The 71031-nt window shown below is 53.3% G+C and overlaps 1 non-coding gene across 1 annotated transcript; it reads left to right on the top strand.

Annotated features, from left to right (window-relative positions):
* Nucleotides 1–43545: 43545 nt before the first annotated feature.
* TRNAA-UGC (transfer RNA alanine (anticodon UGC)) lies at nucleotides 43546–43617 on the top strand. Its single transcript has one exon. It is a non-coding gene; the product is annotated as a tRNA-Ala (tRNA).
* The last annotated feature ends 27414 nt before the right edge of the window (nucleotides 43618–71031 follow it).

The following is a 71031-nucleotide window of genomic DNA, read 5'->3' as shown; positions in this document are numbered from 1 at the left end:
GCAGAGTCACTGTCCTGGACACACGGCACCCTGGGGCGCAGGGAGACTGCTCTGAATCACTGCCCTGGGCAGATCTGTGTGCACACCCCAGCTTCACACCCCTGCAGCATCCCTGGGAGAAGGCAGCAGGATGCCCTGTCCCTCTGACAGTGTGGCAGGGAATCCCTGCTCTGAAGCATCTCCTCTTCCACACTGGAGAAGCTGGGAGAGTGAGCCTGAAAAACCCTATCAGTCATGGGACGGAATGTGTTTAGAAGACCCCTCCAGGAACCTCAGTAGCATTGCCCTGCAGCCAGAGACTTACCGTGTTAAAGGCTATGAAGATTTCTCCCACAAGGAGCTTTCCTCTGTCCTCCCACTCCAGGCTGCCTTTCACTTCTCTTGGTCTTCTCTCATCTTGTGTCAGCAAGAGCAGGCAGTTCCCAGAGCCCTGCCGCTCTTTGCAGAGGAGCTGCTCCTGGACACAGCTGTCTCTCAGCAGTGCTGCCAGGTTGCCATGAGCTCCCTGCATCCCAGGAGCCTGGCCCCACTCAGGAGCAGAGGCCCAGCTGAAGGCGTGACTTTCTCTGCCCTCGGGCTCTCTCGAGATTTTCCTGGGGCTCCAAGGCTGACAGCTCCTGAAGGGCAGCAGGGTCCCTTCTGCAAAATGCTCCTTGAAGTGTACTAATGACCTACAGTCCCTCCCTAAATGTGGAGAGAGACTGATTTCAGCAGGTGGAGAGAGGCGGAAATGTTCCCCTCTGTCAACCCCTATTCCTGTCCCACTGCTGGGCAGGGGACTTAGACAGTGACAGAGGGGGCTTCATTTCCCCTGTGTAGGGCAGTGAGTCAGAGAAGGAAATGCAGGCATTTAATCTCAGCTTAGAAGACCCTGGGCAGGAGGGGGATTCAGCTCCCTCCCATGCATGACTCAAACCCATAGGAGGTGGGATTCCTCTTGCCTCAATTCAGGTGTGCACAAAATAGGTGCCTGCATGCAAGCCCCTTGTCTGAGCTCCCGCAAAAAGCAATAGGGATAGAGGGGGGAGTCAGCTGCGCACACCCAAACACCTGGTGACGGCTGAGGTTCCAGGCTTGGTCCAAGTCACGTGTGCGTGTGTCTGCAAGCTCTGATGGAGCAGTTCTGAGAGACCCACATCCTGCCTGAGCATCAGCTGTGAGCCAGAGGGGTGCTGGTGCGGGTTCCCTTGGCCGCCTGAAACTACACCAAATTTTTTTGGCGTCTGAACTTTCCTTAGCCATGTATTTCCATGGAGCCCACAGAGCTGCTCAGCTGACCAAAAGGAGGAGTTCACCTTAAGGAGAGCCAGGTTGCTCTCTAGGCTCTGTCAGCTGTATATACTACAGTTCAAGTCACTACAAAGCTAAGACACGTGTACATCCTGGCATTAGAGACACATTCAGGGATCTCATTTTCAGAGAATAAAAAAAGCCCCTAGTGCCGTGCCAGGTGCCTGGCATGCCCAGCACAACCGCATGTGGCTGGCACATACCACACAGAACCTCTAGGAAAGCCATGTGCTGGTAGAGTGGATATGGGGCAGACACCACAGGGTTTCTCAAAGGATTTGGGGGCCTGTGTGCCAGCAGCTGAACACCAACACCACCGCATGGAGGGAAGGTTCATCCCAGCTGCATCCAGGGGTGCTGCAGGATTGGGAGGCACGTCAGACCAGAGTCTCCACTCCCGTGTCTGTGCTCTCAACCCTGACGGTTCTCCTCTTCCTGAATCTTCTCATCCAATGATATGAACAGCGAACATGCTAATGATGTCCACAGCATGGGTAGATCAAAGGCTGTTCTACCCCAGGGACCTTTTCAGAGGTGGAAGCATCCCCCTCTGGAAGCCCCAATTCCCATCTCTTAATTAGGCAGGACACCTCGTCAGGGACAAGAAGGGAGTTCATTTTCCCATGCTTCTGGTATTGATTCAGATGAGTCAATCTGGGCATCTTATGCCAGGTTAGAACCCCCTGGGATGCAGTGGGATTCAGCTCCCTCCCGTGAACTTCACAAATGCACAGGAGGTGGGATTCCCTTTGCCAAAGCCAAAGTGTGCACAACAGAGATACCAGCATGTGAGATCCTTATTTAAGCTGCCATTATAATCACCAGAGATGGAGGGTGGGAGACAGTTGCCCACACACAAACACCTGGCGACATTTGAAGAGACAGAGGGGGTCCAAGGCATGTGCCAGTGTCTGCTTGCTCTGATGCAGCAAGTGTGAGACCTACTTCCTTCTAGAGCATCAGGTGGGGGGCAGGTGGGGAATTTTCTTGGCCGTCTGAAATGACAGTGGATGCCTACTAAGACTAGAGCCCCACTCACTATGAAGCTGAGACACAATCAGACCCCTACAGTGCAAACAGCTAATGAAATTCAGTGCAGACCCTTGATTTAATGACACAAAAATAGGTTGGCAGGGCCATGTCAGATGCCTGGGGTTTCTTGCACAACCCCACGTTTCTAGCAGGTACAGCATGGGACCTAGAGGAAAAACCATGCCCTTTTGGAGTGGTTGGTGGGCAAGTGCCCCAGGGCATCTTGGATTTCCTACCTGTGCCCAAACAAATGAGTCCTACCTCTGCCTTTAGGCACAGTCCATACCATCTACATGCAAGCATGCTTCATAAATGGGAGGCACATCAGGCCAAGGTCTCCACTCATGTCCCTGGACTCTTAAAACCTTCTAGTTCTCCTCTCCCTGACCCTCTTTTCACCCCCCACAGGATATGAACAGGGACTGCGATAATGATGCCCACAGGGTGGTTGGATCACAGGCTGTCCATGCTCAGGGACTTTCTCCATGGCACTTTGTCCTTCCTGGAGATTGGTTCACCTCTGTCACAGGCCCCAAGGTGTTGCGGAGCCAACTCGGGCAGCAAACCCCTCTCCTGCCATTCCTGTACAGCCCAGTTCTATTTCTCCCTGGCCTTGGGTACTGCAGGGTTTTCCCTGTTAGTGGGAACCTTGTTCCACCATTACATTGCCACCTGCTCTGTATGCCAGCCTGTCTCTGCTCTCAAGTGGGATCATTGTACACACGATGTCCTTGGCCCTTGGTAACAGGTTTCATCATGACCAGTCTGACTGAAACATTGTTAGAATAACTGAGATGTGGTGGGGTCACTTGCATGACTGGTGGGCCCCCATGGTAGGGTACAAGCTCTTCGGGAGAGACCAGCCCATTCACAAAGAGAGACCAGCCTTCTTATGGCAGGGCCTTTAATCTCCGTGACATTCACTGGAAGGGTAAACAGGAGGGTGCAAGCAGTCCAGGAGGTTTCTGGAGGGCGTCAAGGACAACTTCTTCATGCAGGTGCACACTGGGCCAATAATCGTGATGCTTTCTGTATCTGGAAATGTCAAACGGAGGAACTGACAAGGGATGGGATAGTCAGTGTCATACTTCCCTACATTGACCACAAAAAAGTGGAGTTCTAGATCCTGAAGGGGGTGAGGGAGCATAGTAGCGGAGCACAGACCCTGGACTTCAGAGGAACAGGCTTTGGCCTGTTCAGCGGATTGATGGGGGATTCCATGGGAGGCAGTTCTGAAGGGCCCAGGAGCTCAGGAAAGCCACCAGGTCCTTAAGGACAGCACCTGCCAAGCACAAAAATGGTCCATCACAATACTCCGTAAAACTAACAGACATCTCGGGAGATCGACTTGGCTGTGCTGGGAACTCACAGCTGAGCTTCAGGGCATTAAGGCAGCATACAGGAAGCAGAAGGAGGGAGACGCTGCAAAGGAGGAATTTAGAAACAGTGTCCAGTGAAGCAGGGATGGTGTTAGGGAAGCCAAAGCTCCTCGATGGTAGACACCTGCAGGGGACATCAAGCACATGAAGAAGAGCTGCTACTGCTTCAGTACAGTAAAAGAATAAAAAGGAAAATGTTGGCTCACTGCAGAATGGGGCAGGAAATCTAGTAACCGCAGATGCAGGCAGGTCTGAGGAGCTCAGTACCTTCTTGGCTTCAAGCTTCACCAACAAGGTCTCCTGGGCTGTTGTGCCTAGAGTCAGGACTCCGGAGGAGAAAAACTGCAAGCAGTGGATGAAATTTGAGTGAGGGATGACTTGCAAGAACTCAGCCCATACAAGTCTATGGGATGGGCGGCATCTGAGGACACTGGCAGATCTGGCTGCTATCACAGCAAGGTCACTCTCTATCATCTTTGAAAGGTTGTGGAGATCAAGGGAGGTCCCAATGAGCAGAAGAAGGAATATGTTATGCCTATCTCCAAAAAAGACTACAAGGACAAGCTGGGGAGCTGCAGGCTGTTCGGCCTCACTTTGGTGAGGAGCGAGTCCTCTTGCATCACATTTCTGGGCACGTGAGAGAGAAGAGGTGCCTGGGAGCAGTCAGCATGGATTTACTGAAGGTAAATCATTCCTCAGCAGCCTGATTGAATTCTGTGATAAAAGACCTGTACTTGCGGAGGAGCAGAGAGTAGTGGATGTCATTTGCTGTGATTTTAGCAAGGTGTTTGACACTGTCTCACACTATATTCTTGTATACAAGGTAGGCAAAAAGCTGGTTGGATGATCGAGCTCAGAGCATTTTTGTGAATGGGTTGCGCTTTACCTGGAAGCTAGTGGCAAGTGGAGGATGCAAGGGTCTACACTACATATGAAATTCAGCAATGAAACAAATGCCACGTCCTGCACCTGGAAGAGACCAACACCCTGCAGTAATACAGGTTGGGGAGTGCCTGGCTGGCCAGCAGCTCTGTGGAAAAGGACCTGGGAAAGTTTGTGGGCAGCGAGGTGAATGTGAGCCAGCCGTGTGCCCTGGCAGCAATGGAGGCCACAGCATCCTGGGCTGCCTGAACAGGAGCAAAGCCAGGAGATTGAACGAAGGGATTATTCCCCCTCTACTTAGGCTCGTTGGGGCACATCTAGATACTGCAACCAGTTTGGGGCCTCTGGTAGAAGAATACTGTTGATCACTGGGAGTGAATTCAGTGGCAGGACCCAAGGTTGTTGGGTGCTGCAGCACTTGCCCTGTGAGGAGAGGCTGAGGGAACAGGCCTTGTTCAGCATGGAGAAGGCAAGACTTTGGGGGACTCATAGCAGCTTCTCAGCTTAAGGTTACCACCAATAAAGAACCAGACTCTTCATAGAGATTCACGGCAGGAGAATTAGAAGCAATGGCTAAAAGATGAAAGAAGTGCAACTAAAATTGGATATAAGGGAGAAAAATCACTGAGGATAATGAAGCATTTGAGGAAGGGTCCAGAGAGGTTATGGACTCTCTGTTCGCGAAGGCTTTCAGGATGCTATTGGACAAAGCCCTGAGGAACTTGGTTTGAATTTAGTGTTGATCGTGATGTGAGCAGGAGGTTGGACTAGAGACTCCCATGTTCCCTTCCAACCGGAATGGTTTGGTGAGTCTGTCACCTCTGGCAATAGCTACTGTGATTCTTGCAGTCATGAATGCCTTTTCTGCACAAGGGTTAGCACAAGACATGGCATCCCCAGAGCCAGCTCCTCCTAGCGGTGTGAGGGTGCCTCTTGGGCCTGAAAGGTTTTCAGTTCAAAGTTTAATTACGAATGACTGCTTGTCCAGAACGGGCCCTCCTCACAGCCTACGACACCTGTGCGTTACGAGATGATGCTCTTCACTGTTGTGAATGATGGGAGGCTGAGGGCCAACGAGCATTAGTTGAAGCAAAAGAGGTTCAGGTTGGGTATTAGGAAAAACCTTGGCTGGCAGTTCCACTAAACTAGCGCTTCCTTCTTTTATCTGTAGTGTCCTGCAGTTCCTCATGCTGTTACACTGTCAGAGGCACCGCAAGACAGGATGCGCCATTTGCACACACATTTATAGCTGACACAAAGGAGCTTCAGTGCAGAGGGACCTTGAGAAACTTGTGGATTTGGCCAACAGAAACCTCATGCAATTGTACAAGGAGAAGTGGCAAGTCCAGCGCTGGGGGCAGCAAAACCTGTGAATCAGGACAGGCTGGGATTTGACCGGCAGAGGAGTGACCCTGAGGAGAAGGGCCAGGATCTTACAAGGGATGCCATATGAGCCAGTGGTGCGTGCTCACCACAAATCAGGCCAGCTGCATATGGGGCTGCCTTAGGAAGAGCCTGGCCACCCAGGCCAGGGCAGTTATTATCCCCCTTGACTCAGCACTGGTGCTCACATCTGGAATGGTGTGTCCCAGTGTGGACTGTCCAGTGCTGGAGGAATGGGGAGGACTTGGAGAGGGTCCAGAGGAGTCTGCCAAGATGGGGTTAAGGGCCTGAAGCATATGGCCTGTATGCAGAGGCTGAGGAATGTGGGCTGCTTTAGCCTGGTGAAGTGGAGGCTACGGGCAGTAGAGAAGTAGCCTGTGACTGCTTGAAGGGTGGTTTCAGAGATGATGGAGATATTCTTGGTAGTCGTAAATAGCATGAGAAGGGGAAACAGCCAAAAAAACTGCATCTTGAGAAGTTCAGACTGACCCTTTTAAAAAAGAAATATCACTTGTGCTGTGGTGCAACTTGACACCCAGAGGGACTCCGTGATCAGCCCCTGGCTTTGTGTTTCAAGGAATAGCCAGTGAGGGCAGAGAGACATCAGCAGAGGTGGGGAGATCCCAGGGTGAGAGCAAGGTGGGGAAGCAGGTTGGATGTCTACAGGCTGCAGGGAAACAGGCACAGGTTTGGGACAGCATGGGACAGTCTGGGGTGGAGACAACAACAAAGGGCACTGCCGAGGCTGAAAGCCTGTGACGGAACTGAGGTCTTTGTCCTCTTGGCTATGGCTGGTGTATCTGCCACTGAGGCCTATGAGAAGACACTGTTTCCCTATGGCACTGTGGCCTCGCTGCCTTCTTGTCCTTGGAGAGGCCAGGAGGTGCCATACCGTTGTGCTGCACTCGGCGTTGCACACCCCCACCCTCACACTGCCTCCAGGAAGAGCCCTGAGCAAAGTGCGAGGGAAAGGATCACCCTACTCAGGGCCTGGGTGTGGGGCTTGACCATTCTGCTTGATAAAACACATCAAGATTTACTTGGCATCAGAGCCACCTGCACCTTGCTTTTGCCTATCTGCAATCAGTGCTTCCAACTTTCAGCTCTAATCAGCCCCTGGGGAGGCTCTGTGAGTGATGGCCCTCACTGGGACCCATTAATGCTTCAAGAAACTCAGGTTTGCTTTAACTTTTTCAGAGATTTGTTCAGTCTCCTCTCAGTGTCTGAGATTAATGGACTCAGCACCAAATACATCAGAGGAGTCGTTAAATGCAAAAAGCCTTAGCAACTCATGGCACTCCCCATAATTTTCTTCAGCTCTTCAATTCTTGTATGGCTAATTGGAGAGGTTTCTGGAGAGCACTTAAAAGAAGATTTCAATGAGCACTTAAAAAAAAAAAAAGTATTTCTGCTTTTAAAGCTTGCTTTCTTTTTCAGCTTATAGAATACATGATAGCCACATTCTCCAACTGCTATTGATACAGAGTGTGTCCTAATGAACCTTTCTGTGTAAAAAAGCAGTATTTTTGACAGGACACCTGTATGGACAATCTACCCCCTCACCTCCCCAAGCCTGCCATTTCTCCCATCAGCCACTGGGGACTTGCATCATTTTGTGAAAAAAATCTAACCTTTCTCCACTAGACTCTGTAGCCGAACGTTACAGCTCCTGTGCACCAATTCCCACCCGCTTTCCTTAGAAAACTAGCTGCAAATAGATACAGAAGGATTTTTCTTAATTGTGATCAGACAAAAATAAACCATGCTACAGTTTAACAAAACCCACACTCCTCAACTTTATTTCAAGTGCAAGGTGCCGCCAGTGAGGTCCACTTTCCACAAGGGACAGCCTTACTAGAAGTGTTCTAGACAGATAGATAGGAAAGGATAGAAATACAATTACGGAGTTGGCTAAAGAGGCAATAGGACTCCTGAAAGATGAGGCAAGCTTTAGACTCCCTGAAGCTCAGAGCAGCAACTAGAGAGGTGAGAGGTATCTGAAGGGATAAAGAGCAAGGGGAGGAGGAAAACTGGAAACAAGTGGAAGTGCACATGCCCAGACAGTCTGATGCAAAGATGCCTTCAGAAATGATCAGTTGAATCAGGACATCTGAAAATATTGGAAAGATTACTGAGATTATATACACAGAATAATAGAGCAGCGGTAATGCAAGTTCAGGGGCAGATCAATATTTCTTCTGCTGAGAGTCACGCCCTTCCTGAAGATTTCCATTATTTCATCATGGGAAAACATGGACGTTTTTATTAAAATTATTCAACCATTTCAGCTGAGGAAAAGGTTCTCATGTTTATTTAAATGTTGAAAACAGTACTTCACCTCTTCAGGCAGAGCTCAGTCATTTAACCACAAGCATCCAGTGGCACTTGGAGAGGCCCCAGGGTCTCCGAGGTACCTGCCTGGGCCTGGCAGCTCTCAAGGGGACCTGCGGGAGTCCGGAGCCCCTCGGAGCCGCAGATGGAGGCTGGGCAGAGGGGATCAGGGCACCTGCAATGGCATCAGATGTCCGTGACCCTGTGATGGCATCCCACCCCAGTTCTGAAAATCACTTTCCTTAAAAAAAGACCACACACAAACCTCCAGGAGACCAGTACATTAAAAAAGAAACAAAATCAAGGAGGACAGAGTGTTAAAAGCCAAAAAGTTTATTTAAACATTTCTTCTCTTTAGATCTTATTTAATTATTATTATTTCTTTCTCATTTTTTTATTGACTTTTTTAAACATTTCTTTTCTAATAGGACCTACGCTACTAACAAAGCTATTTCTACATCCCACACAGAGCCCAGGGGCCCAAGACCACTCCCTGCCCAGGGCTGTCCATGCCACTCCTTACTCTTTGGACAGAGCTAATAGCATGCTGCTTCATGAAACGCTGCATTTTTGGGTGGCCCAATCTGCACCTCTCTCAACATACCTGTGTTACAGTGACATCTTAAAGGAGTCTCTAAACATCCAGCCACACTCCCTTTTCATTCCCTGCAATGCATCAATGATACGCAGCTCCATTTTAGGTGACAACAGGGATGACACTGATCTCACCCAATGCCAGGTCCCTTCACTGCAGATGTCTCCGTCTAACCCAGGAGTCTGGAGCTCCCTTTCTAATCAAGGGAGAGAGAGAAGATGTCTCACTGAGGGGTCTTGAGATGCTTCTCCTGGTGATCACCTAATGCTCCAGAAAGATTCTCATAGGTTCTGGGTCACATTTCGCAGCACCACATGGCAACACAGTTCCCCAATACATTTCCATGCAGTGATTCCCTCCCTGCAGCCGGTACAGCCCTGCTGATGCCCTGTAACCCGTGAGCCCAGGAGATGGGACTCAGATCTGTTCTGGCTCTAAAGATGCAGGCACCATGGCAGGTCATTCAGAGAGGGTGAGGAGGCCACAGAGGGCCAACCAAGTGCATGACCAGGTGCCCCAGATACCCCACAGTGATGTGGGCTGAGGAAGACGATGGCCCCCCCAGCCACCCCATGCTCTGAGCAAGGGGTTGGACTAGATGATCTCCAGAGGCGCCCTCTAACCTCATCGCTTCTGTGACTCTGTGAAATTGATTTTACCACACAACTGTTTGCTTTGGATCTGCCTGCTACAGGTGCAAAGAAGAAGAAAGAATGCTTCCAACTGTAGACATTTAATAGAAAACATCCTGATGTTTTTAGCTGGGAAAGACTTTCATGTGCATAGCCTGTCATTGCTCTCCAGGCATTTCTAGTTTTTTCACACCAAGTTCGCTTTGCATTTCCAGCACCAATGCCAAAACATTCCCCAAAGCTGCCCCAAAACTCCCACCAGCCCCCAAACACTCTGAAACACTGCAAAGTGCCCCCAGACATACCGAAACCTGCCACAGAGGCTCCAGTCACCCTCAGATGCTGCTTCAGGGCACCCAAATCTGACCAATACCTCACAGCATTGCCTAAACAACCCCCCCAAAAAGAGCCAAACCAATTTTAACATCTCGCACATGCTTCTGCTATTTGAGTGATACTTACTTGCATAATACACTTTTTCTTTTCATAAATCCATATGCTGCATTTCACATTTGCTAATACAGAGAAGACAGCAGGACAGAAGAGGACAGCTCTACAAAACAAAGCATTGAGAACATTAGCTTTTGACAGATTAGGTATCTCTGTTATGCCAGAGAGTAAGGCTTGCCACCAGCTCATAATGTTGCAGGAAGGTGAATCTCTCCCTAGAGCATACGACCACACTGTTACACAAAGCTGCACTTCTTGTTGTGCAGAAGTGCCTATTTCCAACTCCTGTCCTGGATAAATGCTTTCTGCTGTAATACAAAAACGGAAAGAACTGCAGAAAGGGAGCCTCCTTCCTCAGGACTAGAAACTGCAAAGAATTCCCAAAATGGATCATTTATCAAGGCTGAGAACACAAAAGCAGAAAACAGTCATTCTACAAGAGCAAGACATTGACAGGAATGAGTCACTAATTGACATTGACAGGAAGAAGGTACTCAGGTTGTCTGAAAAGGGATAGAAACATCTGAAAACCTTTGAAATGAAATTGTTAATTGTAAATTTGTTACACAGTCCACTCAAAGATAGCACATACAGGGTAACCACTGGAATTCAACTGCTACTACAGGGAAGGAGATTACTACTGAAATACGTCAGTTTACATCATCAAGAAAAATACTGTCGACAGCTAATAGAGTGGAAAGATCTAAATAATCTCTTTTCAAATTCTTGTGTCAGAATACAAGGCAGAGAATTCCAGACCTATGGAGAATGCCTATGAACAAGAAAAAAAACCCCAAAAAACAGCATTCTGTAAAATCCTATGAAATTCAGAATTAGATACCAAGTTCTGAGGTGGCTTTCCACAGTTCCTCCTTGCTTCAGCTTACCATTACATGCAGGATATGTCTTTTAACTTCTGGCCGCATGAACATTTCTGCGTGCAACTTCACAGTTAGGGAGGCTGACCAGACCCAGTGTAGCCAGCGCTAGGAATAAAATTCTAATGGGACTTGATGACTGCACTTCTTACCAAAGAGTTCCAATATTCAAACAGAATGAAAAAAATGACTCTCTTAGAAACAAATGGATTTTCCCAGCTTTGGATGGTTTCTGTGGATGAGTTACATATAAAGGAAGCTCTGTCTCATTGTATTCCTAAATTAAGTCAAAATGTAACTTATGTTCTAAGGCATGCAACATATAAAAACAGGAATCTAGTATGAAGAGGTAATCGGGAGTAACCTTACTTGATACATTTATAGCAATTTTCACCACCCAGCTGTTTAGGCTTCACAAATTCTTCTAGAGCTCCAGAGACACATGAGGCTGCCAGGATGAGTAAGAAAGTAGAGCACTAAGTTCCTGCAAACTCAAAATCCCAAACACTTATCAGGAGTTTACAACAGGACCTTGCTAGTTCACACTTCAGAGACCTACTGGGAACCAGCAAACGCAGCGAAGAAGGAGGCAGAAACAGAGTAAGATGAACATTTACCTCATTTTAAAATGATTTTACTTTGACAGATGTAGCTTCCTGGCTGTGGTACCATACAGGTAAGTTCTCTGTGGTATGCGATGTCGTAAATAACAAAAACAATAAAAGCCATCAGTATAACAATCAGATGTGTATCGAGGTAGTACAAAACATGGAAGTACGATAGTATCATCATGTGTGTAGATATGATAATTATTATTTGTCCAGCTTAAATCCAGCACACACAGGGCTGCCACAGAAGGGCAAAGTCCAATCCACTTCCCATCCACCAACAAGCTCTTTTGTGCTAACGGTAAACATTTTTAAATAAACAGAGTTTCTTTTGGAAAGCTGCAGGTGCCTTTAAATATCTTGAACCATAGCTACAATCTTACCTTTAGATCCAAAGGAACACCAAGGAATGCCTTGCAGGTAGCCAAAACTGCTTTGCAGCTCAAGCAGGTTACTGGAATCCAAAGGTAAATGCTTAACTATATGTGAAGGAGCCTAACTGTGCTGATTTAAAGTATTAATACATTCTACTTAGTCACTCTATAAGCTGTTTTCTACAAAAAGAAGAAAAGGCACAGATCAATTCTAAGGAGAGTAATAGTTTAAAAAAGTAGTTCCGGATCTTAGAAATGATCCAAATATCTGATGAATGATTCTGGTAGCTTCAGAAGACATGTCCAAGTTGGAAATAAATTGTGAGCAGAGCTCAGAAGGTGTAAAGCAGACAGTTAATTCTTGACAACGAGTGAAGTCCCACTTAGGCATCCAACCTGTGTGTCCGGCCCATGCGTCCAGCAGCCTCCCATCAGCGACCCCTCTGCGCGGTTCCCAGGGCTCCCCGTGCAGTCCGCAGTGTAAGTTCTTTATTAAATCTATCCTGTTTAACCCCTTCTGAATCTTGAGTGTCTCTCTGCACCAGTATCCAACCCTCCCTTTCCTGCCTTGCACTCACATATGTATAAGTATTTCTACCCGCCTTTTTTCAAATGGATGATTAACTGAAATAATTGTTATATGCAATATGCAAATAGAGTCAAATTGCGAGGAATATGTACTAAGGTGCCAGACCAAAAAGCATGTAGGTGCCTTTGTCAAAATAAACACATAAAGATATGACAAGGAGCTTCTAGGCTTAAATAAATTCAAGACCAAGAATAAAATTCAAAGAACACAAACTCAAGTGTTTGAAAAATAAGGATTGTTTTTACCCAAATTAAAACTCTAGATTTTAATACATATAATTTCCCACAGAAATTTCTATCTGAGTTCACATGAGGCTCGCTCACGTGGCTTTTTATTGTTTCGTTTTCCTTTTGCCCCAGTGGCTCAACAGTGACCATATCCTTTATCACAGTACTAGAGCATGATGGAAACTAGGCTGTCAAGGACAATGAGAATCTATGATGCCCACATCCTAAATTTTATCATCTTTCTACTGACAGGAAAACCAAATGCCAACTATTCCTTAAATGCATTACTTTCCAATGCATGTGATTATTTACATGAAGCAAGAAATGATCTTTCTTTGAAGTTTTAGCATGGTGCATTAAACGAAAGAACGCACTCCATAAGCTATTCTGAGCCCACTCTTAATGCAATATTCAAAGGCAGCTTCTGCAGGTAAAATAGGAAAATTAAGAGTTTTCTTCACAGAATCACCGTCACTCTTTTGCCTTCCGACCTGTCCAACAGACTGAAAAGAACATGTTCAAAAGGACTCACTCGAGTGTGGGTGTGTTCAAGAGAAAGCAGGTAACTGATGAGAGAGGGTGCCCAAGCCATATGCTGCAGAACAGAATTGAGGAAACCTGTACTGCTCAGGCTGTAGAGGCCAGCTCCAACACTTGGTGTTTGTTGCCAATCCATGGAAATCTTCCCAGGTGGAAGAAGAATCCTTTGTGGCAGAGCAATTCTATCGTTAATGACTGCAAGAAAATTAGAATGTAAAAGAAATTGTAACAGTTTGTTTTAAGAAAGGATATTTAAAAAGTACTGTTCTGTATATGAGCACCCTGAAGAACCAGCTATAATTTAAAACAAAAAAAACATACTATAGACAGTTTTAATACTGCCACTGAAATTTGCTGGTCAGCACACCATTTAGGAAAAAAATTATTGACCTGTTTTATTACTTCTAATAATCAAGAAGCTACTACTCTGATTTCAGGACCTCTTGCCAAGTTCCTTTCCCTCTAGAGTCTTTAACCTGACTATAAATTCAATTTTTTCTTTTCTCCTGATTGCAACTTAAACCACAAATGTCTACTTGTAATTCCATGGTAATAAATGTAAGGACAAAGACATAAAAATAAGCAAGTAACTAGCACAGCAGCTAGCCCTGTTAACATGAGAACTTCTTTCAAGCTGTCTTATCTTTCAAAGAGGTGTCAATAATGGAAGACCTGAATAGCAATGATGAAACATGTTTTTCTCAAGTCTGTGTATTAGACGCAAACTCCCCACAATTCACTGTAGGCTGTAAACTTATCCAAATTAAATGATGCAACACTAGCCACTTCAGCTGTCCTAGGGGATTCACAAAAATCAAGGCTACTGGTGAAGTCTTTACTCACAGGAGTGTTACATGTTCTGCTCATTGTCCCCATCCGTAACAGAGAAGAAAGCTCTGGCTGATATAGGAATGTCAAGAAGCATTCTGAAAAGAAGAGGACAGTAGAAACCCTGTCGCTGAATCTCAAAGAAATAATTCAAAGAACTAAATAGCTCAAATGAATCATTAAAGAAAACTCCAAACCGAAACACACAGACTTGAATTTTCCATTAAAGCTGTATCAGTGTTACTTCTAACTTCTGCAGAGCTGGAGACTAATGGCATTTCTTTCCCTTTCACAGGATTTTAATCCATACCAATTATCAAGTCCTTTTTTTAAAAGACAAATGTTTAGACGCCACTCTCTGAAGAGCACACAGTGTTTATCTGTTGCTATTGTCAATAACAGAACATTCTGCCTTTAAAGCCCACACTTCCCTGTTGTGTAGACACAGGTCACCAGCATTCAGCTGCTCCTTGAATCCTTTTCGTTCCGGTGCTCCTTTTCTCTCTCTCCTGCATCAGTCAGAATGGGTTTCTTCCCATTCTAGAATGAGCCTATGGCACGAGAGCACTCTTTACTCAACAACATACAAGGACGAGTGCAACATTTATGGCTGAAAATACTCAGTCAGCTTTCCCTAAAAAAGAATGAATAAACAACACAGGTTACCTCTGCACTGGCTTGCTTCACTGGCTTGCCCTCGTCATGGACATTTTCTGCTGGTCTGTAATGCCGGAGAGAAACAGAGAAAGACACAAACGAGCTGTTTCAGTGTCATCACAGTCAGTTCTGAAGAACCCACTTCCTGCTTAAGAAAGGCTTTTGGCAGAGCTGAATCTGGCTACAACCTCCGTTGCACACATGAACAAGAGCAAATATCACATCAGCTTCCAGCACTATTGTTTTGCAGCAACAGGAGTGGCAGAGAAGGGAGAGCTGGGGTCCCTTGCCTCTTTCTTCCCTCAACACAGGGCAAGAGCCCTTTTCTTTCTCTGCTTCAGTTTCACTAGCTGGAAAATGGGGAAGCCACCAGCACCTCCTCTGTAAAGTGCTTGGTGATCTACTGGGGAGGAAGACTGCAAGCTAGGTATTATCCTGCAAGGGAAAACAGGAACATTTGACGCCATATTTGCATCCAAGCACAGTTAGCTCCCTCAAACCAAAGACCAGCGCGCTGACTTACAAATGGACGTCGTGAAAAGGTTCGCTTGTATTTTAGAGGCTACTCAGAAGGGTGACTAACCCCGTTTGGAAAGGAGCACAATTAAAACCACGCAGACTCTGAAGACCAAGCAAACACACAGACAAGGAAGCTTCCTTATATACAGCCCTTTTCCTCCAAAAAACAGGATTTTCATTGACAAAGATCCCCCTTTGCAGCCGGGAGACCTACAACTGACCCTCATGGTATCCCACGCTCACTGTGCTTTAAAGGCATTCAGTCCAGGGTGGTAACAGAGACCCTGTACCCAATCTGATCATTCCTCTGAGACCACTCTGGGCCCCCAAGTATCACCACCCTTGACACCTGCACTGAAAGATGGGAAAGTGTTGAGAGGAAAACCACAAGTCAGCTTTCAAGGACAATTACACGTAGGGAGCTCTCAGTTTAGGGGTGATAAGCAGACAACTTCCTAATACTGACAGGCTGAGGAGGAAGCCTGAACTCTGACAAACAGGCCTTTCGAATACCATGGGAACATTCAGGAGAACTGAAGCAGGCCACCTGCTAGGGGCTTGATTCCGAGGCTCCACACTAGACCTTGTCATTTTGCACCACAAAACAAGCTTTTCACAAATAAATATAATATAAACAGTGCAACTGGGCTCCTCTAAAACACGAACAATTTGCTTACTTGGTTTGAAAGCTCTGCCATCACTAAACAAAAAACAAAAAAAAAGGAATTATTTAAGAGGCTTGTCTAAACTCAACATTAAGTTAAGTAAAGGGTTCCTAAGGTTGCAAAAGGAATTTATTATCTGACATTACTGCAAACAGCCAGACACCACAAAGGTCACCCCCATGAGAACAGAGCTCAGTCGACACCTAAGAAAACCACTGGCACACTAAAGGTTCTCTCGTACTCTTTTAACACACATTTTCCCTTTCACATAAACCTTACAAAGCCACTTCAGCCAACCACTAGCAATGAGGTGTTTTCTTTCCTGCTTTTTTTCCCCTCCTTTCTTTCCAGAGAGAGCTTGTTTCATTCTATAGCTTCCAACAGAAGCTGTATTAGCATAAATGCTCTGGCTGCTTTGGACTTCCTCGACCAAAAGATCTTAGACTTTCAGCTGAAATGCTCTCGCTGCTGCCCACGGGGAGAGGCACGCAACCAGAAAACACTGCCTGGAGTCCAGGGCACTCTGCTGATGTGGGATCCCTCCTGCTGGCGCTAGACATGGTGTATCCTCCCCTATTCACTCAGCACAGATAATATCACACCTAGGGCTAGCCCCCACGACACCTCCTTGGGCCCCTGGCCACACGGACACTCACAAAGACAAAAGAATGGATGAAAAGCCACACAACTTCAGTAACAATGATTCAGGAGAAGAACCATACTTTTCCACGGTACGTGACACCTAAGAACAATCAGACATATTAGTTATTTGAATAATGCGTAACTCCTGATTTTCTCTTCCTTGCTCGAGTCTGGCCAGGGTCTTCCACATGTAACTCAAAGCTGAGGAAAGAACAGGCACAACAGGGCTGTGCAGCTACAGAGAAGTCTCTCACAGACTGCTTGCCCTGCACAGGGCCCTGACTCCCAACATCACATTTCAGCTCCCAAAGTTCTCCCCTCCAAGCACATCCCGGATTATCTCCCACAGAAACACGGGAAGGTCTCTCCAGCAGCAGCTACTGCCACCACTGCAGCATCTCAGCAACCCCACACAGCTCGCCCAGGCAACAGACCGCTCACACACGGCTACTTCACCCACCGCAGCGTCTCTGGCCACTTTCTCAGATGCCTTCCACTAACACCCCCTTCCAGCACCCAACGTTTCTGGGTGTACTAGCAACAACATACCACCCTGGCCTAGACATAAAGCTTGCCTCCTTCCTCAAGGAAAGCAACACACTAAAGAGTACTAAGCCATCTACGGGCAGAAGCAAACATGTAAATGACGACCTCCTGTAAGCTCCAGAAAAAGAAAAGTCTATGTAGGACAGGAGATAAAAGACAGAAAAGCAGCTCACAACCACTTAAACAACATCCTGCTAAAGCAGGGCTCAGGAACTACGTCTTTCAACAAGTCTCAGCTGCACACTTCCTCACCAGGCAGAAGGTAACAGTCAGTTGAAAGATTTTGTCAGCTGATACAAAGATGGAGTCTTGCAAAGAGTTCTACTTCAGCAACAGAGACTGAAAGTGGTTTCTAAGTTTTCTTCTAGTTGCTTTCAAGAAGACTAGGAAACTCTGTAAGGCTTCCTCAGACTGTCTTCTACAAAATCCCTCCTTCTCAACTGTTTTGCTCCCAAACACAACTGGTACCATCTCTACTGGATGATCTCCCTTCTGCGGCACGTGCAGAAAAACTTCCTACAACAGGACTGATATCTTTAACCACACGCTTCCTAGAACACATGCAATACTTGCTGTCAATATACTACTAAAGTCAAGCAGAAAATATTGGGGGGTTGATGGAAAAAGCAAATGTATTCCTATAAAATACATTCTCATTCGGCGCGGTCTGGTATTTTTGGAAGGTAAAACTCAAGAAGGCAAACTATTTCTGTGTCCTCCCGTTCAAGATGTAGCACAACACAAGTTTCAGTCAGGCTGTCTGCAGTCACAGCTTGCCAGCATCAGCCTCCCAGCAGAGAGAAAGTACAATTCAACCCTCCCAATGTGACATTCAGGGATACCTACAGTTGAAATACCTGGCTCCAGTAACAATACCTGCTCTTGAACAAAAGCACATCCTTCGCCAGGTTTAGAAGAGCACTCACCACCCGCGACACTCTTGTTCTGTCCTTCTTTATCAGACACTTGGGGGGTTAGAAGCAGTTTGATCACACTGGAAGATCCATTTTCTCTTCACAGTTCAGAAATGAATGGGGAAATCCTGGATTTGCTAAAGCAGTGACAGCCAGGGAAAATAGATGGACACAACACAGAAGCAAGGAAAAATGAATCTACGCTTAGCTACCTCCTTCTCCAACAGCAAAGCACACCTCCATGAGAGGGTTACACTCTGACTTCACAATTTAGGTATAACTAAGGGTCTGGGAGAAAGGAATAAGGACCCTGGTGTTGATGAATGTTGGGAACAAACCGAAAAAATGAGCCCAAACCTGTAAACCTTTTGAAAATGCTCTGTGCAAGGGTGTGCTCACGTCCTTCTCCTTCATCTAGCGAGGACACTGCCCATTTGGGGGCATCCTTTTACTTTCCTCCTTAGCAACTTGAAGGAAAAAAGGAAGCTATCAAAAAAGCACCCGAACTCTACACATAATGATGTAAGCTCAGGCCCTGCTCTTTTCACAGCCCTCTTTTCTCACCATTCCTGGACATGATGGATTGCCAGGGATCAGCATTTTAAGCTGAAAAAACAAAAGTCACATTCCCACAGGTTACTCAAAACCACTGAATGTTGTACTTCCCCGGCACACTGCAACGGCAGCTCAGGCCTATCTACTTCCCCACCACTTTCCCCACCCGCACCCAGAGCCCTTCAGCTTTCCACCGCGGGAGGACATCGAGGGGCAGCAGGAGCACAGAAAGCGGCTTCTCTGCTCCTCTCCCTCCTCACCTGCTGCCTTGGTTTCCCTGGCGACGGCAGCTCTCACAGCTCAGGGCTTCTCTGCAGCTGCCAGGCCGCAGCGCGGGCTGAAAACACCCCTCTGGGTCCCGGGGGGCTCACAAACAGCCCCTGCCCCCACCCGCCCCCCGTGCAGAGCTTTCTCGCCCCTCCCGGCCCCTCCCGGCCCGGCCGCCCCTCGCGCAGACTCGCCCGCGCCCCGGGGCACAGCGGGGCCCTGGGGCAGCAGCGCCCCGGCAGCACCGTTTCCCCGCCGACGCTCCCCTGCAGCGCAACTCCCGCAGCCCAGGGCCAGCCCGGCGCCGCTCCCCCTCGCTCACCGCCCTCCGCCCCAGCCCCGGCCCGGCCGGCAGCAGCCGCCGCACGCTCCGCGCACACGAGCACACGCCGGGCCGCAGCGTCGCTCCGGGCTCCCTGCGCAGCAGCCGCCAACACCCGCCGCTGCCGCAGCTGCTTCTCCGCGGCCTCGACAGCGGCGCCGCGGCGGGGCCCGGCGGGGGCGGGGCCAGCGAGCAACGGGGCCGGAAGCCCTGGACACACAGGCCCCGCCCCCTCACAGGGCCGGAAGTGCCGCCTCCCGCGGTGCATGCGCGCTGGCGCGGAGGAGGGCGGCTGAGGGGCAGGGTGGGGCGAGGCAGGGGCGGGGCCGGGGCTGCCAGGACCCTGCAGGGAGGGAGGGAGGGGCCGGGAGGCGGCTGGTGCTGCGCGGGGCAGCGTCTCCCGGTGCGGGGCCGCCCGGAGCCTCGAGCCGCAGCGCCGGGAGCTGCCGCACCGGGGCCGAGGGCCGCGGGCCGGGTAGAGCGAGCAGCTGTGCACGCGGGGGCAGCCGGAGCCGCCGCGGCCCGGCTGTGTGCGAGCAGCTGCTGGGGAAGGCGCGGCGCGGCCTGGGCCTGGGCCTGGGCCTGGGCCTGGGCCTGGGCCGCCTGCGGCCCCGCGGTAGCCGGCGGCTCTTGCAGCCCTTGTGCTGGCGGCCCCTGGGCTCGGTGGCGGCTGCGGCAGCTGTTTGTGAGCGCCGTCGCCGCTGCGAGGGGACCCTCAGCGTCAGTGCCAGTGCAGGAGCTTGACCGCCGCGCTCCTGCCCCTGTTACCGGGGGTCTCAGACAAGAATGCACCCAAGCACAGTTCTTGCAGCTGTGACTGGTACATCCTGAAGGAGTACAGATAAACCAGCAGAAACCAGTTGAAACCAAGATAAGGAACCAGACAGCTTTTGCAAACAAAGCGATGAGCCAAGCCGAGACCATATATGGAAAAGGAGCTCAGAGTTCGTGGAAAGACACTAAGAGGCACCTCTTAAGCAACCACTAGGGACCACCAGAGACCCCCATAGAAGCCCCTCGGGGACGCAGACTGCATGCATAATGACTATGCAAATATGATAATTAGTTCCAGGAAATAGAATGAATATGTATAATCATTCTGGGAAATTTAATGCATATGTATGTAACGGCAATATAAACTTTGGTTGATGCAACATACGGCGTGCACGTTGGGCGGAGCGATCCCCCGTGCATCTGGCACTGTAATAAAGAGAATGTCTGCTTCTTAATGCTACGCTGGTGTTAAGGAGTTTTTTTACTCCCGATTTCGGTGACACCCCCCGCAGCGTGCTGCCCAGGGAGCCGCGGAGCAGCCGCGGAGCAGCACAGGCAGGGCCGAAAGGAGGGGAAACGCTGTGCTGCTGGTGCTGGGGGAAGCCCGGGGGGCAGAGAGAGCCCGGCCCTGAGGACAGCCTTGCCCTGCCGCAGCAGTGCTGCCAGCTGCGCGAGGAGGCGTCGCAGGGCCGTGGCTCTCAGCCCCTGTGTGGGCAGCGGGACACGGGCGCGCGGCAGGAACGAGGCCCCTGTCCTGTGCCGGAGGTGTGGCGGCAGCGGAGGTGGCTCGTGGCCTGGCCCCCGCAGCGTCCAGGGCGGAGGCGGTGCGGGGTGGGGAGGGTGCGCGGGGGCTTGCTCGGAGGGCAACGTCTGCAGTGGAGGGGATAGGAGGGGGGTTTCCAAACTCCCGCTGCCACAGCATTTCTGCTTTCGTTTCCTCTCCTTCTCTGGCCGTGTCTGCAGTGCCTGGAGCTTTTGCTGCTGGCAGCTGTTTGTGTGTGCTGCGTGTTTTCCCTGTCCGGGCGCCCAGCCGCCGTGGCAGCCCCTGTGCACTCAGCTCTGCCCCACAGACAGGCAGCTGGCGGCAGCGGGGCGGTGTGCAGGGGCATCTGCGTGTTTGCAGGTGCTCGGGAGCAGCTGGGACAGAGGCTGCTGGGGCCAGCCAAGGTGCTGCTGGTGCTGTCCGTGGGCAGGGAGTGGGCGAAGGCACTTTCTGAGCTTCCTCGCAGACCTGCTGATCTCTGTGTGGGCTTTGGAGTCTGGGGCTCTTGTCCAGGCTTGGCAGCTCCTTTTCCCTTCCCACCACGCCAGCAGCAGGGACCTGAAAGCGGAGACTCAGGGCAGCTCCTTGCCTTTGGTGTCGTCCCTGCCTTGCGCTCCCTCCTGAGAAGCCCCTGGGGAAGTGTTGTGGGGGCGAGCGGGAGCTGTGAGCAGCCCTGCCCCACGCTGCCCCCTCTGCATGGGGGAATGACCCTGCGCTTCCAGGGCCGCTCCTTCCCCCGGAGCTTCCCCAACCCATGTTCACCCTGTTTGTAGTTATCCCTGGAGAAGGCTGGGTTGTGCTTTGTGTCTGCCGGGAGAGCGATGCTGGCGAGTTGTGACTGAAGGAGCAGCATGAAATGTGTCTGTGACTAAAAGCTGAACTGGAGGACACAGGCATTATTTGCTGCCTTGGTTTTTACCTTCTGAAATACCAGCATGTGCTGACGGAGAATGTATTTTTAGAGGAATGGATTTGCATTTAACATCAGCCCCTCCAATTCTTTCTGTTCGACTTTAGTAGCCGATGTTCTCTGTATGACAGGAAGGGTGCAGTTAAGGATATCAGCTTTGTTCTGGGGACATTCTGGGACGCAACGCTGCCGCTTCACCGTGGAGCGCGAGAGAGTCAGTGCAAGAGGGACTGGTGGCTTCAGCCAGTGCCCGTGGGGTGGCCTTGGCCCTGGCCCAGTGATGCACGGAACATGCTTCCAGCGGCAGCAGCCGTGCAGATCTGAGCATGCACTGATGCAAGAAGAAGAAATATGTCCTGAGCATTCATGTTTTAATTCTGCATTTCAGATACCACAATTGATATTGCCTTCATGTACCTTGATACCAGTTTATTAATGACTGCCCCTTCCCACATGTGTGCTGATCTGGAAGTGCACAAGTGATGATTTGTGCTTTCCTCTCCCTGTAGTTCCCATGCTGTAAAGCTTGATCAGAAACATGTTTATGAAAAGTGAGGGCTGGCTAAGACGAGAAGGGGAGCACCCTCAAGATATCTCCCCTGCTCTGTCCTGGTCCTGGAAGTGGTCTGCTCCAGGCTAGGCTGCCTCTTGGAAGGCTTTGTCATCTCAGGAGTGATTATTACAGCCATGTGTCCCTGGCAACATGGATAACCATAGGTACCAAATTCCACAGGGGTTCAGAACTGGTTCCCTTTTTAGGAGCTTCTTCTGTGTGTCTGACAGGGCTTGCAAGCATTGTCATACACAATGTTCTTTTGTCTTCCCTCCGCTGTTCATTCTTGAATCTCCTTTTTTTTCCCTCCCCACTTCTGCTTTCTCAATCTTAGCATGCTGCAGAAGCAAAGGAAGGGCACTAGTGTGTATGTGTGTGCGCGTGCGTGTGTGGGAGGTGGGGGAGAGAGGGGGTGCTTAAAAGGTGCAGAAGGGAGGTATTGAAAACTAGGGAAGCCTGTTAAAAGATACAGATTTTCTGCTTTCTTGTTATGGGAAAAATCAGGAAATTGAGAGGAAGAACAGAAAAGAACCTTTTTTTCTTCAATAAAAGTCAGTAGGTTGCATATCAAGTGCAGTTAATTAATGGTATTGGCTCCATTCCCCTGCTGTTCCAACTCAAGGGCTTCCTTTCATTCTGACTGTGTCAGGGGCACGATGGGAAAGGGCAGAGTCAAGGGGCTACGGCGCAGCTCTTCAGGGCAGCCACAGGGCAGGGGGCTTGTGGGTGGTAAATGAGTGTGGGGAGAAACAAGCCCGTCTCATGAACCTCAGCACTAGAGTTCAGCTTTTTTTTCCCTTTTCATGGTGCAGGTTAGGGTCTGGTGACACATGGAGCTGAGGGTGGTGTAAAACCAAGCTGTAGCAGTGCACGGCCCATAGGCTCCAGTCCTGCTCTTAGCCTGTGACAGTCCTTGCCATTTTGTGATGAGAGGGATTTGTGGCAGAAAATGAGCCCTATGAGTAGGAAGAGGTTCACAGGAGCAGGGAGCTCCTGCTTCCGCGGCTGGCCTGGGGTTAGAGCAGCTGGAGGAGGTCCTGAAGCTGAGCCCACAGAGAGGGAGTGAGGCTGTGGGTTGTGACGCTTCCTTTGGACGGAGACTGTTCCCGTCTGCTGACCTGATGGTCAACCATCTGGGCAAGGTGGTGAGGAGAGCCTTAAAGTAGGAATGACTCAGGGGAGAAGATGTCTCAAAAAAGAGTGAGGAAGTGATGGCGTGGGATGGGAAGGAAAAGGTGCAGGGTGATGCGGAGAAAAGCAACCCCAGAGGAGCTGACCACAGAGTATGCAGGCAAATAAGGAAGAGGTTGCAGGGCAACTGTATGGCGAAAAGTCTCACCCCTTTTCTGGGAAATCAGCACAAGGAGGCAGCTCTCTGAAGTGCCTGTAGAGAAATGCACGCAGCGTGGGGGACAAACTGGAGGACAAACAGGCAAACGCCTGCTCCCAGCCCACAGACAGGCTGCCAGGCAGGCAGGAGTGCAGGAGCGAGGTGAGTGATGGGGCTGGAGGGAGAGGCAGGCAGCAGGGATGGGACGTGCCCGGAGAGCACAAGGATGGTTCGGAAGGGGAGCTGGGAGAAGACAGCCAGGCATGAGCTCCTCTGGGAAGGGGGCATTTATTCCTGGCCCTGGAGATTTTCTCTCGCACAAAGCACAGTGACCTGGATACTCCAAGGCCCCCACGGAGCCCATGAGCTCTGCACTGAGGGTCAGAGAGGAGCTGTGGGCCAAGCTCAGCCAGGCTGTGTGCAGCCATGAGCTTCCCTTGGACACGGGGCTGGGGTTTCCTGTGCTTCAGGAGCCGCTCGTACCAACACAACCGCCTCCAGCATGTGCATCCTTCTCCCCACAGGTGGGCCAGCAGGAGCTGTCCGCAGCAATGCAGCACAGCCGGGCCCTGACTTCATCCCAGCAATGGGACAGGCTGCCTTCGCTCCCCGGCCCACAGAGCTCATGAACCTCTGAACACGGCATTGCAAAGGTACAGAGCTGAGCAGTGCTGGTGGCAAAGCCTCTGCCTGACTGCCCGTAGCTGCCGAGAAGTAGGCGGGAAGTGCTGGGAGAGACCAGGAGGTCTCTGCCCCCCGGCAGGCTGACCGCCTGCTCTGCACAGACGTCTGCAAGGACATGCGTCGGGGTGTCCGAGGGAGCTGCCTTTGCCCGTCTCTTGCCCCATGGTGACAAACCCTCTCCCCACCCAGCCTTTGGGAGCAGGGTGGTAGCCGCCTGCATGGGAGAGTGCTGCTGTGGTTGAGGGTGTTGGGGCCACAGGAAGTTTCCATGTGGGAAGGATGGAGGGTGGGGGGAAAGGACGGCAGTAACTTGGCCTTTCTCGTGGACTTCAATTGCAGATGGTGGAGGAGACTGCCAGGGATGTGCCTGTCAGGGTGCAAGCTCTGCATGCCTCCACGGGCCTTCTAAAGAGGGCTCCTTTGGGGCCCAGGGAGACACTGCCCGGCAGGACTTGTGCAAGAGCAGAGACAGCACATCTGCCCGGCTTACCACCTCTGCCAAGCAAGGCAGCCAGGCAGGCACATGGAGGCCTGGAGGCCTCCGCAGGTAAAAGAGCAGGATCTACAAGTGAAACCAAGCTGCCTGCTCTGGAAACATCCTGCAGATCTTCTCCGAGAGGCAGGGCCAATGCCATGGATATGGAAGGTGTGGCCAGGAGAATGGTGGTGAGAGTGACGGGGGGGTTAGAGAGGCTGGCTATGAATTCCAGTGAAGCTGCTTCCAGGGAACCTTTCCTGCCTGTTAGTGGTGCTGGGATGTCTCTGGAGTCAGGGAAGAGCGTGGAAGAGGAGGAACTAAAGGCATCCCATCTTTCCTTGCCTCCCCTTCAAAAATCCAAGCGGGAAGCTCGTGCTCTCCCCTGGGCAATTCAAGAGCATCTTCATTCCTTTCCTGAGCCGAGGCTTGGGTCTTCTGGAGCAGCACTGGGAAAAGGCAGGATGTTGCAGGCTGATGGTACCAGGACAGCTCTTGCCCTGAAAAGCCGACAGCCCTCAGGAAACTCCTGCTTTGCCCCAGGAGCACAGACCATTGCTGAAAGGGAGCTGCGAGGCACAGCAGCATACAAGGAGCAGGACGAGGCCTGGCCGAGCTACCTGACAGTGCCAAGGCTGCCAGAGTCCCCATCAGGAGAGAGTTTTGCCAGGACTGGCCAAGAAATGTGCCAGGAGCTACTGAGCAAGCTGCCCGCAGCTGCCAGAGATGCCTGTGCCCAGGAGGTCAAGGCACAACGCTTGGACGCAATGCTGCCGAGCCAGGACTTGGTGCTAAGCAAGTCCTCCGGGTCCCAAGGTGGAGACCTGCAGCCTCCCCAACTGCAAGTGCCCCCGGCCGAGATGCTCCAGGAAGAAACAGCTTCTTCTGCCCCGGATGGTCCCCTGCAGTGTGCAAGGACAGCCAAAGGTGTTTCAGAGGAGGCTGGACTCAGCAGCCCGCCCTTGGCAGAGGTACCACGCAGCTCTGCAAAAGACATCGCTGCCAGGTTGCACAGTGAAATGGCTGCACCTGAGTCACCCTCGCCTTCGCTGCTTGAGCCTTCGGGCCTTGTTCAGAGCATCATTGGAGAAGTTGGCATGGAACTGAGGGCTGAGAGCCAGCGGCCTGCCCCACATGGCCCCGCACCACCTGCCGTGGCTCTGGAGGACGCAGGCCTGGGGCTCGAGGCACGCACCACCGATGCAGCACCACTGGCCTTGCCAGCCCAGGAGCAGACCACAGAGCGTGGCAAAAGCACAGCCATCGCAGCTCAGCAAAGGCCTGATCCCCACGCTCGTGGGGGCAAAAGGGAGGTGAGCGGGGCTGGTGCACCAGCTTCCCCGGGCAAGGGCGGTGGGCCAGGGACACAAGGACGAGCACGGGCAGGGCAGGGCCCAAAACAGCAGCCTTTGGGCATCATCTGCCACATTGGAGGAGAGCCGCTGCGCGTTCACCCGGACAACACCTCGCAGTATCTGTCAGTGCTCACGATCAAAATGCAGCCGCTGGAGGAGCTCGAGAGGAGCTGCCTGGCACGCACCGGGCAGAGCTTGGCGCAGCTCCGAGAAGCCTGTTTCCAGAGGAAGAAGCAGAGCCTGAAGGAGAGCGAGGGCGAGGAAGAGGAGGGCGAGGGGAAACGTTTCTCCCTGACGGCGTCAGGATCACTGAACGTCAAACCCAAGGAGGTGAGTGCAAGGGATGGGTCGGGGCAGGTGGTACCTCTCCCTGCGGTGGGGCCAGCTGCTGCGTGGCACTGTGACAGCCTGATTGTGGCATTGCTGGCGGGACCGCAGGAGGCCTTTGCTGGTGGGAAAAGCTGCTGCCTTCACAAATTGCCCTCTCTTCTTTTAGCTCCTTGCCAGAAACTCCTTCTGTAACTTGTGGAAACCTGAGATCACTCGAGTGGAGCTCCTCAAGGACGCGAGGTCCAAGTGGGAGGTGCTGGAGCGTCTGTATGCCCATGCCCCGAAGAGGGAGCGGGAGGTGAGAAGAGGGAAGCGAGTCCTGGGAGCGCTGCAGGATGAGCAAGCAGACTGGACTGACGAGGAAGAGGACAGTGATGAAGAGCCTTTGCAATTGGAGGAGCTGGAGGAAAACACCTCCTTGTGCGTGACCTGGGTCAGACCTAGCCTCCGGAGCCTGTTGACGGATATGGAGACGTGCCCCCAGAAGGTGCCCTGCTCGCCCGATGTCAAGGCCGGAGACGCTACCAGGGAGGCAACCAGTGACGTGGAGAGCACGGCTCTTGACCCAGCATCGCCCTGAGGAGCTGAGCCAGTGGCATCTGCTTTGGCCGATGGCTTTCAAGACGCAGGGGACAGCGTGTCTCTCACCCCATCAGCGAGCACAGGAACAAAGCTGGAGGCCTCCCCTGCAGCCAGCAGCCCTCAGGATGCAGGGGAAACTGTGCCTCCCTCTCCATCAGTTCCTGCAGAAGCTGCAGCAGAGGCGTCTCCCTTGGCTGGAGGCACTTGGGAGGAGAGCAGCAGCCCACCTCTCGAAGCACTGTGGCCTGAGGAAATAAAGCCAGCAGCTTCTCCCTTGGCTGGAGGCCCTCCTCCGCAGGTGAGCAAGGAGCACATCATGGGCACTCACCATCAAAGGGAGCTGCTGTGCATGTTGTGTGTGGGGTGTGCAGGGTGGGTGCAGAGAGGTGCCCCATCGCATGGGACCCCCCTGGCCCTGGTGCCAAGCGGTCACCCCCAGCCATTTGCCCTCTGCAATATCTCGCATGGGGGAGATGCCTGGTCATCTCCATTTCAAAGTGCCAAAGGCACGTGGGTGACGAGCGAGGAGGGAAGGGGCGGCCCCAGCAGCAGCCCCCTCCCACACCCAGCGAGCAAGCCCCCTTCTGCCACGCACCCAGCTGCCTCCATTTCCCCCTGCCCATCATGGCCCCCAGCCCAGCCCTGCTGCTGCAACTCCTTGACAAGCCTTGTCCCATTGCTGTGCCAGCCGCAGGTGCCTTCCCTTGGGACTCGCAGCTGTTGGCAGCATCCCCCCACCGCAAACCCTTTCCCCCCGTACATCCCGGGGCACCAGTATCCTGAGCATTGCCAGCTGATGGCACTTGGGTGAGTGTTCTTGCTCTCCCCATGCAGGTTGCGTCTGAGCCCAAAGATGAGGAGAAGTCATCCTCTTCCTTCAGGCACACACCAGAGGCTGACCCAGGCATGTACCCGAGTTGAGAGGCCTTCTGGGGTCGGTGGGCCTGTCCCGGCATAGCAAGTGGCACCGAGGCCGGCAGCAGTAAGCGCTCGGGAGCTGGCTGTGCCGAGGCCACGACCCCTCGGGAAAGCCCTTGGTGTCAGGGGACAGGCAGGTGCTTGCCTGCACCCATGCAGCCCCTCGCCCACCGCTCTCTTTCCCCCCACAGGCAACGCGGCCCTCCCGGAAACAGCGGCTCACAGGCGATGGCCCTTGCGGCTCAGGACAGCACTTCGAGCTCTGCGCAGAGCTTTCCGCTTCCGCTGTGTCACAGGGCAGCGAGAGGAACGGTGTGTGGATGCAAGTGCCAGGCAGGTCCCCTGAGATGGGGGCTGGTGCAGAGCAAAGAGGAAGAGTGATGGAGACTGTCCTGGGTGCTAAAGAAATGCTGCCACAGCTCTCACAAACCCTGGTTGGTGACAGGCATTTTCTGCTTCAAATAAAACCTTTGGAAGCTTTTCCACCCGTGTTACTTGGTGTCAGGTAAATCTGCAGAGGAAGACTAGTGCAGGCAATGCCAATGAAGGCAGTGAGGTCTGGAAGGAAACCCGTTCAGCCAGTCAGAGAGCAGCTGGGGTGGGAAGGTGCTTCTGGAGGTCTCTGCTCCAATGTCCTGCTGCAAGTGTGGCAGCCAGAAGGCGTTTTGCAGGTCCTGGCAGTGTCAAGCTCTGAGTGTCTCTGTTGGACCACGCTTAGGCTTCAAAGGCTTTTTGCACTCTCAGATGGGAATTTTCCCTGCTGCCCCTTGTGTCGTTGCCCCTCGTGTCGTTGCCCCTCGTCCTGTCCCCAGGCACCTCGGGAAGGCTCTGGCTCCATCCTGTCCCCACCCTTCCCTTAGCAGCTGCAGGCAGCAGCAAGATCCCCCTGCACCTTCCCTTCTCTTGGGTGAACAGACCCAGCGCCCTTGACCTCGCCTCACACGTCCCCTGCTCCAGCTCCCGACCAGCTCGGGGGCCTCCTCTGGGCTCGTGGCAGCGCATGCGCGTCTGTCTGGGGCTGGGTAGCCCAAACTGGACGCTGTGCCCAGACATGCTTTCTCCCATGCTGAGCCGAGGGGAGCAATGCCTGCCCTCGCCCTGCTGGCTGCACTCTGCTAACAGAGCTGGAGTGCAGGGCTGGTCTTGCTGCCCGGGCACGCTGCTGACTCCAGCTCTGCTTGTCCCCAGGACCTCCTACCCACCTTGGCTACCCACCACTGTTGTGACCGTCCCCGAGAGTGCCCTGCCCCTTTGTGCCGTGAGCTTCCCCTAAAAGTGTCCTACCCCCACGCACTGCTGGGAGCTTGCTCTGATGGTGCCGTGCCCCCACAGGGTGTTTCTAGCCAGGCTGGTTACCTGCCCAGGCACCTCCAGAGCAACAGCGACATGAGTCTCAACTCATCTGCTGTGGCATTACGTGCAGCAGCACTTCACTGGCCTCTGTGGAGGGAGAGTTATGCATGGACATCCTGGCTTTGCATGGCCTCGCTGGCCATCCCAGGGGCTGACACCCAGCTCTGCTGCAACCCCAACTGCCCCTTCTGCCCCCAGCGACTGCCCCCACGAGGCTCCCCAGGGCTTCCCCACACCTGGGCACACCTTTGTGTCCCAGGGTTCTCCCGACAGCACTGTCAATGACCCAGGCCAGCTGCAAGGGCCTCTGCTGAGGTGTCCTGTGAGCCCTGGCCCTCCCCTGTTGAGCCTGGGCCAGCACATCTGTGGAGACCTCCCTGGGGACTGTGAGTGCCTGGATACCGAAGGAGTCAAGGAGAGTAGCTGTCTGGGCAAGGCAGAGGGGAGCACAGAGCTGAGCAGAGGAAGATTCTTCCTTTTCCCCAGAACCCATCTCCCAGCTGGGCTCGGAAACTGATCCCGGAGGGCTGGAGGCAAAGATGGGGATGCCCATGGGGAGAGCAAGGCACTGTGATGGGGGGTCCCCATGGGGGACTGCCAGGACATGGCCATGAGGTCCCCATGGCGACTGCCAGGGCTTTGTGATGGGGGTGACATCGTGCCCTCAAGGCCATTGTGATGGTCGGGGTCCCCGTGGTGACCGTGTCCCTGTGTGGGCCAGAGCCCCTGGGTCCCCACTCTGAGGAGAGCGGCTCAGGCAGGAGGCAGCAGCTGCCCTCGGTGCCAGAACTGCAGATCTCCGGCAGAGGATTGTGGAGATGGCCACGGAGCGGGAGACGAACGCCCACTCGCAGCCTGCGGACGGGCTCCTGGGTGCTCAGGAGCGCAGAGAGGTGAGCGATGGGTCTGGAGGGAGAGGCTGGCAGTGGGGACGGGACCCACACGGAGAGGGTGAGGATGTGGGGAGGGGGAGCTGGGGTGGGACAGCCAGCCCTGAGGTCTTCCGGCAGCAGTGGGGTATTTATTCCTGGCACCCAGGGCAGAGTGGGGCATGCGGATGCTCCAAGGCCCACATGGCTGCGGTGAGCTCAGCGCTGAGAAGCAGAGAGCAGCTGCAGGCTGAGCTCAGCCTGGCTGTGGCAGCCGTGTTCTTGCCTTAGAAACAGAGCCAGGGTTTCCTGCCCTTCAGGGGCTGCGTCTGCAAACACAACTGCCTGCATCCTGACTCTCTGTCTCCCCACAGCTGGGCCACAGGCAGATGCTGGCAGCGATGCAGCGCAGCCGGGTCAGGGCTTCGTCCCACCGGGATGGGCTGCCTTCACTCCCTGGTCCAAGGAGCTCTCGGGCCTCTGGGAAGAAGAGACAAAAGGTAAATGGCTGAACAGAGACAGTGGTAAAGCCTCCTCCAGACTCCTCCGACCTGCTGATAACCAGACAGGAGGTGCCTGGAGAGGCCAGGAGGTCTCTGCCCCCTTGCAGGCTGGCTGCCTGCTCTGCATGGGGAGTTCACGCTTCAAACCCGTGCCTTACGTGAAAATCATTTGCCCCCTCTTCAAGCACACATGGGGACCAGAGTGTGCAACCCTCAGAGCCCAGGTTTGGTTTCCCATCTCTCAGCAGGCAACCAGGCAGCCCAGCTCCCAGGGCCTGGGAGCACCTGCAGCTCCCACTGCCATCAGGACAGTGCTGTAGCTCCTGGCTCTCTGGCCTCCAGCTCAGCAATAGAGGGGCTCTTCCCCAGGCTCTGCTGCCAGCGTGAACTGGCCTTGAAGAGCACAGTATTCCCATAGCTGCTTCTTGCTTGGCTTCTCCAAGGATCTCATAGCGCTTCTCAGCTTCCCCAAATCCTTCTGCCTCTTTGCAGGCCCTTTCCCCCAAAGAAGGTTCCCCAAAGCCCTCAGTCAGCCAGCCCCTGCCTGTCTCTGCTCTCACCACCCTCCACTCAGCATCAGAACCCAGCGCTGGCCTCAGAAACACAGCTGTGTGCCCTTGAGATGGCCCCATCAAGCCCATTCACCTCCTCGCCTGCCCCATGGAAACCAAGAGGCAGCTTCTCCAGGATCCCAGAAGGAATCCTCCCTTGGCCCATTGGGACCACAGCCAGGCCCAGCAGTCTGCCAGGGCATCCCTTGGGGCCTCTGAGAAAGCCTCCTGTGCCCATCACTTGCCCTGCCATTATGAGTCCTCTCCTTGCCTGACTGGAGCAGGGTAGCAGACACATTCATGGGAGAGCGCAGCCATCGAGGCTGGTGTCAGGGGTGGAGGATGTTTGCCAGGTGGGATGGATGGAGAGCAGGGAGGGAAGGAGCAGGCTCACTTGGCCTTTCCTGTTTGCTTCTCTTGCAGAGGGACAGGCTGGAAGAAAGGAACAGGGAAATTGAGAACATCATGACCGCGTTTTTGAGGCAGATTATAGGGATCTTACACCCACTTGCCTGCGAGTATGCAGAGATGTCGAGAGCAAGCGCACAAGCATCGGCACGCTCAACGCCTGTCTTCAGCAGCTGTGAGGAGCCTGGGAGATTCCCCTCACAGAGTACCCACGGGGTCGTCCTCTCAGCCCCAATGAAGCGACCCATGCAGAGGACTCCCATGGGAGAAGCCCCACCGGCCCCACAGTTTTGCCCCACACACCTTCCCAGTTTGTCAAAGGAAGGTTTAAGGGCACGACTCAAGCCGGAGTTTCCCATGGAGCGCTCCAGAGCAGAGATGCATCCTTTCAGCCAAGCCTCTTATAAATATCCATCCACAGCAGATGTCAAACCAAAACGACGTCCAGCTGGCAAGGAAAGCTTTCCACACCTCAGAAACCCTGCCCCTAGAGAAGGTGTGCTTCTAAAGGCGCTCAAACGCCAAGACCTCGTGGATGACCTCACCACCGACAATGCAATGGTCACCCAGATGGCGGAGGACACTGTCCAAGATGTTCTGGCGAGGGCGGAATGTCTGGGAGCCTCCGTCTGCATTATAAAGAAGGCTCCTCCGGAGCGCAGGGAGAAACTGTCCTGCAGGGCTTTTACAAGAGCACGGTCCCCTCAGGAATTCCAGGCAGAGCCTCTGAGAAACAGGGGGCTAGTTGCAGAAGAGATTCCATCTCTTGGTTTGGCAGTGGGAGAACAAAAGCCCTCTCATCTTGCTTCAACTTCCCTTCAACTATCCAGGAGGGATGTTTGTGCCCTGACCAGAGGAACTGAAGAACGTGTCTGCTCCACGCCTGCAGTCAGGCCTCGGTCTTCCAGACAAGCGCTGGGAAAACCATGGCGGTTGCAAGGACCCGTAAAGAGGAGAACTCTTCCCCCAATTAACCAGCAGCTTTCCGGGCAATCCTGCTCCTCCCCGGGAGCCCAGGCGGTGTCTAAAGAGGAGAACCAAGGCGGGCCAGCATATGAGGAGCAGGGCAAACCCTGGGCAACCTGCCCAACACTGCCAAGGCTGCCACAGGCGCCAGCTGGGGTTGATTTGGATGAGCTTTTTGAGGAAACATGCAATGAGCTAAGGAGCAGGTTGCTGCCAGCTTCCAAAGACACCTGTGCCCAGCGGGCCAAGGCACAACCCTTGGACACAGCAGCACACGGCAATGACTCTCTGCTAAGTGACTTCTCAGCATGCCAAAGAAGAGAGCAGCAGCCTCCTGAACGGCAAGTGTCCCCCGCTGAGAAATTCAGAAGCAGCATCATGACGGAGCTGTCTCGAGGGCAAGGTCCAGCTCCCCTCTGCGAGGAGTGCTTGGGTGCAGACAGTGATGCTCAGAGCATGGTGCAGTCAGTGTGTGCACAGCTGCTGGTGCAGTTTGGGCAGCTGTACTTGCAAAGCGTGTGCAGAGCTCTGTGCGAGGCTGCAGCCAGGCTGGTGCTGAGGGGGATCTCTGGGGCCTGGCTCCAGGCCTGCACCCCTGCAGAACCATCACCCCAGCTGCCTGGTGCAGATGACAGCACAGTGGAGGAAATGCACCAGGACCTTGCAGAGCCCTGCGGCCACTCCAAGCCTTCACTGCCCGAAGCCAGCAACGTCTCCGTCTCCTCCCTGCTCATCAAAACACTTTCAGAGAAACTTGTGTCCCTTTTTCCCACCAGCGACTTCAATGCTGAGAATATTTCCTTGGTGAGGGACATAATAGGAAAACTATTGCCAACACTGGAAGGGAGGAGAGCAGACAACAGTGAAATGGGCCAACGCCAGTCCACAACGCCTTCTCCCAGGGAGTCTGCAGGCCTTCCTCAAGGCATCCTCCAAGACCTGGGTATGGCAGGGAGGGCTGAGAGCCGGGGACCTGTCCCGCATGGCCCCGCACCACCTGCCGAAGCCCTGCAGGACTCAGTCTGGCAGCTGCTGGTGGCAGCCTGGAGCCGTGCTGGAGGTGCAAGTCCAGGACCCGGTGGGCAGCCATCACAGCCAGACAGGGGTGAAGGTGCATTGGAGCTCAGCACGGCTGTGGTGCAGGGGCTGTCGGCACACACAGACAGCCCAGACGCGTCAGCAAGCAGAGGCCAGGACCAGACCACAGAGCCTGACAAAACCACGCGCCCTGTGGCTGACACCACGGATGGGGACGTCTTGCTGCAGAGCAGATCCCACCAAGACACTGGCAGGGATGAAACGTGCTTCGAGAGACACATGCCCGAGGCAGCAGCACTCGCTGAGGAGCTCTCCAGGTGCCAGCGAGCAGGGCCTGCTAGCGACCACCCCACACCAGTGCCCACCACCCCCGGGGGCCCCAGCACTGCTGGCGGGGCCGTTGCCCCAGCTGCCCCAGGTGTGGGGGCCGGGCTGGGGATCTGGGCAGGGAAGAGTTCACGACAGCCAGGTTTGAACATCGTCCCCCACATTCGAAGCCAGCCCCTGCGCATAAACCCCAATCTTGTGTCCGAGCATCTGAGAATCCTCTTGGGGAATGCAGAGTCTCTGGAGGGGCTCAGCAACAACTGGATGGTACGCACGGGGCTGAGCTTCCTGCAACTCCAGAAAGCCCCTCTTCCGGGCAAGGACGACAGCCCAAGAGAGAGCAGGTCTGAGGCACGTGAGAGCAAGAGGAAGCCTTTCTCCCTCACCACATCTGCGCGACCCACTCCCAAAGCAAAGGAGGTGAGTGTGAAGGACGGTGTGGGGCAGGGTGGGTGAGGAAAAGGTGTCATCTCCCAGCATTGGTTTTAGGGACCCTTTTTCCTTGTCACCTCCCCTGTGCCTGGTGCCAGCCACCCCGCTGAGCTGCGACAGCCCCGATGTCACACGTGTCCTTGTGCCCAGCACCGGCTGCTGCAGGGTCCGCAGTGGGGCTGCGTGGCTACCCAGCTCCTGGCTCCTGGCACCAGCTGAATCCTCCCAGCCCAGCTCTGCTCAGCACTGCCCAACTCCTGGGCCAACAGGTCCCATTGCAGAGACTGGGGGAAACACCCTAAATGGGGACAGGCCAGCTTGGGAGGGTTGGTGAAATTCAACTGCAGAAGCACTTGCAGTAGCTGACCCCAGAGCAGGCAGGCACTAAAATACCGCAACAGCATTCTGAAAACCAATGGTCTCAAACACACACAGGCAGCTGCTGGGGATTCCTGTGGTGGGTATGGACCCTGAAGGACATGCAAAGCCACAGGCATCTGCTGCAGTTTGCACAGAAGCACCTTAGCAAAAGGTCCTTCTCACTCCCAGGCCGTCATTGCATTCACAGTGTTGCCGTTGGGCCTGAGTCTGCCTGCAAATGGGGAAAGTGCAAGAGTGCCAAGAAGAAAAGGGAGAAGCACAGTGTTGAGTGCTAAAGCCCACACGCATGCTTACAAGTCTTCTCGATGCCCAGTGGCTGTCCCAGGCCCCAGGGAGAGGGCGAGCAGCATTACTGGCAGCCTATGTGGCAGACACGAGGCCTGGACTCCTGCCCCAACACCCAACTCACTGCCTGCTGCTCTGCCTTGTGTGGCACCAAGTGGGAGGTGGGTGGCCCCAGCTGGCTCTCAAAAAACCTCTCCCTTCACACCTCTCCCTCTCTCATTGCAAGTCTTAAGAAGAACCTCATTCCCTGACTTGCAGAAACCAGATGTCACACGCCTGGAGCTCTTCAGGGATGTGAGAACTGAAGAGGAGCTGCTGGAGCGGCCGACAGCCCACGTCCTCAAGAAGGAGCCAGAGCAGGGAGCAGGGAAGAGAGTGTCCGAAGGGATGCACAGTGAAGAAGTGGACCTGTCTGAAGAGGAAGCACAGGATGAAGAGGTTTTAAAAGTGGAGACCTCCTGCATTTCTAAGATCCAAGAGGACATTGTGTCAAGCAAGGAGGCAGAGTTGGGAGCTGCTGCCAAGAGCCCCCTGCCCCGCTCGCCCCCCAGCACCAACAGAGCAGCTACCAGAGGGGCAGCCAGTGACCCCGGCAGTGTGCCTCTCGCCCCACCAGTGCCCCTGGGAGCCAGCCTGGAGGCTTCTCCCTTGGCCAGAGGCCCTCGGCACCAGGTGAGACAGGAGTGCAGGGTCAGCGCTCACCACCAAACAGAGCCGGATGCGTGAGCCTGGGGGTGTGCGCAGTGGGTGAGGAGAGCTGCCCCCTCCCAGGGGCCACCAACCCCACCTGCCCACGGTGCCAAGCTCTCACCCTCAGCCCTTTGCCCCTGCATTGTGTCCCATGGGTGACATGGCCAGGCCTCTGCCTTTCAGCCTGCCTGAGGTGACCATACCCTGTGCACAAGGCCTCATGTCCCCTCCACCCCCTGCCCTGGTGTCTGCCCTGGGCACAGCTACAGAGCAAGGAGGGAAGGGGCAGCCCAGCACCAGACACATCACACAACCAGCCAGCAAGACCCCTTCTGCCATGCACCCAGCTGGCTCCATTTGCCTGTCATGGCCTCCAGCCCAGCACCACTGTGATGTCCATATGATGAGCACTGTCCCATTGGCGTGCCAGCTGCAGGTCCCCTCCCCTGGGATGTCGGGGCTTTTGGCAGCATTACTCCAGTCGTCACAAGCTGACTGCATACAAACAGGCTGGATTTCTTTCTCCATGCAGGTTGCCTCTGAGCACAGAGGTGCTGGAAGTCCACGCCTGTCCTCCACTGAGACGGCAGAGGTCAACACAGGTATGTCTCCAGCACGGCTGAGCTGAGAGTTTCCTGGGGATGGTGTGAACCCCAGCGAGGCCAGGGGTGCGCAGCCCTGCCTCCCTCCCTCCTTCAGAGGCACTGGAGAGAGTCGCTGTGCCCCAGCCACGGTCAGCCCGGCCTCAGCAGGGGCAGGGATCAAGCCCGCACAGGCTCTCGCTCACAGCTCTCCTTCTCCCCACAGGCATCGCTGCCCTCCCGGACAGCCCAGCTCCCAGGCGACGGCCGTCGCTCCTCAGGAGAGCGCTGCGGGCTCTGTGCAGAGCTTTCCCTTGCGGCTGTGTTGCACAGCAGGGAGAGGGACTCTACGAGGATGCAGGTGCCAGACAGGCACCCTGAGGTTGGGGCTGCACCTCTAGGTGCACAGCACAAAGAGGGAGAGCAAGAGAGCTGCAAGGCATCATGCTGAAGGCCTTCAGCTTGGAGCAGAGTCCATCCTGCCTCCTGCTTTGAATAAAAGTTGCTGAAGCTTTTTTTCCTCAGCAATCCTTGGTGATCCTCAGGCAAATGGTGACAGAAATCCTCGTGTGCAGAGAATGGCAATGAAGGCAGACGGAGCAGGATAGAAAACCAGTCTGATGTGTCACAGGCTAGCTTGGGTGGGAAGGGATTTCTGGAGATGTCTGGTTGAACCTCCTGCTCAGAGTGGAGCTGACTAGCTCAGGTGTCTCTGGGCCTCCTTGCGATGCCAAGGATTGACCATGTGCAAGGAAGGATTCCCCCATGACATAGGGTATTCGTTCCAGCACTTGGCCACACTAATAATGTCTGGGAAGTTTTGTCTTCTCTCAGATGGGAATTTAGCTTGCTGCAGCTGGTGCTGCTGCCTCTTGTTTTGTCCCTGGGCACCTCTGGGAAGACTCTGGCTCCATCCTCTCAACACCTCCCTTTAGGCAGCCGCACACAGCAGTAAGACTCCTTTGCGCCTTCTCCTGGCTGCACTGACCCAGTGCCCTTGGCCTCTCCTCATGCATCCTTTGCTCCAGCCCTGACATGCTTAGGGGTCTCCACTGCACCAGCTCCAGTGTGCCTGTGATGTGCCACTAGAGGGGGGTCTGGGATTCTTTTGGATTCTGGGGTTACTTGCACTGAACTTGAGAGATCATCATTTGTCAAGTATAAGAATTTATTAGAGCTGAGCAGTTCTACACAAATGACAGACGTTGGACTACACTAAACAATTAACACCAGTCAATCTACAAGTATAAAAAACTAAAAAGTGTAGTAAAGAACTAAAAATAGAATAGACATATCAGAGCTCTATGGTTAAGCCACGGATGCACAGTACAATGACTGTTCCCGGATGCACAGTACATTGACTGTTCCCACCCTTTCCTTGTCCTTATGGGCCACCCCTCCAGTATAGGTTCCCCTGGACTGTTCTCACCACGCTCAAGCTGCACCAAGATGACTGAGGTTCTCCCTGGCAGTTGGCATCAGGGGTGCCTCTGCTGATGGGTGGGTTGCTGGGTCCGCAGGCCAGCTGACGCTGAGTCCAAGTCCACACAGAGCTATGTGGCTTACTTTTATCCTTCCCGGGCTCACTTCATTATCCAACCGATCAATGTCAGACCACAGTTCCACAATAGAACAGATGGCCTCAGTCGATAACAGTATGGATGCCAACAGGATGCGCAACAGATAACTGTACATATGTCAACGGATATCAGTATGGATGTTCAACAGATAACCCAGTGCAAAATTGCACAGTACCTGGATGCTTACAGTGTGAGTCTGCGGTGTCACTTCTCCTTTGCTGACTAGCTTCACTCAGCTCTTATGTGGTCATTGGAGGGCTACAGCAACCCCACAGTGTGGTGACTCTGGCCGTGGTGCACCCGGGGTTGCTAAACTCTTGGGCAGCACCCCAGAGCAAACCCCTCTTCTATGGGCTGCACCATCCTGAGTCCCACGCTTGCTGGTGTGGTGCCTATCAGTGTGCCTGTCTGGTAGTGGGGATCTCCAGAATGGGCCCAGAGCCCAGTGCACAGCAGAGGCGAGCAACCCCTTCCCTCACCCTGCCAGCTGCACTCTTGCTAATGCAACCCAGGCAGCAGTGGTGGCCCTTGCTACCCAGGCACATTGGGGACTCCTGCTTGTCTTGTCCCACAGGGCTCCCAGGGCCTTTGCTGCAGAGCTGCTCTCCAGCCAGGCATCCCCAGCCCTTTGGGGCTTTCCCACCTGCAAGGGGGATTTGGGGAACAGCCCCTCTGACCTGAGACTGAAGGAGACTCTGTGATCCAGCCTGTGGTATGGAAAGAAATCCAAAGAAACCAAGCCCTCATCATCTGGAGACATCAGCCCCTGTGAAAGTAGCTGTAAATAGCACAGATGGTTGCAAAGGGGAAGTCTCCATGTAGCAGATACCTGTAGGTGTTTGAGCCTGGAGGGCATTTTCCTATTTGCAGCATGCCTGGAGGAGGAAATTCTCCTCACAGTCCTCCTGGGACACATTCCGTGAGAGCGCAGTTTGGTGCAGCAGTGGTTTTCCTCTTGGAAACATCACAATCTTTGCAAAAGAGCAATCTCACATAGAAACCTAGAGCGGCTTCACCTCTCACCCAGCTACATGTCTAAGCTGGTGGAGGCAGTGGCTTTGGATGGTATCTATAAGTCATGGCCTCTCTGAGGTGCTCCTCAGGTGCAGACAATGCCCCCAACCCCAGAACCCACTGCGCTGCATCCTCACCATCTCTTGCAGCCTCCCCCACCTGCTACCTTCCCCTGAGAGACGCACACCAAATACCTCAGCCTGGCGCAGGCAAACAAGGCCGTGGGGGAGGAAAAATGCTGCCATTCAGCTCCTGTGTGTGAACGGGCAGTGTGGGAGCACACAGCAGTGTGCTGGCAGGGCAAATGCAGGTCTCCTGGGAAAGGCATGAGGACACAGAGGGTGCAGAAGGGAAGAGCCCAGCCCAGTTGCATGGAGACACTGGGGAAGCTGCCCCAGGGCCATCGTCCCACACCAGACCCTCACATTACCCCTTTCCAGCGCTGGCTGCTCACCCCAGCTGTGGGGTGGTGCGTGGCCAGCTCTGTCCTCCTGCAGGTCTCCCTATCCCAACGGAGGGGAAAAGGGCAGCCTTGCGTGGCCTCTCTTCTTCACCAGACCCCAGCAGATCCCGGAGCACAGCTTTCTGCTGACCCCCATGTGGGGAACAGCCTGCACTCGGTGGGGGCCGGGTGCTTGGACCCGCCAGACTCTGCTGGGAGGCCTCAGGCAGAGCTTCCCCGGGAAAGCTGAGACAAGAAGGGCATTTAATACCCCAGCCCTTTCCATGCCCGAGGTCACTAGGGCCCTGCCCCACTCAGCAGCAGGCCCACATTTTCCTTAGCTGCCTGCCCTTTGCTGTGGCTGCACTGGCAGGAGGCCTTCTCCTTGCCCTCCCCTTCCCTCGCTGCTTCCAGCTCCACCTGAGCTCTGCCTTTCCTCACTCCATCCCTGCGTGCACGGACAAGGTCTCGATGCTCCCCCAGGCCAGCCCGGCCCCCTTCCACCCTCTCTGCACTTCCCCCCGGCACCCTGAGCGCTGGTGCTGCTGCCAGGGCAGAGCTGGAGGATCCCCCAGAGCGGCTCCCCATGGAGCTCCCCAGGGAAAAGCTGTGCCCAGCCCCAGCCTCATCCCCAGCCCCAGCGTGCCAGAGGGGAGCTGCCCTCTCCCAACCCACCCTGGTGGTGCCAGCCCCACCTCAGCCTGCTCCTGAAAGGCTTCAGCGCAGCCCTCAGGGGAGCTGGAGCTGCCTTCGGCCCCCGCACAGTCTGGCAGCAGGAGGGTTTGACATGGGCACAACAGCAGCAGATGTGCTGGGAGCAAGGGGAGGAGCAGGGAAATTGGGGTGAAGACCCCTGCCCTCGGCTGCACGGCCAGGGCACTGGACAGGTGATACCTTTTTGCCTGGCCAGGCTCCAGGTGTGGGGTGGATGCCAGCTCGAGGGCAGGAGCACTGGCATTTTCATGGGCTTCCAGTGCAGCCGTGACTGTGCTGAAGGCAAGTGGGCAGACCAGGCACACACAACTGCAAAGGCTGGCAGTGGGAAAGGCATGGGGGGAAAGGGGAGCGTGGGGGGCAGTGGGGCAGGGTGAGCAGCCCTGCTCAGGTCCCCGCAACTAGGCCGGGGAGGGCTGATGGCTCTGGGGCCGTCTGGGCTCTGGATGCTGCTTTGGCATCAGCTCCATGCTGGGAACGTCGGGGTTTCACCCTTTACAGGGAGCAGCCTGTGCTGGGGCCATAAGCGGGGCCCTGTCTGGACCCAGGCCATGTCCTGCTCAGAGTCAGAGGAGGACAAGGGAGTGTGGTGACGGCCAAGGGCTCTGCCCCTCGCCTGCTGGGAGGCAGCCTGCAGGACAGGCAGAGCCTGTCTCTGTGCCCAGGGTCTTTCCAGTCATGGAGCTGCAGAGGAGTTTTTGAAGGAGGTGAAATCCTCCAGAAGCAAATCCTAAGGAGCAACAGCAACAGGCCTCCAGAAGTGCCCAGAAGCCTGGAAACTGCTGCAAGAACTGCTCTGTCTCTGTTTGCTGCCTCTGCTGCTGCACTCCCAGCCTTTCTCCCAGCTTGGGCAATAGTCAGGAGAGTCGGGCTTTTCTGGGATCTTCTTAATGGAGATGCATTTTCCAGATGAAATCTTAGACTAGCTGATGAATACTTCAAAGAAACTCTCAGAAAAGCAAATATGGGAATAATGCAGCTCCCAGAGGTGTGCAGCTGTAGAGCCAGTTTGCTGCATGGAGTGAAGAGGGAGCAGACGGCCTGCCCCAGGGCCCTCTCAGCATCCCAGCCCAGGCAATGCTCACCAGCTGGAGAGCCGTCCCTTTCCTCCCTGCAAAGGCCTCCTGGGGAATGAGGAATGAACTGAGCTTGAAGCAGCCCTGTTTCTGCTGATGGGTTTGCTGCCATCTCCTGATCCCCTGAGCTATCTTAGCTACCTGCATGCTCTTCGGTGAATACTGGAAAGCTCACACTGGCCAGGCAGGTACAGGCTTCCACTTCATCCCTGCATGTCTCACTTTGGGGGCTTTTAGCAACCAGGTGTCCAGCATTTCTGATCTTTGGGGCCTGCTCTTTGGAGCAGTCAGCAGCGCATAGCACAAACCACTGTGGTGCTGCTAAGCAGAGGGAAGTGCAGGCCATTCCAGGTCAAGATCCATTCCTGCAAGGAACCTGCATGGAGCTGTGTCGCTGCTGAGTGCAAATCTCAGCCTGGTGCTGTCCCTCCCAAGGACAGTAGGCCTGAGAGGAGAAAGACTGGATTTGTGGGAAAAGAGGGGATTTGCACTGCAAGAGACGAGCACAGTGCACAGTGGGGGGCTGTCGTTGGCATCCTGGCCCAGCACCTGTAGAGGGATGAGCGCTGAATGTGAGTCGCAGGCAGGAGGCTGTTTAAGCAGCTGCCCATGGAGCAGGGACTTCAGGGAGCTGTTTCCTGCAAAATGTTGAAGCCCTGGTTGTGACTAATTGCCCAAAGATTTCCTGGTTCTGGTGTTTGGAATCAGAGGTGTAAAAGGGAAGGAAACAGCAGGCTCTGATGAGGGAGAGAAAGAGCACGGAGGGATCTGTCTGGGACCCCAATAAACATCCCTCTGCATCTGCTCCTTCCTGCTGAAAGGGCACAAGACAGGGCAGAAATGCAGCGACTCCCCTGGGGTCCAGCAGGGAGGGTGAAACCTGCCTGCCTGTAAAACTGTGACTTCACAACAGCCCCAGATTAGAGCCTGGCAGTCAGTTTTGCTTTCCACATTTACTTTTTTTTCTCCTACATCTCCTGAACATTGCACACAGGCTTTGCTTTTGTGTTCTCTATCCCCTCAGTACCAGGTCACAGCACAATTTTCCCTTTTCCCTCTGGGTTTCCCAGGTCAGTTCCCGGGAGCAGAAAAGAGCATTTGCTGTGAGCAGGGGAGGCACAGGGAGGTTCCCAGCACATCAAGGGGCTGGTGAAGACACAGCCAGGAGATGCTTTGGGAAAGCTTTTGGGATTCCTTTGTGCCTGTTCCTGTTTCCCTTTCCTCTCTTCTTTGGAGGGTGACACAGGGCAGAACAGACAGCATTCACTAAACCCTGTTTTGTTCTATTTTAGCCATAGTAAAGTGTGTGTCTCATGCTTGGTGGTGATCCTAACACTGTTGATGCCCCTCTCCCCCTCCCTGTTCCCTCCCAGTGTAACTCCCCTCTGCAAGACCCATCTCTGCACACACACAGGTGTGAACAGGAAGGTCAGTGGCACCAGCCCCACCAGCGAGGACCCTTCTGTTCACAGCAGCCCTGGTTCAGGAGACAGGTCCTTCCCTGAGCAATTCACCAGCCAGAGTCAGAGCAGGTTTTTCTCCACTAGTTCATGGGGACTGGGGGCAAAACCTGGGGTGCCGGGCAGCACAACCCCCTCAGGCAGCACCCCACCACGAGGGCACCATCCCTCGGTGGGCTTGAACCACCAAGCTTTCAGTTAACAGCCAAATGCGCTCCCTGCTGTGCCACAGAGACACCACCAAGCATGACAAACACTTTACTAGGGCTAAAATAGAATAAATCAGGGTTTAGTGAATGCTGTCTGTTCTGCCCTGCAGAGAGACCTTCTCTGGGGCTGGTGACGTGGCTGGGCTCAGGGACGTTCCCATTCCCACAGCACCAGGGACTGTCCTGACACCGGAGCTACAGTGTCAGGACAGTCCCTGGTGCTGTGGGAATGGGAACGTCCCTGAGCCCAGCCACGTCACCAGCCCCAGAGAAGGGGACGCTGCCCTTTGCCCACCAACAGATGCTAGTGGGCAGAGTGGTGTGGGGAGAGGCCTGGTGTCCAGGTGAGGGGCTGCGAGCAGCTCCCTGCCCACGACCAGCTCTGCCTGCTCCCGTGGCCCCTCCGTCGCACACCCTGGGGGGCAATCGGAGCTGTGGGAACATCACCCTGGGGAGGGCATGTCCCTCACCCCACTCACTCCTGATGCTGACATCGGGGACAGGTGTGACGCACACAGGAGTGCTGCACAGGGTGGCAGAGGTGACTCAGGGAAGGGATTTGCTCCTCTCCATCGACCCGCCCTGGGAGGGCCAGAGCGTGGGAGCAGCACCTGCAGCAAGAGTCTCCTCCTGCCCCCATTGACTGCAGAGATGTTGAAGGGGCAGCACTTCGTGGTGCAGCCCTGGTCCAGCACCAGTCCCAGCTGAGAGGCAATCCCAGCTTCCCCCATGCCAGCCTGCGGCCCAGCAGGAGGGTTTGAATGCTGCTTTCTGCTGAGGCTCTCGGGGCAGCAGGGCGCAACAGGGCTGTGCTCGTCATGGATATATCATGGGATGAGAGTGCCCCCCGTACCATCCCCCATTCCCCTTTCCCCAGCAAATTGTAAGGGGATGTAGCTCAGTGGAAGAGCGCCTGCTTTGCATGCAGGAGGTCCTGGGTTCAATCCCCAGCATCGCCAGGGGGGCTTTTTCCTGAATTTCCATTCCCCCCTGTCCCAGCAGAGCTGGGAACAGGGTGCATTGCTCCTCTCGTGGGAAGTGGAGCTTCCCATGTGGAAAGAGCCCAGCCAGAGCATCAGACAGTCTGCCCAGGTGAAATGACACCATTATGTCACTACTGTTGCCTGAAACAGCCTGCTTGGCCAGCAGGAGGCAAACAGACAGGAGTTGTGAGGTCATCAAGTGCTTCTCAGGAGAGGCCAGAGCCCTGGGAGACAAGAGGGTGTAGCATTCCTAAAGAGGACAGGACTGGATGCCGGCTGGGAGGTTATTTTAGCTGCAGCAGCAGGATTGTCCTGGGCAGGCAGGTGCTGCGAGGGCATCAGGCACATCAGAGACATCTCACCACAGGAGGGGAGAGGGGGCAGGTGGAGGTCACTGCTAGGACATCGCTGGTGAATCGCTCCTGTCCCAGCAGCAGGCGAGCAGCCACTGGGGTCACCGCAAGCGGTGGGAGCTGATTCAGCAGCTGGGCATGTGGGAGCGGGAGCTGGAGCAGGAGAGGCAGGTGAAAGCACAATGGCTGGTGTGTTGGTTGTGAGGTCACTTCCGTTACACTTACCCGATTGGCCAGCAGTGGGCGGGGAAGCATTATGAGGTCATCAAGAGCATCACAGAGGCTGCCCAGCAGCAAGGAGAGCTTGGGAGGAGGGGAGAGGGAGGGACAGGTGAAGGTGACATTGGTGGCTTTGGTTGTGAGGTGTCTCCTTTCACAGCAGTGATTGGCCAGCAGCAGGTGGGCAGGCATGTGAGGTCATCAAGGGCAGGAGAAAGCCCCCAGGAGAGAGGAGAGCTCCTGAAGAGGGGAGAGGCGGAGACGGGTAAAGCTGGTGTCGCGTGAAAGGGAGGGACGGAAGGCCCTTCCTTATCTTTATAATTTACGTTTGCCTGCCAGAGCCCCCCTGTTTGAGGACTTTCCCTGGGTCAGTTTCGCAAAGTAAAAAGAATCTTTGTAATTTACATTTGCCTGCCAGAGCCCCCCTGTTTGAGGACTTTCCCTGAGACAGTTTCGCAAAGTAAAAAGAATAAGATTTTATTAAAGCGACAGATACAACAGGTTCGGAATTACCATTGATAAATGCACTCGCTGCTACAAATTTTCTTTCTATGAGCTCAAACTAACAATTAAGCGCTTTCAATAATAATATATTTTCCCAGGTAACGTCCAACGTTTGTCGGAGGCACAAGTCTTACCAAAGAGGCGACCCTGTTTGGGGGAGGGAGAAGGAGGCTCGCTCGTCAGCAATCTCCGGTGAACAGGTCGGCGGTTCAATTTTCTTCCCTTCCAAAAACTTTAGTGAGCTATCCTCTGTTTTATAGTTGCTGAAGGTGGGATGTGGAAGTGCGGCAGACATACTTCATTGGCCAGATTGCCATTTGCGCAGTTGTTGGGGGTATGCCGCCCTTATTTACATATCATTATGCAGCAAAGGGCATGTTTTTTAACATGGTAAGCAGGGATAATGAGGCTAGGGGCACTATAGGTCAACAGTTAGTCTGTGAGCAGCAATTATTTTTTGGGATGCAACCTTTTGTGGTCAGGGGCAGACCGTGATACCTCCATATCGCTCCCTCCTCCGCCGTGCAGCTGGAACAAACTGTCTGTCCTTCACCAGCTAGTTCGTTACTCACGTTGCAAAAGGGTGGTGAGCTTTGGCTACCACGTACTGTTTTTCCCTTGTGCGCCCTTAGCTTTCTCCTTGAATACTCTCTTGTTCCCACAGGGACCTCACAACCACAAACACCAACCACAGGACCAGCACTGGCCTATCAGGCACTCAGCCACAAGTGACCTCACAACCACAAACTACACCCACAGGACCAGCACTGGCCTATCAGGCACTCAGGCACAAGTGACATCACAACCACAAACTGCACCCACATCACCAGCACTGGCCTATCAGGCACTGAGCCACAAGTGACATCACAAACACAAACTCCACCCATGTGACCAGCACTGGCCTATCACTCTTGAACCACAAGTGACCTCACAACCACAAACTGCACCCACAGGACCAGCACTGGCCTATCAGGCAGTGACGCACAAGTGACCTCGGAAGCACAGACAGCGATAATGTGTCTCATTGTTGCCTGTTATTTACACATGCCCAAGTGCTCTAACTCTGTGGCAAAGGAAATTGCTTCCTTCTTGCCTATCCGGTTCTCAGGAAGCAGTGACTTCACAGGCTTCATCAAAGCCACGTGCCCTCTGATGGCCTATGTGTTCGTAAGGAAATAGTGATCTCACAAGCAAAAACAGCAGCCATGTGCCTACCCCTGGCCTCTCAATACTGAAACATAATTAGCCTCACACTCTGCGCTCAAACCATGTGTGTGCTGCTGGCCTAGCATGGACGGAGGCACACCATCCCCAGAAGCACAAACAGCACTAACCTCCATACTGCTGGTCTACCAGGTGCTCATGCAGAAGTGGGCTCAGAACCAGAAACAGCAGCAATGGCCCTGCTCCCCCTTTAGGAGGCATTGAGACACAAGGCACCTCACCATCATCACCAAAGCTACGTGCATGCTGTTGGCCTACCAGATTCAGATCCACGACTCACCTCTCAAGCACAAATGGCATCGATGTGCCTGCTGCTGCCCTATCTGGGACTGAGTCACAAGGGATCTCAAAACTGCAAACCTCCACAGAGGAGAAGCTCACCTGGGCCACTCTCACGTCCCTTGATTACGCTGTGATCACTCCATACAGAACAGTCTTCTGCAAATGGCTTTCATCTCCTGGCAAGACTCTCTCCACATCATGCGACAGCTCCACTCTGCCACCCTGGCAACAAATCACAAAAGGGAACGATTGGTCTCGCTTTTCCTTTAGTACCATCAAGTCCCAGCTGGGAGCCTTTGCACTGCAGCACCTGCACAATGGCAGCAGCATGCCACTTCCATTTCTAGTGCATTTCTAGGGACAGAGATCAGCTGAGGCAGCAGCTGCACTCCAAAGGCTTTCTGACACTCTCAGATCAGCTTAGCACTGCACCAGCCATCAACCTGATGCCAGACCTCTGCCCTGCCACCTACTCTACAAACACAATGCCTCTGCCCCACACAGCTGCCTCTTCTGCTAGATACAACCAAGTGCCAGCAAGAACAGATGCATGCAGGACACTCGCCACTTGCACACTCCACAGCCACTGCTCTGCTCACTGCCTTCCCTTGGCTCCGCAACCCAGACACTCAGGGAAGCTCTTGAGGTAACACCACAAGGTGGCCAAGGCACTCTAGGCTCACAAGGCCTCTGCAAATGAGCAGCACAAGATCAGGCACAGAGCTGCCTCCTTGGGTGATGCTGCTCTGTTCAGAGGGAAGGATCCTGCTTGCTTTGGGCACAGCAGGCTGCTGCTTTCCACTCCCATCCCCTCAGGAATCTCCAGCTAGGGATGGCGGCATGGTGATTTTCTGTAGCAATACAAAAGATACAGATACAACACAGAAACACTTGAGAGTCCGGAAGTCCTCCTGAGCCCACAGTAACCTCCGTTCCTTTCCTTAGTTACTTGCACAAGGAGCCCCAGGGAAGGGAAAAAGGGTGCAGAGCCTTTGAAATGAGGCCCAAGCAATGAGGCAGCCCCACACTGGATGGCTGCTGAAATGACAGCTCTCCTGGCTGCGCAGGCTCTGCAGCAGCAGTCCGCGCTCCACAGCTGGCTTCACAGAGCACGGAGGGCTGGGTGCCATGGGCAACCTGGCCTTGGGCTCATCCTCACCCCTCGCAGAGCCAGCAGCCCAAGAGCTCTGAGACTTCCTCAGGTCAAGCTACGGACGCTTTGGGGCACTCACACAAAGGCACTCAAGACATGCGGGCATCTATTATAAGGCTCTTGGACTCATCCTGTATGGCACCACAACCTCCTAGGAAAAGGAGGGGGCACAAGAGCATTTGTTGAGCGGGCTGGCAGGAACAGCAGTTGTGGGATGTGGAATTTGCAGCACAGCAGAGGTATCAGGAGCTGAACCCACACCCCAAGTCACCCAGGGAAGACAGGAGCATTTATGGAAGCCTTCGCATCCATACGTAGCCTCTTCTCAGTCACTTGCAGCTGCTTTCACAGAGGGCTCACAATGCTGGCCAAGATGTTAACAGGTACAGGGACACAGCCTGGCATCCTGCCTCCATCCTCAGCGGCTCTAGCACTGCACTGGGAACCTCCATGAGTGGAGCAACCTAGAAAGAAAGAAAGAATCGGAGTCTTACTGGCAGTTCTGCTGGCCTTGCATAGTCGCAACAGGCAGGGGCAAATGTCTCCCCTCTGTGCTGAGCTCTATTGGTGAGAGCACAGCCAGCAGATCCAGCAAGATGTTCCACCCCTCTTTTTGGCACAGGTGACACCATTTCTGTATACCAGGTCGTGTTTGGGAGACAGCATTCAGACCTTGCAGGAAAATCTCACAGGCTCCCTCCTCTTTTGACAGGGGCAATTTCTAAAGCGCACTCACCTTGGCAAGAAGAGATTACTCACACCACTGCTCACACCAGCACTACATTCATTTACACCAGCACTACATTCATTTAGCAGCCTCAAAAGTCTAGCTGGACTCCCTAGCTGACTGCAAGGACGCTGCAAGCTTCTACTTAGCAACAAGTGGAAAGGCAAACTCCATGGCCATGCTCACCACAGAACATCATCTGCATTTGAAATGTAGCAGTACTAACTCAGAATGACGGAATGGAATAAAATTTGTGTCAGATAACGTGGAACATCCACTTCTGCTTGATTAATGAGTTGCACTTCTGTATTGCTGTAGAGCTCTGCAGGGGTCAAGCCCTCCTCTGAGCACACACAACAAACCCAGAAGTGATCTCACCATCACCATCCAAGCCATGTGTCTTCTCCTCACCTGTCAGCTGCTCACACAGAGGTGACCTCACAAGTCCATACACCCACCACATGCCTGCTGCTTGCCTATGCCCTTCAGAGACAGAAGTTCCCTCCAAATAACTCCCCCAGCCATCAACTACTGCCTGCCTAGCAGGTACTCTGACAAAAGAGACCTCACAAGCAACGCCCATGCCTAACTGCCTGCTGCTGGCCTAGCAGGGACTCAGAAAGACATGACCTCACAGTCACCTTCACGGCCATGTCTCTGTCACTGGCCTAGAAGACTCCAAGATAGAAACTACCTCACTATAAGTTCCCCAGCCATGAGACAAATCCTGCCTTATCAGCTCCTCAGGCAAAAATGTTCTCAAAAATAAACATATCCCAAACATATCCCAGATGTGGACCTGCTGCTGCCCTATCAACCGCTCTGGTAGAAACAACCTCAGAAACACCTTTCCACTCACAGAGCTCCTGAGATCCAATCAGTTCATCACTTACAAGTGACCTCACAAGCAACAGACAAGCCTTCTTCCTCCAGATGGCCTTTCAGGTACTCAAGTAGAAATGACCTCATCAGCAAGAGCCAAGTCATGTGCCTCCTGATGGCCTATCAGCTACTTACAAAGAATTGATTTCACACTGGTGATTTTCTGGCATAGCTCTCATAGACAGTGCTGACCTCACTACCCACACCCGGACCATGGGGCTCTTGCCACCTGCAGCTTCCCCTCCCATCCTCCAGGGCTGAGCCACCTACTGAATGGCCTCCCTGATCCACATCATCACATCACAGATTCACATCAAGGCCTCATAATACTCACAGTGCTCTGAAACACCCATTGCCTACCAGTTACTACACCAAAAGATTAGCTGCTGCTATGCATTATCAACACCTAGCCTATGAAACTTAAGAATTGCAGAACAGCCTGCAAGGAATTCTTGGCAACATTTTCTAATGGGAGGATTGCATGGGAACAGCGATCATGAAACTGAAGACAGCAGGGCCTCATGTCCCAGGCACAGGGAGAAGCCTTCCCGCAACTCAGAACTCTGCTTCCTTCCCCAATGCTGAACAAAACCAGAAAATCCTCTACACATCCACGACAACAAGCATTCTCCTATTTTAGGCCCTCACAATTGGAGACACGTGGAAGGACTCAGGCCAGGGCATCTCAGTTGGTGAAACCAGCAGAGACACAATTCAGCAACTCTACACCCTGACATAGGAGCATGGAAAGAACAACGGCAAGTGCAAGCACTGGCCGTTCATCAACTTTCAGGGCCCCTGACAAGCAAAACAGCTCACACTTACACAGCTCTTCTGCAAACACCCTTCACCCTGCTGCCAGGCTCACAGGTCTTGGCGCAAAGCAAGAGGCAGGGAGCAAAAACAACAGCTAAGGCACGGCATGACATGCGGGCACAGCCTCTCTCAGAGACACTCGGAAATGCAGTTTTCACAACAGAAGACACCATTGGGAAGGGCACCTCGCGAGGACACCAGCAGCCTGCTCACACTTTGCCCAGCACCTCCCAAACGCAGCTCCGAGCAGCACCTGGGGCTGCGCTGGCAGCAGCACCTCAGGGAAACGCTTTAACAGGGATCCCAGAGCCACCACAGGGCCAAGGCTTCCTGCCCCCAAACCCCACCGAGCCGCCCCGGCCCAGCTGCTCGCGGCAGGTCGCCACGTCTGGCTGCAGGGCAGCTCCCCCCTCTGGCCCACGTCGCTCTGGCCCCTGCTCACGGCCCCACCAGCCCCTGCTGCAGCTCCTGCAGCAAAGCAGCCCCGGTGCCAGCACCGCTGCCCCGCCCCGGCGGGAGGGCACCCGCCGCCATTTGAACGCGCCCGCTGCCCCCACCAAACCCTCTCGCCCGCTCGCTTCTCGCCTGCTTTGCTCCCGCTCCTCTTTCACCTCTTTCTTTGACGCCTTATTTTTTTCCACATGTTGGACTGCAATTGGCTGACAGAGCCATCAGTGAAATCTATGCCCGCCCTCCTCCTCCTGACAGCCAATAGGAGGGCTGCATTGGGCGATACCATGGCAACGATGGGCCCTCCTGCCCTGGCGGGCATGTCCGCCCCCTCCCCCGCGGTCGGGCGCCATGTTGTGGGCGGCAGCGTGGGGCGCAGCAGGGCCTGGGGGCAGCGCGGCGCCGTGTGGGTGGGCAGGGCGGGGCCGCGGGACGCGGCCGCTGCCCCGGCGGGGATGGGCTGTGCGGCAGGGGCCCCGCGGGGCTGCTGGCTGCCCTGCGCCCTGGGGGCCGTGTGGGGCGTGGGGGGGCAGCACTGGGGCGTGTGCTGGTGGCAGTCATGGCGCTGGCGTGGGGGCCCTGGGGCTGGCCGTGGCACTGGAGCCTGCAGGCAGCGTCCTGCTGCCCCCAGGGCAGGGCAGGGCAGGGCAGTGTCCTCTCGCCCCTCCTGCCCTGGCCCCCTGCCCACAGCAGCCCTAGGGCTCGGCTAGGGAGCGGTGGTGTGGGGTCGTGAGGGGGCTGGGGGAGATGGCTGTGTTGGGCTCACCCCAGCACTGCCCACCCCAGCTCAGAGAAAAGACCTTGGGGTCAGCCAGGACCTATTGAATGGGGATTGCACCTCCGCCTGTCTCCAATCTGCTCTCTCCAATGTATGTTCTTTTGGGTGCAGAGGTTTAGCCCAATTTGCAGGAGGACAGGGGCTGTGGCCATCTGAAGATGGCACCTCTGAGCGCAAAACATGCTGCGCCAAGTTGGAAGGATCCAGGGGGAAGAAACAGAGATTTTCCCAAACACCCAGTGGACTTGGGGTTATTACAAGGTGATGGTTTCATTATGGTATATGGACATTTCCAGCAGGCTCTTGAGAGCCTCATGGAGCTGCAGGCCACCTCAGCCTCTGGGATGCAGGACCCCTTTCTTCTCAGAGCCAGACCCCAAGGGGGACCCACTCCCAGGGAAACCTGTCATGGATTCCCATGCCCCCCCCACCCTAAGAGGCGATGGAGCTGGCCACACAGAAGCCTTGGGGCGCAGGACAGCCCCAGCCCCAGGACCCAGCAGTCCTGGCTGCCACATTGTCCCCCAAGCAAGAGGGGACCCTCAGGCAGGGCTCTCGCAGCAGCCCCCAGCCCTGTCCAGCCACCCCCACAGCCCGGGATCCACAGCAGTTTTGGCAGTTAACAGTCTCTGTGCAACACCTTGAGAAGGAGCTCCCAAAGCCCTTACCCTTGGTGGAGAGCCGCAGGAGTGTTGGAACAAGGAGCTGTGGTCCTGGCTGATGGTGTCCATCCAGCAGTCCTCCATCTTGCTTGCCCTCTTGCTCTCGTTTCACCTCTCCAGCCAGAGAAACAGGACGCTCTTCCCATCTCATTACCCAAAACTCCTTTCCAACATGCCCCTGCTCCTCCGCCTGTTGGTGAGGGGCCCCAACGTGGTCCCACTGCCTCCTGTCCCCTCTCCTTGCCATGGAGCCACTATGAAGGGCAGCCGTGGGGAGGGTGTGAGCAGTGCCCAGGAGTGCCTCGGCCTCACAGGGAAGTGAGGGTCCCCACCCACAACACTGGGGAGACCTCCCTGTGATGTGGCATGTCCCATTGTGACCTCAGCTTGTGTCATCTGGGGGCTCTGTAGGTCACTGCCATGGAGATGGCACAGGCAGGGAGAGAGCAGAGAGATTTCCCCTCATGTGCTGGAAAGCAGCCACCTGCCTTCACTGCAGTTATTTTCCATAATTTTCTGATAAATCCTTCAGGAGTGTCTCCAGACACTGTCAAAGACTGTGAAATATCTCAAATGGGGCACTGGAGATGTCACTTCTGCACCCCTGCACTGACAGGTCACTGCACTGGGCAGACCTGTGCAGGAATCTGGGGTTTGGGGGTTGGCGTTTTTACAGGATCCAAGGCATGTGGGATGAACCAGCACAAAGCATGGCCACAGGCTGAGAAATGCTTTGGTGAGCCTCAAAACTGGTTTCTGCTGTGGGCCACTCTTTTTGTGGAAGCAGGATGTAGGACAATGTGGGACAGGACGTAGCTTTCCTCCTTTAGGCACCAAGGCAGACTCTTTGCTTTTAAAAGTGCTCGGCAAGGTTTCTCAGTCGGCAGTGCTTGAGCTAGAGATGCTATGCCAGAGAAGAGCAAACATACCCTTGACACACATCATCCCGAGGCCCTTATCCAGGACCCTGGAGCCTGCCAGGCTCCAAAGCCATGGGCGAGGCCAGGTAGCAAATGTGGGGAAGTTTTCCCATTTCCCATGAAATTTGCCCATCTTTCCTTCTGGCTGAGCCTGAGGAAAGCCATTTCTCATCCCAGGGCCTCATTTGGTCCTTGTGCTTTTCAGTGTCACCTTGGGGCTGTGCTTCTCCCCTGGGTATGCTCCTCAGCCCCCTGCCCTCCTCCTCCCCGCAGGCACCCTTGCTCTCCCGGGGTCTGTACAGCGCTGACATCCTGGATCTCCTACATTTTATGTCTCTGGGCTTCTGAGGACATGCCCACACACTGCAATGCTGCTGTCCAGGCTCCAGTGCAGAGGTTATGAGGCAGTGCGATGCCTCAGTACCTGCATTTTGACTCACTCCGAAGTTTGTGAGATGACCAGCTCCCAGCTCTGCAGCTGCTGAAGCTTGAGAACATCCCTACAACCAGCCTTCCTGCTCTTGCTAGTCTCTGCACAGCCCTGGGACAAATCTTGCAGAAGGCAGACTCCATTTGCCTTGAATAGTGTCAGAGATGTGGCTTTTCAAGTCACTGCAAAAGGAAGGACTCCTTTACTTCTTTGGGTTGCTTCTTGAGCCTGTGGCACCCCCTCTGTGATGCTGGGAGCCGCAGCTCTGCAGCCTGGTGTCTCTGCCCTTTCTCTCCCCTGTCTCCTGCTTGTCTACCCAAAGTCTTCTCTCCACACCAGGGGCATGGGAAGTGCTGCTCTAGAGAGCTCATTTGAAGCTGTGACACGTTGTGAAGCTGAAGGCCTGAAGGAGGCTAGTCTGGGATGTGGCCTCTCCTGCTCTCCTGTGTGCCTAGAAGCCCATCCATGGGCTGGGAGCAGACATTTGCCTGCTGCTCTTGCCCATCTCCAGGATCCTCTTCCAGAGGCCTGCCACTCTGGCACCAAGGGGAGCTGCTTCCTCCTGATCAAGCCGCTCTCCTCGGAGTGAGGACCTCAGGGCTCTGGCCCCAGCAAAGACACGGTCACCACAGGGACTGCCCCATCACAATGGCCTTGTGTGCATGACGCCACTCCCATCAAAAAGCCCTGGTGTTCGCCGTGGGGACTCCCATCACAATGCCTTGGTGGTGACCACGGGGACCCCCATCTCAATGCCTTCGTGGTGACCATGGGGACCCCCCATCAACAAAGCTCTGGTGGTCACCGTGGGGACTCCCATCACAATGCCTTGGTGGTGACCACAGGGACCCCCATCTCAATGCCTTCGTGGTGACCATGGGGACCCCCCATCAACAAAGCCCTGGTGGTCGCCATTGGGACTCCCATCACAATGCCTTGGTGGTCACTGTGGGGATCCCCATCTCAATGCCTTGGTGGCCACCGTGGGGACATCCATCGCCACGTCATTGCCTCCAAGCCTCTTGTTCCAGCTCTGAGCCCGCCTGGGAGCTGGCATCTGCAGAGCAGGACAAATTTTCCTCTCCCCAGCTCAGCGCTCCTTGGGCCTTGCAGAGGCTGCCCTTCTTCAGACAATCCATTGCAGAAATCCACTACAAGGCCACCCCTGTTGGTCTGCCCCCTAATCCTCACCCATACACTCTTGAATGCCTCACCGTCCGTCCCTAGGCAGAGCTCCCTGCATTCCCACTGCTCTCTCGGCGTTTCTTTTCCCCACATCACCCTGCACCTTTTCATTGCCATCCCACACCATTACATCCTCCCTCTTTTTTGTCACCCTCTCCTCCCACTCACTCCCACTTTAAGGCTCTCTTCACCAGCTTGGCCACCTGGTTGACCATCAGGTTGGCAGATGGGAACAGTCTCCTTCCAAATGAAGCGTGACAACCTGCAGCTTCACTCCCTCACTGCGGGCTCGGCTTCAGCATCTCCTCCAGCTGCTGTAACCCCAGGCCAGCCCGCAAAGCAGGTGCTCCCCTCTCCTGTGATCCTCTTCCTACTCATGGGGTTTGTTTTCAGCCAGAAATCCCTCTCATCACAAAACTGCAAGGACTGGCACGGGCTGAGAGCAGGACTGTAGGCGATGGACCATGTGCTGCTGCAGCATGGTTTTACACCCCCCTCAGCTCGATGTGACATCAACCCCCAACCTGCTACCATAAAAAGAGAAAAAAAAAAGCTGAACTTGGGTGCTGAGGTTCAGAAGATGGGCTTGTTTCTCCCCACGCTCATTTACTACCCTCGAGCCCTCTGCCCTGCGGCTGCACTGAAGAGCCAGGCCGCAGCCTCTTGACTCTGCCCTTTCCCATCATGCCCCTGGCACAGCCAGAATGAAGTTAAGCCCTTGAGATTGAAGGGTGGGGGAATGGAGTTAATACCATTAATTAATTGCGTTTAATATACAACCTACTGACTTTCATTTAAGAAAAAAGTTTCTTTTCTCTTCTTCCTCTCAATTTCCTGATTTTCCCCATAACAGGAGAGCAGAAAATCCACATCTTTTAAAAGGGCTCCCTAGTTTCACATACCTGCCTTCTGCACCTTTTAAGCACCCTCTCTCCCCCCCGCCTCCCCCCCACACACACACCCTAGTTCCTTTGCTTTGCTTCAGCAGCATGCTAAGAGCGAGAAAGCTAAGTGGGGAGGGAGAGAACAAAAAAGAGATACAAGAATGAACAGCAGAGGGAAGACGAAAGAACATTATGTATGGAAATGCTTGCAAGCCCTCTCAGACACACAGAAGAAATCATTTCCTTTCAAAACCTGTACAGTGAAAATGACCTAAAAAGTGAACCAATTCTGCATCCGTGTGGAATTTAGCACCGAGAGTTGCCAGGGACACACTGCTGTAATAATCACTTTTGAGATGACAAAGCCTTCCAAGAGGCAGCCTGGCCTGCAGCAGACCACTTCCAGGAGCAGGGCAGAGCAAGGCAGGTGTCTTCATTGTGCTCCACTTCTTATCTTAGCCAGCCCTCACTTTTAATAACACGTTTCCGATCAGGCTTTACAGGGCGTGAACTACAGGGACAGTAAAACAGCAGAAATTATCACTTGTGCACTTTCACACAGAACCAACACACATGAGGGAAGGGATGGTCATGAAAAAACTGCTATCAGGGTACATGACAGCAATATGAATTACGGTATCCGAAATGCAGAATTAAAACATGACTCCTCAGGACATGTTTCTTCTTCTTGCACCAGTGCATGCTCAGATCTGCACGGCTGCTGCTGCTGGCAGCATGTTGGGTGCATCACTGTGCCAGGGCCAAGGCCACCCCACAGGCACTGGCTGAAGCCCCCGTCCCTCTTGCACCGACTCTCTTGTGCTCCACGGTGAAGTGGCAGCATTGCATCCCGGTGCTCTTGTGCCGGTGCTCTGCTGGCCAGCGGCCCAAGCGTCGAGGGTATTAGATGTACAAAGCGTCCACAGAACAAAGCCGATATCCTTAACTGCACCTTTCCTGTCATACAGAGAACATCGGCTGTCAATATGCTACCGAATTTGACTTACAAAAAAAGCAGGGCGTCGATTTTAAGTGCAAATCCATTCCTATCAAAATCCATTCTCGGTCAGCACATGCTGGTATTTCAGAAGGCAAAACCCAAGGTGACAAAAAATGCCTGTGTGCTCCAGTCCAGCTTTTAGCCAGAGGCACATTTCATGCTGATCCTTCAGTCACAACTCGCCAGCAACGGTCTCCCAGCAGACACAAAGCACAACCCAGCCTTCTCCCGGCAACATCCAGGGATAACTACTGTGATATGTGCTAATTTGTTGCATCAAAGTGAGAAACAGCCTTGGGAATATCTTGTATTGTGGTATGTGCTAATTTGTTACATCAGCGAGAAACGGCCTTGGGAACATCTGTGGGAACATCCTACAGCCTGTGGTGGGGGGCATGTACCCCGCCTGAGAAAATTGAGCTGAGCTAGCGAAGCGGCAATGTTAGACAGCCTAATATGGCACACAATGCAGAGGAAGACTCCAGCCTTCATCCCCACGACCACCAGAGGGCTGAAGAAGACCCCCTAGCAATAGCCGTCGCAACCGCAGAAGTTCCAGGAGGTGCCCCGTATACCCGGAACTGGAATCGCATATAAGGAGACTGTGAGGGGGGGGTTGCGCGCGCCGTTGGTGGAGCAGGAGACTCCCCGGCCGCCCAGCGCTGTTTTGCTTACTTGTGACTTGCTCAATTATTCTATTAAATTGGGATTTATGCAACCTGGCCCGAGTGGTTGTCAATTTGTCACATTTACCTATAACAACTACAAACAGGGTGAACATGGGCTGCGGAAGCTCAGGGGGAAGGAGCGGCCCCGGCAGGGCAGGCTCATTCCCCATGCAGAGGGGCTGCGTGGGGCAGGGCTGCTCACAGCTCCCGCTCGCCCCCACGACACTTCCCCAGGGGCTTCTCAGCAGGAAGCTCCAGGCAGGGACGACACCAAAGGCAAGGAGCTTCCCTGAGCCTCTGCTTCCAGATCCCTGCTGCTGCGGTGGGGGGAAGAGAAAGGAGCCTGAGACTCTGAAGCCCACGGAAAGACCAGCAGGTCTGCGAGGAAGCTCAGAAAGTGCCTTCACACCACTCTGCCCACAGGCAGCACCAGCAGCACCTCTGCTGGCTCCACCACGCCTGCTGTCACCTCCAGCCTGGAGCCACCACAAGTCCAGCTGCACCCACGCCCTCCCCTCGCAGCCGGGACGGTGCTGACAGACGGCCACCGCAGCCGGCACTGAGCCGCGGGGCCACCAACACAAGAGCGCAAGAGCCGGGGGCTCCCGCAGGGCCACAGGCGGCCCAGGCCAGGCCGGGCCTTCCCCAGCAGCTGCTCGCACACACCAGGCCGCAGAGGCTCCGGCTGCCCCCGCGCGCACAGCCGCTCGCTCTGCTCAGCCCGCGGCCCTCGGCCCTCGGCCCTCGGCCCCAGCATGGCAGCTCCCGGCGCTGCGGCTCGAGGCTCCGGACGGCGCCGCACCGGGAGACGCTGCCCCGCGCGGCACCAGCTGCCTCTCGCCCCCTCCCTCCCCGCAGGGCCCGGGCAGCCCCGGCCCGGCCCTCGCTGCCCTCCTCTGCGCCAGTGCGCATGCTCCGTGGGAAGCGGCACTTCCGGCCCCCTGGGGGCAGGGCCTGTGTGTCCATGGCCACCGCCCTGGTGCCGCCGGCCCCGCCCCCGCTGGGCCCTGACATGGCGCCGCTCTCGAGGCCGCGGAGAAGCAGCTGCGGCAGCGGCGGGTGTTGGCGGCTGCTGCGCAGGGAGCCCGGAGCGACGCTGCGGCCCGGCGTGTGCTCGTGTGGCCGGAGCCTGCAGCGGCTGCTGCCGGCTGGGGCCGGGGGCGGGGAGCGAGGGGGAGCGGCGCCGGGCTGGCCCTGGGCTGCGGGAGTTGTGCTGCAAGGGAGCGTCGGCGGGGAAACGGTGCTGCCGGGGTGCTGCTGCCACAGGGCCCTGCTCTGCCCCGGGGCCTGGGCGAGTCTCCGCAAGGCGACGCACGTGCACGTCACGGGAGCCCCGGGAGGCTGCGGCCTTTTTTTCAGAAGTGGCGAACAACCCAGGGGCCATCGCAGCCTTTGGCATTATCTGCCATGAGCAGGTGGCCCTGAAATTTTGTCTCCATCAGCAGCCCAAGAAAGGGGCTGGAGGGGGGATCCCAGAGTGTCCCTCTGCCGGGAGAGCATAGAGAAGCGCTGGAGGCCAGCCCAGATGAGCCACCTGACCATAGAGCTGGTAGGGAGGGTGTCCCCTCCAGGCGACCATAGAGATGCAACATGGTGTGTCACAGACTGTCCCTCACCATGGAGACCTTCGAGCCAGCGTGGGTGAAGCCAACCCCAGAAAGTCCCCGAGACTTGTGACCCTCCTGAACTCCCGTTCTCACCGAGCTTTCCTTTTCACCTCTTCTTCATCGCATGCTACTTCCAGTGCTACCTCCAGGAGAGAAATGTGATTTGTCCCAGTTTCCTGCACGTGTTACACATCACAGCAAATACAGCCCTTCCCTATTTCTGGGGTTCGACCACAGGTGTGAAACACTGGTGCTGGCTGACGTTCAAGATCTTTTCACAGTGCAAAAAGCATTCCCAGCTTTTACATTTGTGATGCTTTTCCATGTAGACTGGGTACCTCTCTCACAAAATCCTGGACAAACCATTTAAAGACTAACAGCCAGGGCCTTGTGCTGCCCCAGATCTAAACATCAGCTTGCAGTTAAGGCACCTTATTCTTGTGCCCATGTTATCTGCAGTCTCAGAGCAGGCAGAAATGGCAATAATGCCGCTATGGAGATGTTTGTGCAATGCCTGACAAAGCTCAGAAAAGTTTCTCAACCCAAATACCTTCCTACCATCCTTAACAGGAGAGTAATGTTTGTTGTGCAAAAGGAGAAAACAGGTCTTGAGATATTTGAGATAGTTATTTGACTTAAATATCCTCCAGCTTCTTTTTTACCCTTGGACATGATGAAGATGTGTAGAGTAATGTGTAGCAGATCCTGAGACAACAGAGTTTTGCTTAGCACAACTGTCCTGTTTATGGACCACCAACAAAACAGTGGCCATTGCCCCTGCTATTTAGACTGACTAAATAGTGCTACTTTCTGTGGATGGTTTAGAAATGGAGGGTAGATCATATGGCACTGCCTGTCCAACCCCAGCCACTTTTATGATAAAGGCTGGCAGATGGAAAGTCTGATCAGAAAAAAACAAAACAAAACAAAACTCCCTTTGACTCTAGGGGATCACTGACCCAAACACTTATAAGATCTCTGTATTTGTATTGCTTAAATCAATAGTGGGGAACTAGAACGATGTGTGCCAAAGCTGGTCCTTCATGCTGCAGCCCCAAAGCCTAAGCCTCTGTGCCCTTTGGGAACCACAAGGTGACAGAGAAGCGGGACCTCAACATCAAGACCAAGTGGCTGCAGCACCTCCAAGGCCTGCACTGTTAGAGGACGCTGGATCCAGTGGATTTTTGAATAAAGGGATTCCTCCTTCCTGGTCCACTGGAAGGGAGACTGCTGCGGTTCTCTGTTCCCTGGTCCTGCCAGTAGTGAGACAGGGCATGTACTTCCAAGAGGCATACACACACTCTGTACGGACATAGTTGACCACCAAAAAATCAACTCCGGCAGGGGCACAGTACCTTTACAGGCACCACGGAGACACGAGTAGCACTCATAAACACGAACGATACAAACGGCCTGGTCTTGTTCTTGCTCACCAGCTAATCAGACTCAAAGCTTGCAGGAGACCTCACACGCACCCTCGCATGGGTGTCTCTGGTAGCTGGCTGCCTTGACATCTGCAAGCCTTCCACACATGCGCTCATGCAGAACAGTGAGCACACTCACCCAGAAAAGAGCTAGGAATAGGATTTAATACAATGATAGGCTACACCGCAGAGACCAGGTACACGGCCCGGCAGCTTGCTTACACATGACTGGCCCCTTTTATTCCCTTTGCCTCCATTTTCCCATGCTGCTTCTTCCATGATGCAGCTTGATCCCTCCCTTTCTCCAGCTTTATCCCCTTTGAAATAAACAGCCCATCTCTAAGTATTTTTTTCTTCATTGGTCCCAGTTTTACTGCCTATGTACTCAAGTTTAATATTTCTGGTACTGTTAGCTAGGTAACCCCTGGCTCATATGGTGCTTCTGATATTGTTACCTCAGTACTGCTGGTGCTGCAAGAGTCTACTCCCTGAAGGATCCCCAATATGCCAGTTATGTGTGAAGCTTGTCCTTTTCTCATATAACTCTCCCTTAATCACTGCTGAAATCCAGCCATCCCTCACTGTGCTGTCTGGACTTGGCAGGGTCTCATTCTGTTCCCTACAGTATCCAATGATTTCTCATAGCCACTAGTTTCTCATGCCCTGTTCAGTTATGTCAACCCCGAGGCAGAGCCTAGTCATCTGCCTGCATACCCTAACCCTGTGTTGCTGGTGGAGCTGTGGGCCTGGATGGGAAGACCCAGGGCCACCACATCCTTCACTGTGGTGCACGAGGACCCACCCAGAGCAGGATGACCAAGGTGCCCAAGAGCACCCAAGTGCTCTGCTGGGCTGAGCTTTGGTCACCCAACGTGCCATAGCTTCCCTGGGGTCCCACATGAGGAGACGGATTTTCCTATAAAGAGTTCACCCTTGTAGAATTCCCTTCGGAAATGGGACACTCACACACAAACTTTAAAAGAGCTGTTAAGGACAATTCTGCCCCTCAGAGGCCCTAACAAAATGAAATGCTGATTAGAAACAACTGCACAGGAGTAAAGCAATGGCAATGCCTTCCCTTCCTCTGTGCTTTGTTTTTCCCTGTGGAATGCAAAATAAAAGGAGAAAAGGGATCTCTGTGTGTTGATTATTCCTCTAAAATATGTTTCCTTTTATCAGTTGTACATGCTTCTGCCCATCACTTTGCCATGTAAAGATATGGATGGAGACAGAAGTAAAAAAATAAGGGGGGATAGGGAGGAATATATAATTTCATTGATGGACAAGAAGAAAAAAGTGTGATAGAAGCATACATAGTTTATTTGAAAAAAATCTTGATCCTGAAATAATCCTTCAGGAAAGAAAAGGAAGGTAGAAAATGCCTAATTTTCCAAGAAGAAATATGATGTTCTTTTTTTTTCCTTCAGGAGAATGCATCCTAGAGTCATCAATGGAGACAGATAAAGCAGGGCTTTAAACAGTGGACATGCTGACAGTGCCTTATGAAAATAAGAATTTTTAAGAAATCTCCCTCCAGAGTGAATAATAAAACTATTGTCTGCAGGCTATCATTGACAAATCAATGAGGCTGTCTTCATCACACTAATGAAACTGAGAAGTCTTTTATGGATTTGAATCCAATGAATTTGAACCCATTGTAGTGTCTGAGCTTAATTTTCATGCTGAGCACCTTCTGTTATTTGGGGAGAGAAGGTGTTCTGAGCTTTTCTCAACAACCCTTGGACATTGTCCCAGAATTTTCAGCTAAATTTCCTGAGATGACTTATGAAAACTTCCTTGTGTCAGCACGCACTGGCAGTCTATGTCCCAGTCCTAAGAAGTGTGTGTGTGTGTGTGTGTGTGTGTTCAACATTTTATCAATATTTTTTGGATTTTGTTTTAATAATCCCCTGCAACCAAGGCACACAATTCACGTTCCTTCCTTTCACTGCTACAATCCAATGAGAAAATAAATCTCCTGAGGCACCTGTATTTAGTAGCTATACATATGTGTGCGTGATATAATACATGATACATAATTAGAATTGCTGTCATGAAAAGGACCACGACTGGGGAAAAAGCCGAACCTTTGCACGACCAATGGCTTCCTTCAGGGCCAGTTTCACAGTCCCGTTTCTGAGACTGTAGATGAAGGGGTTTAAGAACGGGTACAGGACAGTGTTCAGCAAAGCTACAATTCTGTTGTTCTCCAAGGAAACCCCTTCTGAGGGCCGTGCATAGAGAACAATGCAGCGTCCATAGACAATGGCTAAGTTGGTGAGATGGGAAGAACATGTAGCAAAAGCTTTCTTCCTCCCAGATGCTGCTGGCATGTGCAGAATACAGTGGAAGATGCCCATGTAGGACACCAGGATTAAACATAAGGAACCCACCAATGGAAATGATATGAAAATGGGGTCTGCTTTCCAAAGCAGGCTGGTGTCAGAGCAGGACAGTGTGAATAAGGGGGAGCTGTCACCAAAAAAAAGGTGGATCTTGTTGGGGCCACAGAAAGTCAGCTTTGAGAGGAGAACCAGGTGGTAGCTGAAGAGTGTGAAGCCTAGGACCCATGCAGCAACAACCAGGTGGGTGCACAGCTGCCACTTCATGACAGCAGCATAATGCAAAGGTTGGCAGATGGCAACACAGTGATCAAAGGACATGACAACAAGGAGGGAGAACTCTGTATAACCCAGGGCAAAATAGAAATAGGATTGGGCAAAGCAGCTGCTTAATGAGATTGTGCTCCTTCCAGAGCTCAGAATCACCAACAATGTGATGGTTGTGGAGGATGTGAACGATTTCCAGGAATGCCAGATTGCTGATGAAAAAGTACATGGGAGTTTGCAGGCGGTGATCTACATACATGAGGAAAATGATCATTGTGTTCCCTGTCACTGTTGTCAGGTATATGAGTAGAAGGAGCAGGGACAGAAATTGCTGTAGTCTTTGATCAAGCCCTGAGAAACCCTCCAGGATGAACTCAGCAACTATAGCTTCATTTCCTGGTCCCATGTCTAATTTCAGTACATCCTGCTGAGACAGGAGCACGAAGAAGCAAGTGTGAGAATTTCACAGTCTGGATAGGAGGGTAGATCCTTCCTTCTTTGCTCCCTTGCTTGCTTCCTAGGTAGCACAGACGGAAATATTCCTCTCAGCCATTCATCGCACCCTGATTTCTCCGCTTCACATTTACAGTCCTCAGAGATTTTACTGTCTTCTTTCTACCTTTTCCAGCCACTCACAAAGGATTCTTTCTCGCAAGCACAGTATTGTAAAGAGGTTGAGAACTAGTTCATGCCATGCCTGGGAAATTCCCTGTTCACTTCGACCTATTGCAAACATCCATCACATCTGTGCTTCAAAAGCCAACCTAATCTCCTGGCAAAAATACTTACTAGTATCTACAGATGCCAGCCCATCCATTTAGATAAGTATTTTGAAAGTTATTCCTTCTACTTTTCAGTACTTGCCTTTTTTGACTTGGAACATCTGTGGTTTCAAAACAAGCCAATATCGAGGATCTCTTTTGTAATCCCCTGCTTTCTTCCACATCTTCTTCCTCTCTGTTTCTCCAGAAACATTGAGGAAACATTGTTATTAAATGTCCTGACCTAAATGCCTTGCTTTCCCTTTAGGGGAAGGGGGAAATCGTCTCATCTTAAAGAACTTAAAGGCTGTCCTTTTGATTATTTGATGTAGGAAGCATCTGGAACAAAATAATACTAAGCAGGGTGACGTTTTAGATGTCTAAAAGTCAGGCACTTCAGTTTGAGCAAGTTAGCTCCCTCCCATCTTGTCAGTGCAGAGAGAGAGAAGAGTGTCTGGAAGAGACTGGCAACACTTCTTTCACATGCCAGTTACAGTCTGGGAGGAGCCAGCCTCTCTCTAGAGCTCTCTCTTTGCCCCCATTAACAACATAGGGAACAAGGGAAAACAAGTGCAGACACCAGCTGCTCACAGACACCTCTAATGAAGTTGATGAAACTCACTACTTTGTCTCAAACTTCTTAATTTACTAAGTAGCTAATTTCTTTTTCAAACCAAAGAACACGTCTAACAGAAGGAAGTCCAAGGAAAACATAGGCAATAAATACTGACATTTTTCCCTCCACCTTTGCATTTGGTTTTAGATATATAAAGGAAAGGAGCAGATGACTCCACAAATAGGATGCTTCAAAAATGCAGGGGCAGAGGGGAGAAGGAGATGATGGGTTTCAAGGAGTGAACCAGAGGTTCTCCACAGACTCTGTTGTCCCCCCAGACCTTGTCTCAGAGTGTAGTGGGTGGCTTTTATACAGAGAGTAAAACGGGAAGCTCAGTAGTGGGCAATAGCCCATGTTTGCATTGGTGTTTTAACCTGGAGCTCAGGTTAGTCCTAGATCCCAAATGCCCTGTCTTGCTCTCTGCTTCTAGTCTGGCAGAGGGGAATCTCTGGACTGGGTTCATCTGGAAGATATGCTGAAATTGAACCAGTGGCTGTAATTATTTGAGCAAAAACTCAAGCCCGGTCACCTACAGCAATATCACTGTAGCCTCAGTGAATCAGAGGTGACAGTCTCAGCTCCCCATTTTCTGGGTAAGTTCCAACGCTCAAAGGGTTGTGTCGTCTTAGTCTGCTGGATGTCAGCTAACATCATGCTTCTCCTCAATGTACCTTCTTCGAGGAACTTGCAAAGCTGCTGAGAGCTTACAGCAAAGCAGCTTCTCTGCTCACCATGTGGGTAACCCTCTGTTGAAGCCTTTTATCTGGCTTTGGTTGGTGCAAAGTATTTGCTGTATTCAGGCCCCACATAGCTAAAAGTGGAGCAGAGGGTACCTTGGTATATAAGATGGTGGGGCTGAGCAAGGACAGAGATGCTGTCACCCAATGGGTAAAGATGAGCATGGAGCCCAACCAGGGCTTCATAAAGATGGTGCAGTGCAATGGGTTGCAAATGGCCCCACAGCAATCAAAAGACATCACAACAAGCAGACTGAATTCACTTGTGCCCAGGAAGATGGAAAGGAAGGTCTGGGATTGGCAAGTAGCCACAGGATGGTGTTAATCTCCAAGATGAGGCTGACAAACCTTTTAGGGGCAAAGGGAACCAAATATCTAGGAAGGAGAAGCTGCTGGGGAAGAGATACGCTAGGGGTGGAACTGGTGGTTGAGTCAAATGATGGCTATCATGACCATATGCCCCATGGCAGTGAGCAGATAAATCACCCATGGCAGTGTGAAGAAGAGGATTTACATTTGAGGAGTGACTGAAAAGGACTTCCCGAAGAATTTTCCCACTATGGTATGGTTGGGAGGATCCATTTCAGAAGCCAGTCAGTTGAAGGTGTGACAAGAGTAACTAATGTCATGTGTGGTCAAATTCATCTTGCTACCTTCATCAACTTTCCTTTCCCTTTTCCTAGTCCTACTTTTCTTTCTTGAGGTGGGAGACCAGAACTGCACAAGGGATTCTCATTTTCTCTTTGTTTATATCCAATGCCATGAAATAAAGGTTGATTCATCCCACCTGTCTTTAGACACAGGAAACAACTCTCCTGCCTCACTTGCTTGCAGAGGTAGGCCAGAGTGCTAGCTAAGAGCCAGTACTTGTGGCAAAAGCTTTGGAAATCAAGTTCCAGGTATGAAATTCAGGTTTCTCTTACAGTTAGAATTGTGGCGTGGGTAGGCACCAGGCTATCAGGCCTGTGCCTGTGTGCACACTCAGAGCACTCAAGTCATTAATCCCCTGGGTGGCCCAGGAACTCCCCCATCTAGTAATCCACACAGGTGAGCTGATGGGCAGGTTTGAGACAGGGCATGGACTTGAAACTAGGAGATTGACTGAACTCCTACCGCTTTCCAAATTAAGTGTTGGACTGACTGGTGCAGAACCTCTCCAAGTGGGTATTTCAGACAGTTCTAGAGATTTGCAGAGGCAAATCCTGCTGTGCCTGGTCCAATTCCTGTTCTTAAATGGGGTGATTACGATCACAGGTGAAGTATCTGGCTGTTTCAGAGATCCCTGCAGAGATGCCAGCTACAGAACTGATTAAATTGTAATTACTTAAGACCCTTGAAAATTGGCAGTGGAAACTGCTCCTGCAAATGAAGAAGCGGCCAAGTAGGACAGTCTTTTGTGCATTCTTAGGAGAGTTAGGAGATGCTTTGGTATGTAGTTTGAGGTAATCAGTAGCAATGGCTCATGCATATACTGGAGAGGTCACACAGTACCACAAGCCAGCTGGACTATAAAAATTCCCCAGAAGAACAGTTCGGGGAGTCTCATCTGATCCAGTGGAAGCCACTATTGGAAGGACCCTGGCAAAGGAGACTGCCACCGCTATCTGGGCAGTAACCAACCATCCCGCTCAAGAGATTTGATGCCCCTTGTGAGTGTTACCTGTGACATGCCAATAGAGGGGCGTCTGTGATTCTTTCGGATTCGGGGGTTATTTGCACTGAACTCCGAGAGATCGTCTTTTGTCAAGTATGAGAATTTATTAGAGATAAGAGGTCATAACAAAAAAAGCTAGAAATATAACAGAACTGAAAAAATATATACGCATATCAGAGCTCTACAGTTAAATCTTAGATGCACGATACAGCAACTGCTCTCGCCCTTTATTGGCCACCCTTCCGGTACAGTTTTGCCTGGATTCTCCTCACCACGCCATTGACATCCACAGGCCAGCTGATGGTCAGTCAGAGTCCACACCAACTTCTGTGGCTTACTCTCTTTTATAGCCAGTCAAAACAACGCCAGCCCGCAGTTACACAAAGGCTGTATGGCCTCAGTCAATAACAGCGTGCACATCAACAGGTAACCTAGTGCTCAGCCCACAGCACTGCTCAGTTGGCAACAGCACCCATGAACAGGTCGTTCTGTGGGGAATGGTTCCACAGCACCTAGATGTTTATGGGGTGAGTCTGCGGTGTCACTTCTCCTCTGTCTGGACTTGTCAGTCGTGGGGTCATTAGACGGTTGCCCCCAGGCTGCAGCAACCCCACAGTGTGGTGGCTCCAGCTGTGATGCACCCAGGGTTCCTTAACTCCTGGGAGTACCCCAGAGCAAACCCCTTTTCTGTGGGCTGCACCATCCAGAGTCCCACGCTTGCCTGTGTGGCGCCTGTCACTCCACCCCTTGACACTGTCAGACACACACATTTATTTCAGAAGTCAGCAAATTCCCCTTGGTTTGCAGTGGGTGGCTTTTTGGTAAGCACAGTGTACTGGGGAAATGCGCACTGCTATTAATAGATGCCAAAAGCAAAGCATGCCCATTTGTAGTAACACGTAAACAACTGTTAAAATTAACACTCTTAATCCTAATAGCAACATGATTGGTCTGGCCTATTGACCCAAATTCGGTGAATCCGAGTGTTGTTCCAGTTCAATATCTTAACACAGAAATCTTATTTCCTTTAATTGCAAGCATTTCTTTCCTGCACCGAAAGATCAGTTTGTTCCCCAAGCTGGAATAGTTCCCTTTAGAGGAGCTTCAAATAGAGTTGGTCACCTTTTCTTAATTATTTTTTCCATATTTCCCTGTCTTCTCTATAGTAAACAGACACCTTTAACTTCAGATCAACAGCTGTTACCCTTATGCTTAGATTTTACCATCTTTTTCTCTTTCTTTCCTTTCCTTTCATCAGGGGAAGGTGTTAGCCCCTTCCTTAGGAGCATCAATTTTTACAGACACTAGAATACAGCTGTTGAGTTTCGTTATCAGCCTGGTATGAGTATCCTCTCATTCTTAGGTCTGCCATCTTCCTTTGGTGTTATTCTCTCCTGGTTCCTAGATTCATTCTATTATTTAGATACTTTTAAAAAACACATTACTTAGCCTAACAATTCTACCACTCTTTATGGCTGCTTCTTTTCAAGTTCTTGCTCTTCGGAGGGTCACTCTGTAAAACCCAAACAAAAAGTAAACCCTACCAAGGCCATTCGGTTGTTATAGTTTGGTTTTAACTGTAACTGCTGAAGCTATTTCTTTTAAGGTTACTTGGTTGCATCCATCTATTATTCACATTTGAACAGGGTTTTTTTTTTCATTGTATTTCTTTATGCTCAGAAACTTTTACTACAGCTTGGGGCATTTTCCAGCCCCTGCTGGTTTCTGGTGTACTTAAAGATGCCGGCTTTTCACATTCGAGGTCTTTTCTTGTTTCCTAACTCTGCCCCTGGGGCTCTTCTCTGCAGAGCCCGATCTCCACCCTGAGTCCTCCTGTGCCTCAGTGCCAGGCAGAGCAGTTCTACTGGGCAGGGGGGGCAGAGCGTTTCTCACGGTCTTGTGAGAAACAAGCTGCCCAAGCCCAGTCCTGCTTTCCACCCAAAGCCTCCCCTGCTTCGCTCCCTCTCCTCTTTCACCTCTCTCTTTCACGTCTTTATTTCTTCCACACAGTGGAATCCAATTGGCTGACAGAGCCATCAGTGAAATCCAGACCCACCCACCATGCTGCTCTTGGGGATCTTGGACCATGCTGTGTTTTTGTACAAAAGTCTGGAAAAGTCTTGATGCAAGGCACTAGAGAAGAGGGATTTTCCTGGGCGCTTAGAGAAACCCATGCAGGACCCAGGGATGTTGAGGGAAACCCATGCCACCCACACCAAAGCCACTGCTCTCCCTGGAGACCTTCCTGGATCCTCAGGCTGGGAACAGGAGGGGGTGTGGGGGCACAGCCATGTCCCAGACTAGCCTCCTTCAGGCCTTCAGCTTCACAATGTGTCACAGCTTCAAATGAGCTCTCTAGAGCAGCACTTCCCATGCCCCTGGTGTGTAGAGAAGACTTTGGGTAAACAAGCAGGAGACAGGGGAGAGAAAGGGCAGAGACACCAGGCTGCAGAGCTGCGGCTCCCAGCATCGCAGAGGGGGTGCCACAGGCTCAAGAAGCAACCCAAAGAAGTCAACAAGCCCTTCCTTTTGCAGTGACTTGGAAAGCCACATCTCTCACAGTATTCAAGGCAGATGGAGTCTCTCTTCTGCAAGATTTGCCCCTGGACTAGGCAGAGACTAGGAAGAGCAGGAAGGTCGGTTGGAGGGATGCTCTCAAACTTCAGCAGCTGCAGAGCTGGGAGCTGGTCATCTCACAAACTTCGGAGTGAGTCAAAATGCACGTCCTGAGGCATTGCACTGCCTCATAGGCTCTGCACTGGAGCCTGGACAGCAGCACTGCAGTGTGTGGGCATGTCCTGAGAAGCCCAGAGACATAAGACGTGGGAGATCCAGGATGTCAGCACTGTACAGACCCCGGGAGAGCAGGGTGCCTTTGGTGAGGAGGGCAGGGGGCTGAGGAGCATACCCAGGGGAGAAGCACAGCCCCAAGGTGACACTGAAAAGCACAAGGACCAAATGAGGCCCTGGGATGAGAAATGGCTTTCCTCAGGCACAGCCAGAAGGAAAAATGGGCAAATTTCATGGGAAATGGGAAAACTTCCCCACATTTGCTACCTGGCCTCGCCCATGGCTTTGGAGCCTGGCAGGCTCCAGGGTCCTGGATAAGGGCCTCGGGATGATGTGTGTCAAGGGTATGTTTGCTCTTTTCTGGCATAGCATCTCTAGCTCAAGCACTGCTGACTGAGAAACCTTGCCGAGCACTTTTAAAAGCAAAGAGTCTGCCTTGGTGCCTAAAGGAGGAAAGCTACGTCCTGTCCCACATTGTCCTACATCCTGCTTCCACAAAAAGAGTGGCCCACAGCAGAAACCAGTTTTGAGGCTCACCAAAGCATTTCTCAGCCTGTGGCCATGCTTTGTGCTGGTTCATCCCACATGCCTTGGATCCTGTAAAAACGCCAACCCCCAAACCCCAGATTCCTGCACAGGTCTGCCCAGTGCAGTGACCTGTCAGTGCAGGGGTGCAGAAGTGACATCTCCAGTGCCCCATTTGAGATATTTCACAGTCTTTGACAGTGTCTGGAGACACTCCTGAAGGATTTATCAGAAAATTATGGAAAATAACTGCAGTGAAGGCAGGTGGCTGCTTTCCAGCACATGAGGGGAAATCTCTCTGCTCTCTCCCTGCCTGTGCCATCTCCATGGCAGTGACCTACAGAGCCCCCAGATGACACAAGCTGAGGTCACAATGGGACATGCCACATCACAGGGAGGTCTCCCCAGTGTTGTGGGTGGGGACCCTCACTTCCCTGTGAGGCCGAGGCACTCCTGGGCACTGCTCACACCCTCCCCACGGCTGCCCTTCATAGTGGCTCCATGGCAAGGAGAGGGGACAGGAGGCAGTGGGACCACGTTGGGGCCCCTCACCAACAGGCGGAGGAGCAGGGGCATGTTGGAAAGGAGTTTTGGGTAATGAGATGGGAAGAGCGTCCTGTTTCTCTGGCTGGAGAGGTGAAACGAGAGCAAGAGGGCAAGCAAGATGGAGGACTGCTGGATGGACACCATCAGCCAGGCCCACAGCTCCTTGTTCCAACACTCCTGCGGCTCTCCACCAAGGGTAAGGGCTTTGGGAGCTCCTTCCCAAGGTGTCGCACAGAGACTGTTAACTGCCAAAACCGCTGTGGATCCCGGGCTGTGGGGGTGGCTGGACAGGGCTGGGGGCTGCTGCGAGAGCCCTGCCTGACGGTCCCCTCTGGCTCAGGGGACAATGTGGCAGCCAGGACTGCTGGGTCCTGGGGCTGGGGCTGTCCTGAGCCCCAAGGCTTCTGTGCGGCCAGCTCCATCACCTCTTGGGGGGGGGGGGGGCATGGGAATCCATGACAGGTTTCCCTGGGAGTGGGTCCCCCTTTGGGGTCTGGCTCTGAGAGGAAAGGGGTCCTGCATCCCAGAGGATGAAGTGGCCTGCAGCTCCATGGGGCTCTCAAGACCCTGCTGGAAATGTCCATATACCATAATGAAACCATCACCTTGTAATAACCCCAAGTCCACTGGGTGTTTGGGAAAATCTCTGTTCCTTCCCCCTGGATCCTTCCAACTTGGCGCAGCATGTTTTGCGCTCAGAGATGCCATCTTCAGATGGCCACTGCCCCTGACCTCCTGCAAATTGGGCTCAAACCTCTGCACCCAAAAGAACATACATTGGAGAGAGCAGATTGGAAACAGGCAGAGGTGCAATCCTCATTCAACAGGTCCTGGCTGACCCCAAGGTTTTTTCTCTGAGCTGGGGTGGGCAGTGCTGGGGTGAGCCCAACACAGCCATCTCCACCAGCCCCCTCATGACCCCACACCACCACTCCCTAGCCGAGTCCTAGGGCTGCTGTGGGCAGGGGGCCAGGGCAGGAGGGG

This window comes from Apteryx mantelli, unplaced genomic scaffold (genome assembly GCF_036417845.1).
Source record: "Apteryx mantelli isolate bAptMan1 unplaced genomic scaffold, bAptMan1.hap1 HAP1_SCAFFOLD_34, whole genome shotgun sequence".
NCBI classification, from domain to species: domain Eukaryota; kingdom Metazoa; phylum Chordata; class Aves; order Apterygiformes; family Apterygidae; genus Apteryx; species Apteryx mantelli.
This window is presented reverse-complemented; position numbering and strand designations above follow the sequence as displayed.